Below are 72,089 nucleotides of genomic sequence, written 5' to 3'. Positions count from 1 at the left end.
AGTTGGGCCGTATGGTCTTGACGACTCCAGCATCTATCTGCTGACAATTTTCCCTCCAGAGCATGGTCTCAGCTGCATCTTTCTTCTACTTCCCTGTCCCAGGTCTCCATTTACCTTCTGAGAAATAGTCATGGAACTAAACCAGTATGCCCCAAAGTTCAGCACTTCCTTAACTTGTTCTAAATATAGTTATTTGAATATTATCCAGGGGTGTGCCTGTAACTTTCATTCTAATTTCATTACAGGGCCTAGAGGCCTCTCACATCAAAGCAAAGCTCTGAATTGTGACCTTAAGGGAAGTCATGCAATTAGGAGAGAATTAGAAGTGGAAGAAGAGATGCAGAGATCCCCAAAGAAAAATTTTCATACAGAGAATCAGTGACTGTAGTTTCCTTCAGTTCTTGAGTGACCACAGGTAACATTTCCTGGGGAACTTCTAAGTATGGCCAGAGGATGCTAGTTTATGAAGAAGAGTTCTAAAGGTCACATTTCTCAGCATGCTTCTGGTTAGAGAATTGCTACTGTGTCATTTGTAAATAGATTCTTAAAACTCAGACTAAAATTTGCTATAATTATTCCCTGATTCTTCCCTCACTTCTAGGACGCTTTTTGAGTTCTGTCAGGCAATCTTCACATCCTGCTGTCAGCCAGCTCTCTACCTGCCTGGCCTCTACAGGTGCATCTGCCTGACCTGAATAGGTATTCTTTATCTGCATTTCTCTCCACATTCCTGGAATACTTTAGCAGATATCTACCGAGTTATAATGTCCTTAGATTTAAAATAGTGCCTCCAAATGATTACCTATGTGAAGTCTACAGAACCTAAAGTCCTAACCTCTGTTATTGCATTGACTCTCATGAATTTCATGAGCAAGCAACTTGGTTATCAATGCTATATTTATTATGTAGTCACAAAATCCAGTCCTTTTCTTTCTATCGCTTTAAAACAATTATTGATGCTGATTTTCTATTTAGTTTCAAATTCCTCAGTATCTTACAAAAAAGTCTACACATTATGCATATTTTCAGTTTTGCTTATCATTATTATAATATCTCAGAGCACCATCATTGCTTCCCCACAGTTTGATAAATATTTGTTTTTAATAATTTCCCTAACTGTATAAGTAAAAATAAGTATTTATATTCTCCAAAAATTTCTGAACAAGTCAGAATTTTAAATGGAGCTTGACAAAATTCTTAAAATATTCCCATGATTTACTTAAAGAATTCAATTAATAAAGAATTTGTGTTCATTTCATTTACCAGCTGTTCTTTACTATAATTCTACATGCAAAACACTTTGTAATTCTTATTCTTCACCAAAAGATAAGTATTAATGGCCCTATGTTTAGCACTACTCTGTTCAGGCCTGAATTTCTCCTACAGTGAGGATCATGAAGAAGCTGGGAGCTCATTAAGGCAACATATGGCTCTAGCTACTTTGATAGTTTGAGCTGTACAATTTACTAAGGTTGGTTATTATTATATTTTAACAAGTACTTAAAATAAACATTGAAGACTCTCCACAGGGGGAAGAAAACAATGAAACAACATTACTTCATTTGCCACTGAGTGTGAATTGTAGGAGTCCCTTTGAGATATCACTGAGAGTTAAAAGGTACCTGTGCAATCTACTCTCATACTTTTATGGGTGTGCCCACAATGTGACCCCCATGGAGAGTAATTCAAAAAAACTATCAGATAAAAAAGATTCCCATGCCATATGATGCAGCAATTTCACTGCTAGGAATTTATCATACACATAAAAGAATTCATTGTAGTACAGTTTTTAAGAGTATAACCAAAATATTATTTATTCCATACATGTTGTCACAGGATAGCAAGGCTCTGAAACTCCAAACCTCAGTTCTCATGTTCCAACAAAAGAAAATTTAAATGTCAGACACCAAAAGTCATGCAAGAGAACTTTATTATAGGTGACAGTAAAGTAAAAGAAAAGTGAGGCTTAAGCAGAGCATACTCTCAAGAGAGAGCATGGGCCATCTCCAAGCAGAGAACAAAAAGGAGACGATGCTGTCCCCAAATTTTATTACTATTTGATGTTTACCAGGAGAGCTGGGGACTACTTTCTGTACTCTTGGCCAATCAGGTGTTCAACTCCTCTTTCCTGTTGGATAGTGCAATTTTTGACCTTAGTTGGTCCTCTTCAGAACTGTAGAGTGTCCAATCTATTTAGGGGGGCTTCATCTACAAGTCAAGTCCATCTTAACATAGGCACTGGTGTTGATAGCTGGTCGGAAGTTATCTTAGTGCACCTGCACTACTAAAGGAATCTTTCTTCCCACACAATTGGAGATGCTTACAGCTATAATTCCTAGTTTCACATAAACTTCAGTGGACTCTATCAGAGTTAGTCTCATTATTCTAGACAGGCAGATAGGCAAGGGTCAAATCCAGAGTATGGAGGAATTAAAAAGTTAATTCCTTCAGAGCCCTTCCTCCACGTTAAGATAACCTGCTCCTGCTCCAGCCTGTTGCTAAGGTAACCTGTCTCAGGAGTTGCCCCTTCTTGTATTGAGTTGTAAAATTTGTTAATTATTGTGTCCTGAGCTGCTCCATCCTGCCCTCCCCCCTTCAACCCTCCTATTTCCCACCTTTAGGCCATCCCACCAAGAATTTTCTGGGCCTAGTCACAGACAGGAAGGAGAAAGATAAGGGGAAGAGAGCAGGAAAAAAAAAGGAGGCCTAGGACATATAAGAAGGTGGAACACCTCACTTGTTGGAATACCAGGATACCAGCTATGGCCCCCTTCTCTCTCTTGTTACCCCTTTTAAAATAAACCCTGCTTCATATACTTGCCTAGGCATGCTTCTCTAATGTTATACTTCAACAGGTGAGGGAGCAGAACTTGTTGTAAGGTCAGGCAGTGGCAGCCAAAAGGAGGCAGATTTAAAAGGCTGCTGAATGAGACTTTATTGAGATTTTGCTCCCAGATGGAACTCTAAGACTGGCAGAGCAGGTAAGAAGAGGGTCTGAGAAGAGGAATGCATGCATGCAAGTGGGGTGGAGATGGGTCTCCACCAGACTGGAACTTTTATTGGGCTTTGGGTAGGAAGGGAGGGGCTTGGGACAGGAAAAGGGGTTTTTAGAGTCCCCTGTCCTACTGGGGTTGGTCAGGGAAGCTGGCTAAGTTCCAGGATTACCAGGAGACCCCACTGATTGGTGTTTCTTTCGCTTGTGCAGGCTGCTTGGTGCTTTGTTTCTCAGTCACCTCCACTGGTAACTGGAGGTATCACTATTTCCCTTGCTTTTGTAAATTTTTTTTTTAACAGATTAACAGCCACCATTTGAGGATAGTTTAAAGAAGGAACCTAAAGTAATTTTAAGAACATTTTATGACCTTACCATGTATTTCACTGCTTATTGCTAGCTACTACCTAACAATGTGATGTTTATGATGTTATGCAATTTTCTTTTATTGTATTGCATTATTTTAACTTAAAATTTTAATAGTGTAATGTTACAAGTTATCTTCATTTTCTACTTTTAGCTTTTCTATGACTTGCTATGTATTACTAAAACTAAAGTATTAAATGGTGGGAAAGGAAAAAAAATATCTATGATCAGGAGAAGCATGTTGAAACCATTAAATTCCCTTCAGTTCTACATACTTAATTATGTAAACTAGAAAAATCCTTTTAAAAAAGACATTGATTGCTTTATTTACTATGTAAAGTGTTATCTTTCAAAAAGTACTTGTTTTGTTTTTTTGAAACTTACCCGCCACTCTATAGTTTTTGCCATCATATCAAAATTCTCCATTTTTAAGGTTAATAACAAGTGTTCTGCATTTTCCAAAGGCCCAACATCCTCTGGGAGGTAAAATATGTGCTGAGATGAGTTACATCCTCAGGTCTGGAAAACAAAACCTGGCCCTGTGACCCTCACTCATCTACTGACCCACACACCCTAACCAGAAGCCAGGACAGACTGGAAAGGAATGATTTGACTCATGACCTTGAATTTTCCTTACTTGCTGTAGTATCTCTAAATAAGCCAAAGCATAGATTCAGAATTCCAGTAATGCATAGCATATTGGAAGTCCTCATTTTTACGCCATTAGAATAATTTTAAAATTATGCTGTCTGTTTGTAGCCTGTATGCTCCCAGTACTTAGACCAGCCTTGTTAGGACCATGGTGGAAGGGTAGTTATGACATTCCCTGTGGCTTGATGTTTGGGGAGTGACTCTGTCAAATGAAATGTTAAACAAATGTATCTGGAAGGAAAAAGTACTCATATTCCTGAAGTAGGGCTCTCAGGCTGCTTTAAATGCCATCTTCCTGCACATTGGTTGGACTGCCAGCAGAAAGCTGCTCCCCAAAGTAGCCACTGGGGTTTGAAGCACATTGATTCAATTCCAATTCTTTTTTATTTTAAAAATCCTTTTAATTTTTTTAATTTATTTTTTATTTTATTTTAAAAATCCTTTTTTCTAAAGGGATTGTCTGTCTTCTTTATCACTTCTTACCTAATTCTTTATAAAATTTAAAACTTTTTCCCCCCATGATAGTTTCCTTTTTTAAAAAATTTAACTTGTTTTTTTTAACTGATACATGAAACATAAGAATTATACATAAGTATGGGCACAGTGCTAGTTTCAATACACTGTTAATATAAAACTTTCCCTACTTTATCCACTCTCCCAAAAAAGAGCCAAAGACGTGGTACACAAAGGGCAAATACATTCCAATTATTCAAAGTAATATTTAAAATTAATTATAAAGAAGAAAGTAAGGTTTAAATAAAGTAAATAAATGTTCCCACTCTTGAAATAAATTAAGAGTTTAAAGCTTGGTTCTAATGAATAAGGTGGAATCTCACCAACCCTTCATGGAGATACTAAGATTTTCTTGTTTCTCATAAGGAACATTATAAGTTTCTCATGGTTTTTTTTTTTTTTTTTTTTTTTTTTTTTTTTTTTGTCCATCAATACAAATTGCCATATTGAGTATCAGATGGCATTTCCAGTGTTTAAAACTTGACTCCAGGACTAAGGATAATCCAGAGAAAATCTGGTTCCAGGGAACTAGAAACAGAGATTTTTTTTTTTTTTTTTGGTACCTAGGATTGAACCCATGGCTGCTTCACCACTGAGCTGCATCCTAAAACCTTTCACTTTTTAGTTTGACAGAGAGTGTGATTATGCTACTTCAGGTCTCCCCAAATTGCTGAGGCTGGCTTTGAATTTACAATCATCCTTCCTCAGCCTCCTGAGCTGCTGGGATTACAGGCCTGAACCATCACATTGTAAGGATGGACTTAGGCCTTAGCCTAAGCAACTCCATTTTTAAAAGCTTCACTTTGAAACATGCAGTCTCACCAGGAATGCCTACAGAGCCCTCCAATATGATCATCAGGCATATTCCTGACATAAACAAGTCAATTCTCCCCACCCTGACAAACTCAGAGTGAATTCTCTGTAATGTTGTCCTCACCCCATAAGGGGAAGAGGCAAGAAAATCAGGGTGGGCACCACCAGGCCAGATGCAAATTATGTCACTGAGAAATCCAGTGGCAGCTGATAGGGACTGAAAGGGTGGTTAGAAGCCCCAAAATTTAGTTTAAATGATGGAGCAAATGAACAGACATTCAGCCAGCTGACACTGATGCCCTCACACTGGAGAGCCTGCTGAGGACCTGAACTGACATCCCAACTCATTTGTCTGATCCTCACTGCTCTGAAACTCTGCAGACATATTTTGACCCTGCTGAGACCCGAGACTTCTTTCTAAGACTCTCTCCTCAACTGGCCATCAGTCTCCACCCCAGGAGAAGCCTGCGGTGGTTCCTGACCTGATCACTGAGGTCTGAGTGAGTGTGCATCTGCTGGACTTAAAGCCTAAGGCTTGATGAGACTTTTGACCTGACTCTTGAGTTTAGCATGCAGAGGGAACCTCTGTCATTAGCCTGTCATGATTAAGTGTGTTTGCAGTGCTTAGAATCAATCTAGAATTTTTTGCTGTGAATTGATTATGTCTATTGCAGTGCCTAGCATTAAGGATTGTCATTTTCTTCATTAAGAACCTATAGAGTTAATGAAAAAAATTAAAAATAAATATATTTTTTTAAAAGAACCTATAGAGTGAAATTGTATCGAGTGATTTGAGTGAATAAAGTATTGAAAAGGGCAGAAGTACGAGGATATTCTCCCCCTCAACCTCATAAGTTGTACCTTTTTGCCCATTGTGACACATACCCATCTAAAAACAGATTTCTTATCAGAAAGTTTCCTTGAGGGCTGAAGCTAAGCGTGTGTGAAGCTTGGAGCTGGAAGGCTTTGTCTCACTATATTCAATATTCTTCTTTTCAGCTCAAGCATGAAGTTGGCCTGCAGGGTGTTTAGCCACTTCCTCCCACTGAGAAACCCTTGTGCATCCACTCCTGAGGATCCATAGTGAAGACTAGGATCTGCAGCTGGTTATTGAAGCAGATATACTAATTTGACAGCTTATATGCCAGCTCCTTGATCATTTTTAAGAAATGAACTGGACACACCAAAACTTGATTTTTCTTTCTTTAAAGAGAGCAGATATTTTAACATTATTTAACATTCATGGAAATGAAGGTTTTCAAGAAAAATTTCAGAAAAAAAAGATTTGAGTATCAACATATTACTTGCACCATTGCACCTTATTTTGGGAACTTAGGAATATTTTAATATTCTGCTACTTTTTAAAAATGTTAATATTCTGCTACTTTTTAGTATTTTAAAAATACTAATTAAATTACATGAATGATTGGTTTTAATTTCTAAAAAGAAGCAGAAATAAGTGAAAATTAATTTTAATAAGGAATAAGCATTAAATTTAAGGTTGAAATTCTCAATATTGTATAGATCACAGTTACTCATTTCTCTTCTATTTCTTCTGTATTTTTTTCCAGTTTCAGTATTCACTGTACCAAAAAAAAAAAAGCAACTCGACCCAGAAAAAGTCATATAAGTGCACATGGAACAAATTGAAGCAGAGCAAGAAAAGGATTTGCTATGCAAAAATATATGAAATGGTTTATAATCCTACCAATGAAGATTTATGAAAAAAAAAAATCACGGGCCAACTCACGCAATTATCAGAGATGGTAGAAAAGTTGTGAACATTTAAATTTAGTCTGTGAACTTAGTATGTGCACTGAAATACTGCAATGCGGGGGGGGAGCTGAAAAAAATCAAGTTAATATTTATAACATGAAATAAAATTATAACACCACAAAGGTACAGAAAAAAGTACTCAGTACAGGGGAAAACCTCATTGTAAAGTGCCTTGTTTGGGGCTGGTGTTGTGGCTCAGTGGCAAACACAAAGCCCTGGGTTCTATCCTCAGCACCACATTAACACAAGTAAAGATATTGTGTCCAACTACAACTAAAAAATAAACATTTTTTTAAAAAATGCCTTGTGTAAATGATTTAGGTAACTTAAACGCCAACAGGCCTTGTGAGAAGTTGGTGTGCTGCAGCCTCAAAAGTTAGCCTCCTTCTCAGCTGAGCGCTTTAGAAATTGAATTCTGTTCTTTGAAAATCAGCCAAAGCCTAGGGCAATCAATCCTCATAGAGTTCTGAAAAGGTGGATGGATCTGCAGGGTCAGCATCCACTATAATTCATCCTGCTGGAACCCAGGACTGGCACAGCTGCTCAGGGTCAGAGTAGAGGTTAGTATTTCCAGCCTGTGGTTTAAACTTGGTTAGCTCTCAGGGGAATACTCTTCTCAGGCTCACAAGGGTTTCTGCTGCTCCTATTGTGACAGTGGTCCCTTCTCCTTCTAAATATAGCCCTCCTTGCACTAATGCTTAATTTTTAAAAGAACATTTTTTTTTTCTCTCATCTCCCCTCTCCCCCTCCTTAACAAGATTAGGGAGACAGTGTGATCTTTTCCTAGTTAACTGCCCTTGAACACACACCCACTACTGGAAGGAGATGCCTGGTGAGGATCTGGGAAGTGATTATCTCCCAAATTAACAAGTGAATCCTAACACACCACCAGGGTGCTCTGGAATCCCCCAACACCCTACCAGAGCACACCTGGAATGTAACCCTTGAAGGTTTCCTTTTAAAATCCCTCTGTCCCTCCTGATCGCGAGATTCACAGCCTCAGGGACAGGAGTCCCCTGTGTTTCTCCTTTGCTAGCAAAGCAATGAAACTTTTTTTTTTTTTTCATTTTTCTCAAAATTGTGCTCTCATTATTAAATTGGCATTAATTGGCATTGGGGAAGAGGACCAAACTTTCAGTTACACTATAGCTTCCCCTTCAACTGCCCCTGCATGAATTAATGTCTCAAGTGATCACTGTCCAAAGTCAGGTGTGACTACAGAGCTTTGTTTGCTGTCTGCCCTTGGTATCTGTGGAGGTTTGGTTCCAGGACCTCCATGGCTACCAAAATCCATGTATACTTAAATCCTTCACATAAAATGGCTTAGTTTTGTGTATAACCTACGCAAATCCTCCTTTATACTTTCAATCTTCTCTACAATATTTATGATACCTAATACAATGCAAATAATATACAAAATAGTTTTTACATTATGTTATTTGGGGAATAAGGACAAGAAAAATGTGTAAACAGGTTCAATGCAGATAGAATTTTCCCCTAATATTTGGGTTGAATACACAGAGAACCCCTGAATATGGAGGACAGACTATGTATTTTCAGGGAACTTTTTGTCTCAGAGAATTAAGATAATATTAAATTTCAAAATAAATATAAATGTTTAGAAATTTTCATCAAAATACATTCCTACTATAATAATTTTCATAGTTTTTTTATTGTCTGTTATTGTTTGTTTTTCAATCCATGGGTTGCTGGTTTTGTTCAGTTTCAGAATGAGGATGTATCCTTTACATTGCAACTAAATGATAGTGTTGCCAATCATTATGTTTGTGAAAACTACATTGATCAGTATAAATACTTTTGTTACTCACATCTCACCTATTTTTAATAAATAAAGAAAAAAAACCTAGGATCTCTTACTCCAAGCAAGTGTCTGAGAAATTATTATATAATTTAATGATGTTGATACTTGACAAAATTAAAACAATTACCTGGTTGGCTCAATATGACATGGCTCACCAGATAATTTATGATAACCTGAAGCTCTGATACATAGATATTTTCAAAAGGATATTGATGGCAAAGTCAAACTTGTAGAAAGAAAAAAGATAATCGTTTGTTTTGCAAAATAAGAATCTCCACCAGGGCAATAGAATTCTTTTGTTAAGATATTAACCATCTAAAACTATTCTCAGATAAGCTCATTGTAAAATATATTGCATAGTACTTGCTACCCAAAATATAATAGGATCACTCTATGTTTTCTGTTCATTACGACATTGTCTCAGTTTACATTGAAGCAGCATGTAATCTGTAAAAGAAAAAAAAAATTACGTAACCTGTTCAACTCTTTATTTTTTTTTATTAATCTACCAGTTACTCTGTTTTAATATTAAGAATACTTTGAAATTTAGAAACCATCTTTTCTAATTTACTGCCTGCATTTAATTTTCTAGAAGTCAATTTGGCAGATTAGACAGTGTAATGAATGCCGTGGAGTGCTGTAGAGATGGGTCCCCTCCAGGAACCTCTGTAATTCCCTCAGCAGGCAATATAGATAGTTGGACTGATTCAGTCTTTATCATGGATGTCCTGTGCTTTTCAGGTGTTTAACAGAATAATTGGCCCTTGCTTTCTAGATGCTTATAGCACCCCTGTGTTGTAATTGTGAGACTAAAAACATTGCAGAGACTTCACTAATGTCCACCTCCACTGCCCTTAGACTGAGGTTGAAGAGAGCAGCCTTTTCAGTCCTTTCCAATTTAGAAAAACTCTGAATGCCTTCTATGTACACACCCTTGCCCCCAGCTCTAGAGCTCCCTGTAAAGCCAGCTGAGGCCTTTGGTATGAATGTGTTGTGGTTCTGTCTGTCTTTCCAATCTTCCTTTCTTCTTTCCAGTATAGGTGTTGATCACAGGGGCACAGGTCAATGCCTTTTAATCCCCATTCAATGTCTGCTTCCCAGGACTCAAATGTGCAGCAGATATTGCCTTTCATTAATTCACAGAAACAGGATTTTATCACATTTTATCATCAGTGAGATCACACTGTGCCTGAATCAATGACAGAGTCTAAGTTAACTATTGGTTTCTTTCTCATTGTAAATGAAATAACATAGTATTAAAACTAATCCCATCTTTGGCAGACTCATATAAAAGAATTAAAATTAAAATTTTAGCATGAGAAAACAATACTTTAGCCTCAGGATGTTAAATTCTTCAATCTAAACATCAGGTAGAAGAATTTAAATTTATGTTTTTCTCAGTTACTAATAATATTTTAGTGTAGCAGTAATCTACTACTTCATATAATATATTTGTGTGTTAATAATGAACTTTACATTTATACTTATATATGTCTATGTGTAAATGTCTGTGTAGTTAATAGATTATAAAGCTGATAGGCAAAACTACATTTTTTTTCCCTCACATATCTATTTTCTCATTAATTTAGCTTCTGAAAATATATATTTATGAGAGATCCAGTGTTCTCTGGTTCATATTTTATTTAGATGTTCAAAGTTGTCTAGGTCATGGCTTTTCTGCAACACAAGGTGCCATACCTCCAAGACCTTCATGACTTATACTGCCGCTTAATGCCCGAGGTGGAATTCATTCTGCAGTACTGTCATGAGTATCACCTCTCTCCACTTTTAGAAATCTCTAGTGCATTAGATACAGTTTAATTAATTATAGTCTGTTGGCATGTTATTGCAGATGATATGACATAAAGCAAGAGTGTTTACTTTTTCCCCCCATATCAATAAATTCTAATAGAATGCACTTTTTAGCATTTGAAATTGTGTCTAATTTGATAATAAATATTTAATATTGATAACATTATTGAATTGTTGCCCCACCTACATTTTTCAAGATATTTGAAAATTCCTTGAGCTATAATAAAATGTTAAATATTATAATCTTCATAGATCTTCAGAAAAGTCACTACATTTGATTTTTTTTTTTAAATATGAGATTAAATCCAGGGGCACTTTACCACTGACTGAGCTACCTCTCCAGTCTTTTTAAATTTTTTTGATACAGAGTTTAAATTGCTCAGGCTGATCTTAAACTTCTAATCCCTTAGCCTCCCACATTGCTGGAGTTATAGGGTGTGTGCTGCTGTGCCCATCTACATGTAAATTTTTAAAGTAGTATTCATTCACAGAAAACACAAAGATTTTAAGTATATAACATGTAAATTTTGGGTTACTTGATAAAGTTTCATATTAAAGGGTCAAATAAATTTCTAATATGAGGTTAATATTAATTAATTACAGGTTAATATTAATTAATTACAGTTGATCTAGAAAAAAATAGATACAAAAATTTAAAATATGTTTTCAAAAATCTGTCTTGGCAATCATGTTATTGTATAAATACTTTCTTGTGTATAAAATTGTTATAAATAATTTTTCTACAATTTAATTAATGGTTTAAAAGGGATGGTTATTAAATCAGATGATTTCATTTTCTGAAATATTTAAGCAACCTACCTATCTATGTACATGTGAAAGTTCATTTTCCAAAAGCAATGAAAGATTTAAATCTGAGATTTAGTAATTTTTATTCACAAGGCAAAAGATAAATTTTGAATTCAGTATTTCATTTTCCAGCTCAAATAATGATTCAATGATAGACAGTTTAATCATTTTAGGCCATAATCAAACCATGAGCATTATGTGATTTTACCAGTTGATTAAAAAAGGATGCCAGGAGACAGGCTTCATCATCTTCCTTTGGTCTGCAATTAAGGCACAATAATTCTTGCTACTGATGTTGATGTCAACTGTAATGCCTCCTAACCTTCATAAAATCCTACTCATACCCATATGTGTTCTTGGGCCACATCACGTATCAATGACAGCAAGAGCTAGCTACTTTCAAAGCTATTTTTATTGATGCTGCAGGTGGTTTTTGTTAGCTTTGTGATATGCTAGTTTAATTGAACCATGGATTAGAATCTACTTCACTTAAAAAGTTTCCCCAGGTATGCTGACAAAGGGAAAAATGAAATAGACAAGAAAATGGCATTTAAAGAGCAAACAGACTTTCCTTAAATAAAATATCTGGGTTGGTTTGATGAGACCGCCTTGAAAAAGTGAGCAAAATAGTCTTGGTAGATTACATTTTCACTAAGTGCCTTTTAAATTTGTTTTCGAAAAACCCTAACTAATCAGTATACTTTTGTAAACCTGACAAATCTAGTGTCTTCATCAGTGCTGTGAACTTTAAAAAGAAAAAAACAAAAGTAAAATTTTTTAATGATTAATACTTAAAACTAAACAAGTGCATTGAATCTTTTCCTTTCCTTTTTGTGCAAAACAAAAGGGAATTAGAAATAGAATATGTTCTTGTGTAATTCTTCTGTTATTTCTATTATTAAATGTAATTACAGTAATTTGGAAACAGCCCCACCATGTTTGTTGATGTAGCAAATAATGAAGTGAAACCAAGCCTTTGTCCCAGAGTGGAGGGAAAATGGAAGTGGGGGCAGACTAGAATGCAGGTCACAGGAAAGTTCAGACACAAAGACAAACCAAAAGCATTAGTACTTTTCCAAGACTCAATTAGCATACATTTCCACCAACAGCATTCATGCTTTTACAATACCGGTTTAGCATAAATTTTGACCAATAGTATTGGCTCCTGTGCTGTATAATTGGATCCCCTCTCTTTGCTGGGGCTGTTTCTCTTTTCTTCTCACTTAATTTAATCCTACTCCTTTCACTCCTGCCTTCCATTGTTATTCATGGATTTATTCTTTAAATTTGCAAGGCAAGAACCTAGAAAGAAATTGGTGGTGAGTTGCTGGATTCTGCTGCAACACTGGAGGGCATAGCCCACCATTAAGAATTGCAGCACACCACTGGCCACTTGATAGTAGTGGAGAAGAATTCAGCTATGCTGGCTGTGGCCCTTGAAGCTGATGCCAATAGCAGCAACGTTTAGTTGCTTACATTAAAAAGGTCTTTCTCAGCTGCAGACCGTCTTCAACTTAGGCAGATCCCACCTGCCAGCAGAAGTAAAGAATCTAATTTCATCCCAAACTCTGATTTCAGAAGGATATGTAGTTATATGAAGGGACAGATTACATATACAGTTGCCAGTTTTTCTTTTTTACTAGTAGGACATTCTAAACCAGGCACTAGAGCAATAAATGGTTTAAAAGAACTGCAATTGGTATAAGTCTAACAATTAAGATATCCTCTCTTGTGATTTAGTTTTAATAACCTACTACATCAAGACTTCACAAGTGAAAAGTAAAAGTAAGCCTTGCGAGCAGGAAAATGTAAATTAATAAAAAATGTATTATTTAGTTGGCTTTTGCAATTTTCTATTCCTTTACTGTCCCAATTTCTATTACTGTTATTTCATTTGACTCACAAAATGAAATGATACATATATATCTAGAATCTCAGAAATTATAGTAGTTTTTCCTAGGCCAGGTAAAAGGCACATTTAGATACAATTCATAAGCTTTATTAGAAATAAGATCTTGAATTTCAAGTGTTTATCTTGAAATTGTTTGCAAGGTGATTCTTAATTCAAATCCACTTGGATTATGATTGTAAAATATTCAATGGATATTTCAAAGGCGTTAAGACTACTGAGGCTTTGTTTAATTCTGAAGGAGCAAACATAAACATAATAACATTTTCTTTGAGGACATCAGAAAAATGATTGATGGGATCAAGTAAAAAGGTACTGAAAGGTTTTTTAGAAAAGTAAGGGAAGTTGGTCAGGATTTTCTAATGTGGAATAGTGATGAACTACCACCTTGCAGGCTTATCTGCAAATATAGAGGAATTGAAGACTCATTCAAATTCCAAAACCTGGAATTCCAATCCCTTCCAGAAAATCCTGACTCTGAGGAAGTTCCAAGCAGAGCTACCTGCATTGCTATGGGGCAGGTAACCTCAGGGAAAGAATTGTCACTAGCCATTCAGAAGTCTTTTCAAGAAAGGTGAAAAGAGGGTTAATATATGTTCCCACTGATTAACCCTTGACTGCTGTTGGGATTAAAGTCATGAAAATTTTTTGTTTGTTTTTTTGAGTTTGGTATGGAACAAGAAACACAGGGTATCACACAGGCAAACACATGCTTATCATTAAGCTTTGACAAGGAGTATTTTCATGTTTGAAAACAGTCCAATTCAGTGTTAAGTATAAGAAATGAAAACCTTAAAAAAGTCAAATGCCCATGTTGTTATAAATTAAATAAAACATATTTAATACTTAGATGCTACAACATAGATACAAAAGTGATTTGAGTTTCTTGATAATACTTTTTACTCTCAGTTACATGATAAGCTATTTAATTTCAACCTTTTAAATAATAAAAAAATAAAAAATTTTATGACACAAGATCATAAGGAAAATTTCAGTTAAAAATAAAATTATTTTGGTTGAAAATAATGGGGAAATGTTCTATCATTTAAAATCATATATTAAAAATTATGCTACGGATACTTAACAGAGAAATAGATCTTTGCAGCTTCAATTTTAGTGACTCACTATGTAAGGATTGTAGAAAATCTTGACCTACTGTTCAACTCCTGCTCTGTGGTAGAAACTTTTTTTTAAATTGCTTTTATTTTTTTAAATACATGACAGCAGAATGCATCACAATTCTTATTACACATATAGGACACAATTTTTCATATCTCTGTTTGTATATAAAGTATTTTCACGCCAATTCATATCTTCACACATGTACTTTGGATAATGATGTCTATCACATTCCGCCATTACTGCTAATGCCCTGCCCCCTCACTTCCTCTCCCACCCCTCTGCCCTATTTAGAGCTGATCTATTCCTCCCATGTTCCCTCTCCCTACCCCACTATGAGACAGTCACTCTATATCAGAGAAAACATTTGGCATTTGATTTTTTGGGATTGGCTAATTTCACTTAGCATTATCTTCGGCAGCGCCATCCATTCACCTGCAAATGCAATGATTTTATTCTCTTTTATTGCTGAGTAATATTCCATTGTGTATATATGCCATATTTTTAAAATCCATTCATTTAATGAAGGACATCTAGGTTGGTTCCACAGTTTAGCTATTGTGAATTGTGCTGCTATAAACATTGATGTGGCTGTGTGTATGTAGTGTGCTGTTTTTAAGTCCTTTGGGTATAGACCGAGGAGAGGGTTAGCTGGGTCAAATGGTGGTTCCATTCCAAGTTTTCCAAGGAATCTCCATACTGTTTTCCATATTGGCTGCACCAATTTTGCAGTCCTACCAACAATGTATGAGTGTACCTTTCCCTCCACATCCTCGCCAACACATATTGTTGTTTGTCTTCATAATAGCTACCTCTATTAACACTTAAATGCTGTTTGTATTAAAGTCATGAAAACTTTAATTTTAATTTAAGTTTTGATTTACATTTCTCTAATTGCTAGAGATTATGAACATTTTTCATATATTTGTTGATTGATTAAATATACTCTCTGAGAAGTATTTGTTCATGTCCTTGACCAATTTATTGATTAATTATTAGCTTTTTGAGTTCTTTATATACCCTAGAGATTAGTGCTCTATCTGATGTGTGAGGGGTAAAAATTTGCCCCCAAGATGTATGCTCTCTGTTCACCTCACAGATTGTTTCTTTTGCTGAGAAGAAACTTTTTAGTTTGAATCCACCCCATTTATTGATTCTTGGTTTTAATTTTTGCACTATAGGAAGATGTTGGGGCCTATTCCCACATGATGAAGATTAGGGCCTACTTTTTCTTCTATTAGATACAGAGCCTCTGGTTTAATTCCTAGGTCCTTGATCCATTTTGAGTTGAGTTTTGTGTATAGTGAGAGATAGGGTTTAATTTCATTTTGTTGCATATGGATTTCCAGTTTTCCCAGCACCATTTGTTGAAGAGGCTATCTTTTCTCCATTGCATGTTTTTGGCACCTTTGTCTAATATAAGATAATTGTAATTTTGTGGGTTAGTCTATGTGTTCTCTATTGTGTATCATTGGTCTACCAGTCTGTTTTGGTGCCAATACCATGCTGTTTTGTTACTCTTGCTCTGTAGTATAGTTTAAGTTCTGGTAGAGTGATGCCACCTACTTTACTCTCCTGCTAAATTTCCTAAGTGTATTATGTTCTGACTTCTTAATTTGTATTTATGCTTTTGCAGTTGATAATATTTTTCTTTATGTTAAAATAAGTGCTTGATTTTTGTAAGGTTCTTATGGACCTACAAAATAGTGTGAATTCTTTGTCAAAGGGAACCTCATTCTACATCTCCATTAAATTATGGTTTGTTAATTAAATAATTTAAAAATTCAGCATCATGTTTTTTTCTTCTTTTATTAGTGAACTCTGAAAAAGTGTATACCAATATTTCATGCTACAATTATTTTCATTTTTTCTCAAAATCTATTTGCACTTCAGGTAGTATTTGTACTCTGTATTGCTTTTACATATCTTTTTCATCGATTAAGCCTCTTATTATTGCTTGTCCCTCTTCTTTTTTCAAGTTAGTCCTTCTTTGTACAATATTACCATGTATATTATCTTTTTCATTTCAAACAGTATATCTCTATATTTGTCCATGTAATGTCAATAATGTGTTGTCCATTTAAATGTTCATTCTTGTAAAGAGTAATTTACTCCATTGTATTGTTTCTCATCCTTATCAAAGTGTTCCCCTTTTAAGAAGGGAAGCATTGTTGGTCCTCCCAGACACCATGCACAACAAGAGAACATGACTTCAGTATCTGAGATCTGCAGACACACAACTTCCTCCTTGGCTGGTGGTCCATAGCCCTCCCTGGTATGGTTTGGGTCTGGAATGTCCCCCAAAAGTCTCATGTGTTGAAAATGTGTTTCCAAATGCAGCAAGTTTCGGAGACAGGGCTTTTAGAAAATTATTAGATGATGAGGGCTCTGACTTCATCACTGTATTAATTTACAGTTGGTTGGATTACTGTGAGAATTTTTGTGTGACCAAGTCTGAGGAAGTAGGTCCCTGGGGATGTGCCCCAGAAGATGTGGACCTCTTTTTTATTCTTTTTTCTTTTTTTTCTCTCTCTTTTTTCCTCTTTCCTGGCTGCCATGAACTGACAACTTTCCTCAGTAAGGTGATCCAAGTGAGTGTTAACATTGAGGAAATATCAAGATCGATGTGCTATAAACCTCATGGTAATAGATGAGATAAGGGCCGGGTTGTGGCTCATTGGTAGAGTACTTACTCAGCATGCATGAGGTACTGAGTTCAATCCCTGGCACCACAAAAAAACAAAAGCAAATAAAATAAAGTTATTGTGTCCATCTACAACTAAAAAAATAAATTAAAAATAGATGAAATGAGCTAGTAGGATATGTGGAATTATAGGAAGTATGCAGTCTATGAGTCATGCACAGGAAGACAACTTAAGGTGGAATTTTAAGAATGTGACCATATAAATTACAGTACTACTGATGGGATGTAGAAAGCATAAAAGCAAACAATTTCTAGAAGGTAATAGCAGTATTAAATGCTGTGTGGAGGTAATCAAATAGTTTAAAAATGTTCATTGGATTAAACATCAGAGATACTGTGAATCATCTTGGATAGAGAAGTTTTTGTGAAATATAGTTTTTGTGAGAACAGATGGAAGAGTTCCAAGGGGTGAACAATGGTAAGAAAAGAGAAATAACTGTCTCAACTCTGAGGATCATGCCTGATACCCTATGGAAAGAAGTCTGCACTCCTTTGTTCAAGGGCACCAAGGTTGGTTTCATAGTTTAGATATTGTGAATTGAGTTGCTGTAAAGACCAATGTGGCTGTGTCACTATAGCATGCTAAATTTAACTCCTGTTAATATATACTGAAAAGTGGTATAACAGGTCATATGGGTATGATTCTCTTCCTAGTATTTTGAGAAATCTTCATATTGCTTTTCAGAGTGGTTGCACCAATTTGCAGTCTCACCAGCAATGTATGAGTGTACCTTATCCCCACATCCTCACCAACATTTATTGTTACTTGTATTCTTGATAGTTGCTATATTGACTGGACTAAGGTGAAATCTCAGTGTGTTTGTATAAATATGTAAAAAATGACTCAAATGTCATGTATCACTAAAAAGAACAACAACAAAAAAGAAGTCTACACTACTCAGTATGGACACTCTCCCAGGCTCCTGACAGAGGGCACTGAAAGCCCCACATTATTTACTTGGTGTCATGCATCTCTGCATCTGGATTCTCTCCTTGGAACACTTTCACCTTCCCTTTCCTTCCACAAATCCAGCTTGCCATAGAGGGGCTGAGGCTGTCCTACACTGTTATTAAGATTGAAGGGAATTCATCTGATCCTAATGAGATGAGTAGGGTTTATCTTATTTTTTTTTTATGTTTTATAGCACTATCCATGAGAGAAAGAGGGAATGATGTATCTAATGCATTCTGGAAGTTTTATGATTTATTTTTAAATTTTTAAATTTTTTTTTGCCTAATATACATTTAAATTTTTGAGATCCATCTCCTCTCCAAAGGGCAAGATCTCTCACCTCCAAGAAATTCCCTTTAAGTAATTCATAGCAGTAGCTGCTAGTGTATTGTTGATCCTTTTGGAAGCCTGCAGTGGCATAGGGTAAATGAGCTCATTAATCACTTATAGGGTCTACCTTTCCATTCCACTTCACTAACATATCTTGATTTCTGTCTGTTTTTCATGGCCAGAACGCTGTGAGGGTGGAGCTCTTGGACACTCAAGAGGCTCAAATTAAAAAGAAAAAAGACTTTAAGGTATAAAATAAGATTCTAAGAATCATATGAAACAATCAGTATTTATAAAAGTACAAAGATTAATATAATATACTATTTTTCAGAAAGAAAAGACCATTATTTGTATATTTGTTTCCATTTTTAATTAAAGAAACAAAATACCGATAATGAAGTTGAAATTCTTTTTATTCTCCTACTTTTTGGAGACATAAATGTAGTCCATAATCTTCTAGTTCATGGTTTTATTTATTTTGTATATACAATTGACTCTCATTTCTTCTGTCCATCAACTCAAGACAGAATTGTATCATATATCACTCACTCAGAAAAAGATCAAAATTCAAAACTAAAGTACAATTTTGAGTGCATAACACTTACACCATCATGAGGTTGAAATATTGTAAGTCAAAACTCTATAACTTGAGGACATCTGTGTGTGGTACTGTTTGTAATGTTATATAAAATATTTTTCCCTCTGGCATGTAGCAATGTTATACTACATTATTATTATGCTACAATATTTTATAAACCCATGTATTTCTCTGCTATTTATGAAAGTCATGCTATATCTTATCTTACAAACAGAAAATTTTCTTTCTGTATATTCCTGTTTCTCTTTGAAAACATAGTTTGCTAATCCCAGAAGGCATGTTAGGGAATTTACTTTCATCATAACAGTCAATAACAGGTCTCCTTATCATCTGTGATCTGTAACTATAAGATAAATCTTTCTACTTGGGTTAGTCAGCTTTTTGTTATTGTTACAAAACACCTGAGATAAAAAGAGGAAAGGTTTTTTATTTTATTTTATTTTTTGCGCAGTTTCAGTTCATGGTTTCAGCTCCTGGTTCGTTGACTTTATTGCTTTGTCTTAGTGACAAAGTATACTAAGACATGAACACTTGGCAGAGGAGGATTGTTCAACTTAATTACAGATAGAGAGCAAAGGGAAAAAGAAAGAGCTAGGGAGTAAGGTCCAGTATGCCCTTTAAGTGCATGCCCACAGTGATCCAGCTTCCTTCCACTAGGCCCCAGTTTGGAAAGGTTCTACCAACTCCCAATAACACTAAAGGCTGGGGAGCAAGCATTCAACACATGGATTTGTAGGGGATACTTCCAAACATAGCACCTTGCTGTCTAGTCTTTATGGCATTACTTCTTTTTGGCCACCATTCAAGTTCTTAAAGCTCTGGAGAAGGTGAGTGATTTCTTTTATATCTCTATTTGTAGGAATATAAAATAGAAATAGGGAATTTGTAGGATGCAATTCTTATTGCTGAAATTGAACCTCCAATTCTACTCAGAACATCATCAAGTATCCCCCAGAAACAGTAATCTAGAATTTTTATTCTAAACTTTCCATCTATTCCATGATGTGAAATACAAATACTATAAATGCTATAAGAAGAGTATGGTCTGTGCTGTGGGCAACTATTAGCAAAAGGAATATATTGGAGCTCAGTACTAAAAAATGGGAGGCTTGAGCAGCTGAGGAGCAGAAGATGGACCTCACACTCAGCAAGGAAACAGCTCATACACAGATAGACAGAAGGAGGGGGATGTGGGGAAAAGGTTCTCCTTGGGAGTAGAGTGAAATAAAAATAGAACCAAATTTTGGACAAAAGCCTCCTTTTGTCCTCAAAAGAAGATCCTCAAGCTTTGGTTTTCTTGAAGTGAGCAAAAGGAATCCAATAACAGCACAGAGAAATGAAATAATCTATTTAAAATCTAGCTACTGAGTAGACATTAATGAACCTGACCATGTGTAACTTTAGAGTCAGATCTTCAAAATAAGACACTCAATAAATGGAATAGAAAATAAATTAAAATGATTATTTTTGTTCAGAAGATAGTTTTAAGAAACAGAAATTAAAGAAATAATGTGTATTTAAAGGGCATGAAGGTAATTCTATAAGGCCCAGTGTAGATGGGTCTAATGTGGGATCCAGCACAGCCCTGGCCAGCCTTCAATCTACTACACTGCAGTTTGCCCACCTTGCTGGCTGCACACCTTCTGCCCAGGCCCCTCAGTGCTGTCTTCATTGATATAGCACATTCTGCTACTATTTGTCACAGCTCCTGGGATGGACCAAGCCTACAGATTGAGACCCTGCACAGGCAGGAAGGGGCCTACAGAAGTAGTTTGGGGATTGCTATATTGGAGTAGGAGGTAGGTACTCATTCAAACTTACAAAGTGAGGGATTCCCAACATGGGGAATCTATTGAAAAGACTGAGCTACTGGAGAATAGACAATGGTCCTACTACCTACAAATAAATGAGATTTCTTAGATCGAATAATTAAAACAATTTCTTCTGAAATAAACAATAATGCTGGTGTGGTCAGAAAACCACTCAGATAAGATGTACCCTGAGAAAAACAGGTATCAGATATCCATCTTCTTTATCAATTACAACATTATACCTTTATCCTGCTTCTACTAGGCCCCCCCTATATGCAAGATTTTTTGAGATACCCAGTCATAGAACCACCCTTTCCTTTTGGCAACAATCTTTCCAGAGTGAATCTCAGTTCATAGCTCTTCACCAACAATCTGCTTAACTATACTGCTCCTCTTAAACTCAAGTTGAAACTTCATCACCTTTGGGATGGTCATTTTTTTTCCTTTAGAATTTTTTTAGTTGTAGTTGGACACAATACCTTTAATTTTATTTATTTTTATGTGGTGCCGGGGATTGAACCCAGTGCCTCACAGCATGCTAGGCAAGCGCTCTACCACTGAGCCACAATCCTAGCACCTCATTTTTCATCTCTGACAGGTGATTAATCTGTCCAAGGCTATTATGTAGTGGCTTTTTTTTTAAATAAATGTGAGTTTTCTATGTTACACTTGCTCTGTCTTACCATATGATTAGCACTATGTTATGATGCAGTAAAAATTCTTCATCCAGATTCTGGTGACATGCTTTTGTACCTTCCAGCCTTCAGAAGAGTGATCCAAATAAACTTCTGTTCCTTTTAAATTACCCAGCATTGGGTATTTTTTATACCAGGAGAAAACAGACTAAGATGCCAACAGAAGTTCCAGTTCTTTATTAGCTTCTAATAACTTCTCATGGAGAAGCCCATAGTTCCCTGGGGTGAGCACTCACACTATTTATAGAATGTAATAAACCAAGCTTGAGCAACTTCAGGTGGTCATTATGGAGCACATTGAAAAACTTACCCTAGAGAGTGGAGCAAATCTGACAAGAGAAATACATGAAAGTTCTGTGCTAATACAGACCATATAAGTGATTTGAACTACTTTTTTTTTTTTTTTTTTTTTTTTTTTACCATGCACATCAGCATCCTGTGCACAGACCATGATGATAACTAAAAGCATTTGTGGTGAACCAAGCTTTGCCCTAGCCAAGCAGGAATTCTTGGCTGCTCTCTAAGGGGCAGATCCAGCTGAGCTACTTCTGGAATATCACATATTAGCTCAGCCTTGCTTTCCTAAGTAGACCAGCTCTATGTCTCCTTCATTAACTTTCCAGGCAGCTGCAAAGGTCTTGACCATCATAAATTACTATAGCCTAATTTTAAATGACATGATGAATTTAGGGTCAATTACACTGAGAAATTTTGCAATGTAAATGAATCATATTAAAGTGTTTTAAAAAATCTAATAGTTTGTTGGTTTTGACTTCCAAATTTCTAACTTCAGACATAAACTGTGCCTATTATTGTTAAAACTACAAGGCAGCTAAAAGCCAATGACACATACACTTGACTTGTGTTTAATGGATTCTTTCAGTAATGTTGCCCCTTCCCAGTATTCAAGAATGTCTCATAAGTAGCAATACAGAGATTCACACCTTCCTTAACTTGCTTGCTAATATGTTTTGGATTTATATGGTCACCAAAAACTTTGAGTTAGTGGCTTTGTAAACAACCTTCTTTTAGGAGGTGGGGCCTATTGGGAGGAAGTTATGTCATTGGGAGCATGCCCCCAAAGGGGATATTGGGATCATGGTGTGTGTGTGTGTGTGTCTCTGTCTGTCTGTCTATCTATCTATCTATCTATCTATCTATCTATCTATCTATCTATCTATCTTTCTTTCTTTCTTTCTCTGCTTCCCAGTCACCATGAAGTAAAAAACTTTGCTCCACCATGCACTTCCCACCACGTGTACTGTGTCACCATGTGCCCTAAGTAAAGGCACCAAACAATGGTAGACTGAAATTTCCGGAACCATGAAACAAAAATAAACCTTTTCTCCATACCAGTTGATTATCTCAGGTATTGTGCCACAGCGATGGAAAGTTGACTAACATCCTTCCCATATAGTTTAAATTGCTTTACTGAGACATGATTTATGAAAGTAAGATAAAATAATAAGTAAAAAAGCACAGCTGAAGGGAAAAAAGAATAGAAAGATTTTAAGTGAGTCCCTGCTCTGGAACCAACTCCTGTTTCCATCTCATCTCTTCCCTACTGATAGATTCAACTCACAGTATCTATATCAGTCTTCCTAATCTCCTATAATCACAGCTGACCACTTCTTTGCCTTGAATCTTCAGAACTCAACTCATGTGCTTTCTCCATGCATTAGTCACCAGGAGAAGTTCAAGACTCCAGGTACCCCTCATAGTCTGCACTGTTATATGTATATGTATATATATATATATATATATATATATATATATATATATATATATATATACACACACACACACACACACACACATGTGTATATATATGTATATATTCTTATATAATACAGTTATATTATATATGTATATACATATATATTCATATTTATTTATTTCACATAACAAGTTCTGTATCCAGTATCCTAATCACAAATATTTTAAAATAGATAGATCTTGAAGACATACTTTTTGTGAATGGGGAAATCTCTGCATTATATTTCAAGACTTCATTTTTTCACAGCCATCAAAGTCATTTTGACATTGATGGTAGAGGTAAAATATTTTTTAAAAAAATAATGTTACATATAAAATAGAAAATATTTGGTTGTCATTTATAACTGAGAGAAACTTTTCCCAAAATTCACATCACAGTCTTCTGTGAAACCTTAGGACAATTTTGATGGTCACACTCTTCTTATTTTATACAGTTCCAACAGCAAAATAGGCAGGTCTGTTTATGCATACTTTACATGGACAAATGTTTCAGATTTAAGAATTAAATAGACTTGGAGAACAGGTTTAAGAATCTTTGAACCAGCCATTCAAATTTTCAATATTATTTTGTCATCTTCTGGTAGTATTTTTCAAGATTTCTAACAAATGCCCTAAGAGATAATGATCAATGACAGTTTGCCTTCATCCAAGGGCTGATCGTTCATTCCTTCAAACATAAATAGAAAATGACACCTTTCTTTTGATGTACATTTTGTACTTTCTGCAACTTAGTTGAACATCTTCCTGTAGCCTCCTAGAAGGTCATTCTGCAAACCTTATACAGCTTTTGCTGGTGTTGTTCATTTTAATACTAAGGGAGAAAGCCACAATTTAAACCATGTAAACTATTTTAAGATAGGATTTATATTTTTTTAATATATTAAGAAATCTTCAGATAATGAGAATTTGGTGACTCAGGGGTAAAGTGCTCATCTCACATGTGTGAGGCTTGGGTTTGATATTCATAATAACCCTTTTATAAAAATATTCATTTATTTTATCCTCTACAGAGGACAGCTGTAGATTCTGGACTAGTTTTTGTAGCTCTTGATTTGCTTTATCATTTTTTTTCTTTATTTGAAAATAACATTTTGGGGTTGAATATGTCACTCATAGGTAGAACACCTGATTAGCCTGTGTGAAGTCCAGGGCTCTACCCACTGTTCTACAGTACCATTTTTTTTTCCTCTCTCTAGGGATTGCAATGCCCAGGGAGACTCCCACACTGACAATTTTATGTTGGAATTCCTATTTTCAGTTCCTTCTATAATATGCATGTGTAGTGTCCTTCATAGAGGGCAATAGATTTGACTGAAACAGCTGTGAGTTCTCAATGAAGTTTTGAAATCAAGTAATATACAGAGCAACTTTATATTACATTCTGCCCCAGGTCTTGTTCTAATTTAATTACATTCCTAGGAAACAAGGATATTGATTTCTTTGGGCAGTTTATAATAACTGGAAGTACATACCCTCATGTGGAATTGCAAGCCTAAGCAACATTCTGTAACTAATAGATGCTCAAGAATAAAATGCCATAGGGATATGTCTAGAGGCATGCCAACAATTCAAAAATGATTAAGTTAGTTCTAACCACATACCATATACAGTACTTATAGAATTAGTGAAAATAATTGTTATAATAAAATATTAGCAATGCCTCCCCTAAAAACGGATGACAAAATTGAATTATATATTGTATAGAAGGCAAAAGGCCTATGTTTGACAAAAAATTAAGTCACTCCTTCTTTATAGAAGTGTAACTGAGAGGACAAAAGCCCACTATTTCCCCATGCCTCATTAGGGAAAACAATGGAATTTAGTATAAGCTGGTGGAAACCACCACACCAATTACAATGACAGCTCTGATGAGATCCTTGTCACTGTCTAGGCAATATCCTGGCTTACATAGTCAAAGAGGAAAATGCAAAGGCTAAAGAACTTGTCAGTAGACTTGGTTAAATTTACACTGTTGAATTTTCTGTAAATAGAAATACTCCTAAAAAATGGAATCTTTAGGCTGGGGTGATGGCTCAGTGGTAAAGTGCTCATCTCACATGTGTGAGGCTTGAATTTGATCCTCAGCACCACATAAAGATAAATAAAAAAAAATAAAGGTATTGTGTCTATCTACAACTAAAAAGTAGTTTTTAAATGGAATCTTTTTAAAATCTATTAAGGGCATTCCAAAACTTAGTTTAAAAATGTATATTCTTTTTTTTTTTTTTTCTTTGATGGTGCTGGAGATTGAACCCAGGGCCTTGGGCATGTGAGGCAAGCACTCTACCAACTGAGCTATATCCCCAGCCCTGCAAAATGTATATTCTTAATAAATCTTTTAAAATATTAATTTACAAATTATATGCCTTAATTCCCAATGCATATGCCTTTGTTTTTAATCCAGTTGATCATAGAATCTTATTTTTCTCATATACTGTTTTTTTTTTTCCCTAAGTAATACTGCAAATAGTAATTGAACTAAGAATAAAGAGATGAGCAGGATTACTTGGATAAGTTTTACTAATGGCAACTAGGCAGGGGTGATTTTGTTTTGTGGAAAGAGGAAAAGAGCATTTGCCAAGGTATGGAGACATTTTTGATTGCCATAAATGTGGAATAAGGGTGAGGGTGGGGGGTCACTACTAGAACCTAGTCATTAGGCCAGAGATGCCAAGGATGCTGATAAACATCTTACACTGCACAGGACAGCCCCCACAACACATAATTATCAGACTCAAAATGCTAATAGTGCTGAGGTTGAGAAATATTGATGTAAATAGTTAACTGCACTGTAGAACTGCTATGGTTTGTATATAATAATGTCCTCCAAAGACTAATGTGTTGAAGACTTTGTCCCTAATGCAACAATATTCATAGGTGGAGCTTTTGGGAAGTAATTGGATCATTAAGGATCTGACCTCATCATTGGATTAATCTATTTATAGCTGGATGGACTTCTGGATGGACTATAATAGGTGGAACATGGTTGAAGGAAGTTGGTCACTGGGTGTGCACCCTAGAAGAGCATTTTTTTGCCCTTGGACTCTTCTTCCTTCCCTTCTCCTTCTCTCTTTATTTTTCCACTCTGCCTTTTCCTGGCTACCATGAGCTGAACAGCTTTCCTTCACCATGCTCTTTCACCATGATGATATTCTACCTCACCTCAGACCATGGATTGAAACCTCTGAAACTGAGCCAAAATAAATCTTTAAGTTGTTTATGTCAGGTATTTTGAAAACCACTAGCAAAACTTATCCAAACAGCTGATTAACACAATAATGACTGAGGAGTATCCATTGTAGGCATACAACACATTGTGTTTATGTATCCATTTGATGACATGACATGGGATCATTTTCAATGTTTGATGTATGAATAATACACTTAGGAACAATTATGTGACAATTTTTGCATGGGCATATGATATAATTTCTTCTGGGCAAATATCAAAAAAGTAGAATAGCTGTATTTTATGGTAAGTACTTGTAAATGTTTAAGAAAGCACCAAATTTGTTTTTCTTCTAATTTCCTATTTATTCTTCTCAGTGTTTTACATTTTAGCCAATCTAATCGCTGTAAGCTATTAAGGTAACTCAATGTGATTTTAATTTATATTTTTCCAAGACCTAACATTGCAGTAGACTTCCCCTCAAGATAACCCTCGGAACAAGCATGCTGTTATAAATGTCATACTGGGAATTAAGGTTACAGGTGAAATAAAGGTTGATAATCAGCAGATCTTAAAATAGGAAGATTATCCTAGATTATCTGGGTGGTCCCTAAGTAATAAAAAACATTCTTAAAAGTAGAAGAGGGAAAAGAGTATGTCAGAGTAATTTTATGAGAGAAGAGGGCTGGAGACAGGGAAGATAGACAGCCCACAAAGCTACAAAAGGTAGGTACAACAATTCTCCCCTTCAGTCTACAGAGACACATGCTACATCAACCTTTAGCCCAATGAGATCCCTGACACATTTACTACCTATAAAACATTAACATACTACATTTGTATTATTTCAAGGTACTTAGTTTACCATAATTTGTTATACCAGCAGTGCAAAACAAATATAGGAATTAAACATCTTTTCATATGCTTATTTGTTTTCCCTATATTGTCATTGGTGAAGTGCCCATTCAAATTTGTGGCCCAATGATTTTTGTTGTTGTTGTTGTATTCCTATTTATTTAACAGATTTATCAAGGTATATTTTATCAAACATTAACTTTACCCATTAAAAATCTATAATTAAATGACTTATAGTAAATTCTTATATTTTTGCCATCATCATGACAACCCAATTTAAAAATATTTTTCTCAATCACCAATAATTCTTCATGGCTATTCCAGTTAATTATTATTGCCATACCGAGATCTTTAACCTACAATTTTGATGAAGTCTCATTTTTCAATATTTTTCTTTTATGTATTCTACTTTTGCTTATATTATAATTTATTCATTACCAGCCCCAAGATCAAGGTGATTTTATTTTATGTTTTATTAGAAAAGTTGTATAATTTTAGCTCTTACTTTTAGTTTTATTACCAATTTTGAGTTAATTTTCATGTATTTTATATGGTAAGGGTTAAGTTTACATTTTTTTTGCATGTTAATATCCAATTTTTTTCCCAACATTATTTATTTTTAAAAACCTAGTTCTTCTCCCTTGAATAGTCTTGGTATCTCTGAAAAAAAATCAGTCACTTTTCTTTTTTAATGATAAGTATCAGCTTGCATCCTTGTGACTATATTTTAAATGTTATGCAAGTGTATTTATATTTTTTCTCCCTTCGATTCTAAAACTTAGTAATAACATCTACCATAAAGTTCATAGTATAGATTGATCCTGAATAATCTACCAGAATGAAAGAAGTGATATCAATTTTAATCCATAATACTGAGAATTTGAAAATTACATTGAAAAATATACTTGGAACCTGGGCTTTAGTTTAATATTTAAAGTAAAGTTATACTCTACAGTTATACAATTTTATGTTGGAAATTATTTTTTGGCTTCTGTGTTTAATCTCCTGTGAATTAGAGAAACCAAATACATATTCCATCTCATAATATACTAGAACTGAGTGTTTCTCCTACACTAAAAGTATATGCATAAATTTCAGATAAAATTAATTTAAATTTGAAGTAAAATTTAGTTGCTGTATGATCTTTAATTTTTTCCTTGACTGAAATTTAAGCAGAAATATGCAGAGAGAGTGAAAATGAAGGTTGAACACAGTGGGAAAAATACCATAAGCATCTTTTCAAATCTGCTGGGATTCTGTGAATAAAAGAATCTGTTCAAATCTCTAATAAAAACTGCATCCAATCAATTCAATTAAGAAAAAAGCACCCAAATGACATCATTGTGTAAACTAATGCAAATATCAATTTTTCAACTTTTGCTTGAATTGTGGGAGTACTATATTCTTTAAAAACGCTTCAAACCCATCCTTATAGTTTAAACAAAAGTTGACTTCATTTGCCATCCTTTTGATTCAAAACTGAATCACATATAGGCCAAGAAGAAACTTGTATTGTTGCTGATGTTTTTTGAGCACAGTAACTAAATATTTCACTAATTTTGCTTTTTATTTTCTCCTCCTGGAAATACTAACTTTTGTCCCTTTCTCTCTCCACACCTCTCTTTTCTCCATAACTGCCCTTCTTAAAATATGTCCTGGTTCAATTTTGCAGAAGTCAACAGTCAGTATAGGAATCATGATAATTTCCACATAAAGCAAAACATTAAAGTCCTCTCACACAATCTTGTGTTTCATTTTTAAGAGAGTAGGACCACACTTCAGAGCCTGGGTCTTAAAATCCATGTGCATTATGTAAATTACACTTCAGTTTTAGATAACCAAGTCAAAACTGCCAGTGACTGCCAAACAGTGATTAGTGACCACACCTAAGTCACTGCTATATCAATAGATCACGAGGAGCTTCTGAGCAAAGCCACCTGGACTGCATCTGAGGCTTGGGGTGGGCAAATTGACAGTGCTGCACATCTGCTGCCTGAATCTAAGGACAGAAGTCAGTTCTTCATCCACAATGACATAGCAACAAGGAAATCACAGCTGCCAATCAGAAAAACACTCTGACTTCCATTAATGGTTTTCTACAATGAGCTCACTTTTTAGAGAAGTCTTGGAACTATCTTTGCTTTTCAGATTTTTGACATTTTTTATGAATTAGCATATTCACAAATGCTTGTGGCTATGACAACAAAATCAAGCAACATAAATATTACAGCTGCTATCACACCTAGTATGTAAAGAGAACAGAAAGACACAAAGAAAAAAAAACAGGTTGAATATTCTTTATCTGAAATGTTCACTACCAAAAGAATTTTGGATTTCAGATTTATTTTCAGCCTTTGCAATATTTGCATATTCCTAACGAAATGTCTTGGGGATAGAACCCAGTTCTAAACATGAAATTCATTTATGTTTCATATATGCCTTGTACACAGAGACTGAAGGTAATTTTATAGAATATTATTAATTTCCCATGGGTTTTTTTGTTATTTTTAGTTATACATGACAGTTGAATATATTTTGACATATCATACATACAAGAAGTATAAATTCCCATTTTTGTGGTTGTACATGGTGCAAAGTTTCACTGGTCATTTATTCATATACAAACATAGGAAAGTTATGTCTGATTCATTCTACTGTCTCATTCCCATCTCCCCAGCCCTCCCTCCATGCCTTCCTGTCCAATCCAGTGAACCTCCACTCCTCCTCCCCCCTGGCCTTCACATATCAGAGAGAACATTCAGCCTTTGGTTCTTTGGGATTGGCGTATTTCATTTAGCTTGATAGTCTCCGGTTCCATCCATTTACAGGCAAATGCTATAATTTCATTCTTCTTTATGGCTGAGTAATATTCGACTGTGTATATGTACATATTTTTTAATTCATCTGTTGAAGGGCAGCTAGGTAGATTCCATAGCTTAGCTATTGTGAATTGTGCAGCTATAAACATTGATATGGCTGCAACCCTATAGTATGCTGATCTTCAGTCCTTTGGGTATATTTGAGGAATTGGATAATTGGGTCAAATGATCGCCTATCCCAAGTTTTTTGAGGAATCTCCATACTGATTTTCAGAATGGTTGCATCAATTTGCAGTCCCATCATCAATATATGAGTCTACCTTTTCTACCACGTGCTCATCAACATTGTTACTTGTATTCTTGATAATTACCACTCTGACTAGAGTGAGATGGAATCTCAGTGTAGTTTTAATTTGCATTTCTCTAATTGCTAGAGATGTTGAACATTTTTTTCATATATTTGTTGATCATTTGTATTTCTTATTCTGTGAAGTGTCTGTTCAATTCCTTTGCTCATTTATTGATCAGATTATTTGACTTATGTTGTTAAGTTTTTTGAGTTCTGTATATAATCTGGAGATTAATGCTCTAATTGAGGTGCAGGTGGTAAACATTTTCTCCCATTATGCAGGCTCTCTCTTCATGTTCTTTATTGTTTTCTTTGCTGTGAGGAAAATTTTTAGTTGCTAAAATCCCATTTACTGATTCTTGATTTTACTTCTTACACTTTAGGAGTCTTTTTGAAGAATTCATCTACATGATGGATATTGGGCTCTATTTTTTCTTCTAATAGGTATAGGGTCTATGGTCTGCCTCTGTGTTTTTGACTGCCACGTTTTACATGAAATCATGTGGAATTTTCTACTCTATCATATCATGTTGGTGCTCAAAAAGTTTTAGATTTTAGAACCTTTTAGAATAGGGATGCTCAATCTGCAATTAATCATTTTTGAGTCAAATAGAAATCACTGCAACATTAGTAACCTATCTGAAAATTGTTTCCTACATAAGCCTAACATCTAATATATCATAAATTAGAAACATAAGAACAGTTTTATATTTCTTCCTAAAAGAATTCCCTTGTTCAAGATACCATAATAATAAGAGATAAATGTAAAATCCAAGCTAACACAAACATGTATTTTGAAAGAAAGCAAGCAAGCTTTAATTGCTCAAATCATAAATTTAAGATGATGAAAGCATGTTATGATTGCAGCTCAGCTCATATCTTCAGAATGAAGTGTGAGGCACATGTGTCTAAATATGCACACATTTGAAATTAATTGACAGGCAAGTTTAAATTATTTCCAAAGCACTCAATATTTAACACCACCACATAGTAATTAAATGTTATTTGTAATAAAACTAAAAGTATACACATGTAAATGAAGATTAAGATACTTTTGTGTCTGTAGACTTAAAATACAATTTTATGACACAACAAAAAATTATATAATTTTTTTACATACATTGAGATGCACATGAAGCAATTTAGTAATTTTTGCTTTATGAAAGTCATAGAAACAAAATTGAGTATCAAATTCTATCAACAATAGCCATAAGAAACCATAAATTATGCCAGGAAGTTTTGGAGGAGAGGACCTTATGTATATCTAACAACAAGAACTATCACAAGACACTATACCTCAGCCACAATCTTGTCACACAACACATCTGTGAGGCCATCTGCCAGCAATTTCCTGTCCAAACTTGGACTGATATCAGGGATAACTGTTTCAAAACCTCTTATGTAATCCTACTCATTTCCCCTTTAAAAAACTCTTGCTTTCCTTTGCCTTCCTAAATACTTCTGTAGTTTCCTATGTATATTCCATAATTGCAAATGTCCTACTTGTCAGATCAGGCGAGGCGGGCAGCGAGTAAAGGAGGCAGATTTAAAAAGGGCTGCTGAGAGCTGGGGATGTGGCTCAAGCGGTAGTGCATTCGCCTGGCATGCATGCGGCCCGGGTATGATCCCCAACACCAAATACAAACAAAGATGGTGTGTCTGTAGAAAAACTAAAATATAAATATTAAAAAAAAATTCTCTCTCTCTCTCTCTCTCTCTCTCTTTTTAAAAAAGGCCGCTGAACGAGGCTTTATTGAGATATCACTCCCCGGCATTTTGGGAGCCACAATCAAGTCAAGGTGGCGCTTGGCATTTTGCCAGAATGAGAGGCAATGCCAGCGAGCTATTAGGATGATGATGGTTAAGTTAAGCTGTGTATGGTAATTGGGATGATGACTTATTGCTGTAACTGGATGATGCTGAATTGAAGCAAGCTGTGTATTTGGTTGTGTATGTAGACCTCTGCTGTCAGGCAATAAGGCGGCTCCTGCTACCTTGGGTGCCTGCTACTTTTGAGTTCCCATTGAGTTCTCGAGGAGTTTCCCTTGAGTTCCCGTTGGTTCTCTCGGAGTTTTGGTGGAGTTCCAGTTGTGTTCCTGTGGGGTTCTGGCAATAAAGTAGTTCCTGTTTGAACCTACAAGTGGGTGTGACGTCCCAGTTATCTGGTGCCCAACCAGACTGCGGCACAGGCGGCACTCCATCAGACCCACAGAGGGGACAGGAGAAGGGTGTGAGGAGAAACCGCATGGAAGCTTGACTGGACTGGACTTTTATGGGGCTTACAGCAGGAAGGGAAGAGCTTGGGACAGGAAAAGGTGTTTTTAGGGTCCCTTGCCCCTTTGGAGTTGGTCAGGGAAGTTGGCTGAACTCTAGGATTGGCCAGGGGGTCCTGCTAATTGACAGGCGTTATTCAGGAGATCTGATTGACAGGTGTTTCCGCTGGCATCTGATTGGTGTTCTTTTCCTGCCGGGGCTGCTTTGTTCTAAGTCGCCACTAAGTTGCCATCAAGTGGCCACCACCGACCTAACACTACTCATAATTGCAAATGTCCTACTCATAATTGCAAATGTCCTGCTAAGTCCATTATTTTAGAGGAATTTCTATCTGTTGTTATTTAGAAACAACTTCAATCATGAAACACTGTTTGGAAAATTCAAGATAAATATGCCCATTTTATTTATCCATATTATTTTTTTCTGTAATGTTCTGTATTCATTTATAATGCCATAGACTTTCTTCTTTTATTATTTTGTTTCTGATTTAAGAACTCCCTTTATCCTCTCTTTGAAGTAGAATTTTGTGTCCTTTCTTGAATTCAGGGTCTCCTAGCCATCACACAGTGTAGATCTGGAGTAAGAAAGGTGGGCAAAAACAGTGGGGCTTCTCAGAACTCAGAGAGAGGAACCTGCTTTTGACTTAAGAGACATGGAAGGTGTAGACCTTTGAGATAGGATGGGGTTGACAAAGGTTGTTTTGGAGTGATCGTCTATGTTCATGAAGGTTAATATTTTTGGATCACCTGGAAGGTTTGGAAGGAAGACTAGGAGACCAAATGAAAATGTTTTTCTATAATTTCAATAAATATTTAATTACTGAAGAGAGCATGGTCTTACTGAATCCTGAGGATAAGCAGAAATATCTGGCATATGGTGATAATCTAAAGGGAGAAAATTAATGTTTTATATAAGGTTGATTTTGGAAAGTGTAAGGAACATTCTATCCTCTACCTTTATCTCTGGAAGAATTGCATTAGACACAGCCCACTCTACTGATCATGAGTAACCTGTGAAAAGAAACACAGAAAAAACCATTTCTGAAAATAAAGACATGTTATTAGTAAAGTCTCCTTGATTAAAAAAAAAAGTACTTGTCACTTATCCTAGTTACAGAATGATCACTGCACAGTGATACATTATCAGGAAGGAGAACTTCATTGCTCTGTTGTCCATCTGAAGATGAGATAGGGGTCTGAAATAAGGCCCACATAAATGACCATGGCCGTATTCCTGATACAAAAATTTGCATGGACTGTGAGGCAGGAGACTACCAACTGGACCATAAAATGCAAACTGAGACCCTTACCTCACAGCATTATGGGGCCTAGTACTGGGCCCAGAACTGGTTGCATGCTCCAGAGAGCAAGTGTGGGGGCCTGGGAGGAGCCTCTGACTGTCACCAGGTCAAAGCTGTCATAAGAATCATGATACACATAACATTTTGTAAGCAGAAAGTATTATAGATGAGAGAAATAGGTCTAATGTTTTAACACAGTTAAGTGACTATGTTAACAAGATATGTATTTTAAGATAGCTAGAAGGATTCTGAAGCTGCTCTGAAGATACATTTGAGATCATGTGGCCCATGGATTCATGATGGATTAGAGTAGAAATTCACACTTTTTGATTAAGATTGTCTAATGGTTACTGGAAGTTCTGTCCTTGTACCAAATGCCAGTCCAAAAACAAGGACAGAGTTTTGATTAAAAGGAAAAAGAAGTGTTATTGCTTTGCTAGCAAAACAGAATTGCAGAGGATTTCTGTCCCAGATACTGTGGCCCATCAGAGAGAACAGGAGGATTTTTTAAGAGGTGATACAAAGGCTACATTCCAGGTGTTCTTTGTCCAGAGTTGTAATTCCCTTGTTAATTTGGAAGAGGGAGAGAAGAAAAAAAAAACATGTTTATTTTTAATATGTGCCTCCGTGACACAGCAGCAAGGGCTATATTCAAAGCATGAGGACGATCAATTTATATAATGCTGCATCAACTTCTCAGCTAGATGTCAAACCTTGAAGAACTTAATAAATCCATTGGGTTTGAGTATCTACTAAAATTTTATTCAAATCCATGGACACGTGAATATCTGCTGACATTTTTCACATTTCTGTCACATAAACTACCTGTTTTGGTAAGGCTAAAATAATCTGATAATCTCATAATAAAGGAAAGATTATCTTGAATTCTTCACTGGTTATTAACAACAAGCCCAGTAACATGGGTGTGTGTTTAAAATGTTATTTATTTATATAAAAGATCCAGGAATATCAGCATTAGAGAGAAGTTAATGTAAGTTGTCTGGATTCTACTATGTATGTGGTGCTAGATCACTCAAATATTTAGTAGTCGGCTTAAATAGGAATTTTTCAATGGAAGGAGTAATAAATAGTCACATGGAGATTTAATAGCTAACAAATTGAAAGTTAAATATCAAACCAATGTGCACATATCCCTTCTCACATTTTCACATCCTGAGGATTTTGGCTGCTAAATGTATACAAGACAACTTTACTGACTTTTCAAAACAAAATAAGCAGTAAACAAAGAGACAACAAAAGCAGACTGAAAAAAAAGCAGTACTAAAGGCATTAATGTTATTGAAGATATTGGCACAATTCTGACGAATAATGCCTATTATTTTATAATATGATAGCATAAAAGTAACTAGTGCACTTTAAAATTTAGCACAGATAAAGATTATCTTGTTAGGCCTTCTAGCTCACTATACTTACTAAACCAGTCAGTGAGTATTCCTAGAGTAACTTGAATTTCCTAGATTTTTCTCCCCTTTAATCAATTTTTCATCAGGCATTGTACACCTTAAAATTTTCACAGAAACTTTTTTAGAAATGCATCTATCATTATTTTTAAATTATCTGCTATCCAATGAAGTATCATCATTTTGTTCATGGATTACCGCACAGTGGAAGGAAATGAAGGGATCTCTACAATCCATATTGGCTGGGGAGGAGGGAGATCAGTCATTGTGGTGTATTTACCGTCAACCACATTTAAAAAGTAGTATTAGAAATCTTCCTCAAGTAAAGAGAATAAAATGGATCAGTAAGAATATTCCTATGTGATTCTGCCCATCAGGGAGAACAGAAGGTTTTAAAAGATATAATTCATTCCAGGTGTTCCTTATAGAGGGTGTGATTCACTTGTTAATTTGGGATATAGCCATTTCTTAGATCTTCTGCTGCCATCCCTGAATCTGAATTACTTGGTTCCTGTGGTGGGTGTATGCTCAAAGACACAGGCTAGGATAGGAAAAGGGTACTTCTGCCCAGCCTCAGGTTAGGGAGGGGGAGAAAAAGAAGAGGAAAGGAAAACATGTCCATCTTAAAATTAGCCTCAATGGCAGAGCAGCAAGGGCTATACTCAAATCATGAGGTGGACCAATGTTACACAAGGACAAAGCCACATACTGTTTTCCTCCAAGTTCACAAAAGACTGTTCACAGATTTCAAGAATATTTATAAGAAGATGGAACATACTTCAGAGATTATGAGTACAACTTTAATATTGGGTGCAACAACAAAAATAAATCACAAAAAACTTAAAAGGTTATATATATTTGATGTTCACTGTAGTTTGAACCATGATTTTGTTCTGGCTGATTACTTATAATAATGGTTAAATACCACAAGGGTTTTTATGGTGTGGTTGAGTCAGAACACCTAATTTGTTCATTAATGACTCACTGGAATCCATAAGGAGGGCACTCATGAATTGACACTGGTTCACATTCTAAACTCAAATGAACATGCTATTTAGTAAATTAAGATAATTTAATTCTATAATTTGATTGTGCTTACCACTATGGAAATAATAACATTTACTCATAGAATTCTAAAAATTATGAGTTTTGTTTCATTGTATGATATTTTGTTCTTCTTGCTATTTTACAACATTGTCTTGTGCTAAAAAAATTTCTTCCCTGAAACCACAATGAGTCTTTTGCAATCTATCCCTGATATAATAAAAAAGGCATTTCAATAAAAAGAAAATAGATCTTGATTTTACACATAAGGTAAAAAAAAAAATCAGTATCACATCTTTGTTCATTTTCATGTGGTTAAAAGTTAAAAATAAAAACTCCACCAAGAAAACTGAGTCCGTGATAGGATCTGCCATTCATGATTTAGAAATTTATCACTTAGCAAAGTAAGGGCAAAATTCCCTTTCCTCTCAGCTGCCTATAAATATTTCACATTTTGTCAAAAGTCTCCTTTAAGAAATGTTAGAAAATAGAGTCTGATGAGAAAAGGAAATATCAGACATAAGGAAATGGAGAAAAAAGTACACATAGTTGATTTATCTTGTCACCTTTTATGTCTGGATGTTGAATGTACACAGGAGATGTGTTACTGGTGATGAAGAAGACAGAGTGATGAAATACAAAGAGGTTTTCTTACAGGCAAGGAGTTATGGCTCTGGGATGGCTGCCCCATCTCAGTTTGTCTTTCATTGCTTATAATCTTGACAGAGATGTGCACGTGGGCATGCATGCTTTATCTAGACCAACCCTCCTGCATAGAGATTGATAAGTAAACGGAGACTTCGAGAAATGAGCTGGCCCAGATTTACAGAATCAGGTAACAGCCATATGAATGGATGAAGATTCTCAAAGATTACTGAAGCCTGTAGGATCATCACCAACCATCAAATAACCTGTGCAAGATCAACCCAATATTTCAGATTAAAAATGTCAGTGGGAACAGAAACTTAAGAAAAGAAACTCCCATGTATAGGCACAATATTGATAAGTCACAATAAAACTTCTTGCAGTAGCCAACACTTACTTGACAAATGTTTGCATGAAACGCTGTGCCAAGAACTTATCTGGGAATACTGGAATGAACACAGCTGTAAAAGAAAATAAATACTGTCCTCATGGAATTCATAAATTTTAGGCAACCTACACTGTTCACAAAATAAATACAGTTATATATAGAATGTTAAAATTTGTCAAAGTTTATAGAGAAAAATAAAGGAAAGGGAACAAGCTATAATTTTAAATAGAAAGTCAGGGGAGGATTTATTGAGAATGCTGCAACTGATCTCAGACTTGAGAGAGGTGAAAACAAAAACAAAAACAACAACAAAAAAAAAATTGGGGATAAATTGAGGGAAAACATTTCAAAGTCCAGTAGAGGGCCAGGTAACACACTACAAATGACATAGTGAGTAAAATGTTATGACTATTTTATGTAATCCTCTAAATTTCCAATAAGAATAAATTTGTGTGGGAGGAAAACTTTTATAATAATCATATTTTTCAAATATATTCTACTGAGCTGTGGGAATACTGGAAGATAGGTTAAGGTATCACTTTGGGTTAGTATATTAAAACTAATTATGACATGGGTTCCAAAGCTCCAATGTTGGCCCTAATAAATATGGATCACTCAGGGGGAGACCACATGTGTGGGAAGCACGAGCTGTAGCTTGCTGAGACATTCCACCTCTCATCTCTGGGATCATAGGTGGACATAAAAGCTGTGTGGATGAGGTTGTGGTCCTCACCCCAGTAAAACAGAAGCACCACTGCTTTGTCACTTTCAGCTTTGCTCAATGTAGAAACACAGATGGGTCATAGAAGAGACTGGCACAACTTTGGAAGATATCTCCTAAAAATAATGACTCCTCTGGGAAATACTTAAGAAGCACATCTGGCCACACCAGCCTTTGGGTATGTACACTGTTCCCTCAATTGAAGAAAACTGAGAGTAAATAAACTGTGGCAACAAGGAGGATGTTCTGACTGTTATATCTGAAAGTATCTCAATGGTTAAACACAAAGAATTTGTTTCATGTTAAGAAAAGTGAACGAAGCCAGAGAGGATCACACACAGAACAGTGTTAAGAAACACTGGGTTATCTGACAGCAGGTGAGAGGATGTTTTCCTGAGCTCACAATTCTCAGGAAAGGTTGTATACTGGCTCAGGCTAAAGGTAGGCACAGGGGAAGAACATCAATACAAATTTGGTTTTTAGCATTTTATTGACATTGATTAGTGGGTACAAGCAGTTTAACCTTTTAGGAAATGAAGAATGGGAATTTGGAAGATCTGTGTTTGACCTTGTCCTAGGCACATAAGGGTGTGTCTGAGTCTTATCTAAGTAATTTGGGGAAGGGAGCTTATTACAGTAAGCAATGGCATAAGTAAAACTTCAAGATGGTGGGGATTTCTTTAACCTTTGCTATATACTAAGATCTCAGGACTTAGGTAAATTTCAATAATATCAGTATCAATACTTTATGATAAATCATAATTGATATAAATGAATACTCCAAGTTCTTATTCACTGAGGAATCTGACAAATAAATATGTTGATTTTTTTTTAAATGATGCCCTGTAATATGGCACACATGTCCTAGAATAAAATCAAACACTTGGATACTTGATTAACCCAAGATGAAATTTTGTAAAACAACAGGATACACTAAACTACTCAGATGTTAGGGACCTAAGTAAAAAAAAGAAAATGCCATGCCTGGGGCCACTTTATAAAGTATGAGGCAAATTATTCAATCTATTCTCTTAAACCATAGCAACAGACATAAAATACAGTGAAAGATGAATAATTTGAAATTTTGTCATAATTAAGAGATCAAGAAGAGTTATAAGTAAGGGCTAGCGATATAGCTTGGTTGATAGAGTGCTTGCCTCAAATGCAGAAGGCCCTAAGTTCAATCCCCAGTACCACACACACAAAAAGACCCTGTTAGTAGACATATCTTCATATAATTTTTAAATCTCATATTGTCTAAACTTCAATTTTTAATTCTCAGTTTTCTTCAATAGGGAAATGAAAATTTTCTACAGAAATTGAATATTTTCAATAGAAAGTCTACAGATCCAGTCCCTAATTTTCTCATCTGAAATCATCATACCATAAAGTATTGCTCAGTGTCAGTGACAAAATGCTTGCCAAAATCCCAGCTAAGCATATCCATTTTACAGTGGCAATACCTTGAGCTGTTGAGTACATCACTCTCACTGAATCATTTCTGATTAAATCTCTAGACTGTTACAGAAATGCTCAGACTGCTGATTGAGTGTCTTAGTCAATTTTGTGCTGCTATAACAGAACACATGAGATTAGGTAATTTATAAAGAGCAGAGATTTATTTCTCATAGTTTTAGAAGCTGTGAAGTCTAAGGTCAAGGGGTGTGTATCTTTCAAAAGTCTTCTTGCTGTATCATTCTATGACACAAAACAGAAGATCAGGAGAGTATTATGAGAGAGCAAGAGGGAGCTAAACTCTCTTCAATGTAATACTACTCTTGAAATAATTAACTTATTGCTACGATGGCACAATTCATTCCTAAGGGCAGAGAAATCATAACTTAGTCACCATTAAAGGTCCTCACCACTCAACATTTGCACTGGTGATTAAGCTTCTAACACATGAACTTTGGAAGACACATTCAAACCACAGTGCCAAGTAAGGAAGAGACAATGATGAAATAATAGTGAGGATATGAAATTTATGCACAAGTTTTGATCATAAATATACTCCTCAGTTTCTAACCTCAGGAAAACTATATTCCTATGAGGGAGCTGAAAGTAGAGATGATATGCAATCACCATCCTACCTACTATAGAAATTTTCTTCTCAACAAATCCACAGGTTTTAGCAGCATAAAAAATAATATACTATGTGATCACTGCCACTGCTAAAAAAAAATTAGTTATGTCAAGTCCAACAACAAAACACAGATACAGTTTCATTAAAGAAGCAGGTTCGCTTTGGATTTAGTGAGAGTATCTTTAAAGACATCCATAGTTATTGATCTGATCAAGGCAACACAGTGAAATTTTAGTTTCAGGCAAGGCACTTTATTGGATGTTCCATAAAGCATAAATTTGAAGACATTTTCACTTCATTACCACTGGACTATGCTTCAAAGATAACATATAATACTTGTTAATAATCACACAAAAATCACAATGCACATAGTAACAGAGGTTCATAAAGGAAACTCTTACAGTGTTCATTTTTTTTTGCATTACAATTCTTATTACACATATAGAGCAAACTTGTATATAAAGTATATTGTATATAAAGTATGTTGACACCGATTTGTGTCTTCTTAAATGTACTTTGGATAATGATGTCTATCACATTCCATCATCCTTGCTAACCCCCTGCCCCCTACTCTTCCCTCCCACCTCTCAGTCCTATCTAGAGTTTGTCTATTCCTCCCATGTTTCCCCTCCCTATCCCACTATGAATCAGACTCCTTATATCAGAGAAAACATTCAACATTTGTTTTTTTTTTTTTGAGATTGGCTAACTTCACTTAGCATTATCTTCTCCAACTCCATCCATTTACCTGCAAATGTCATGATTTTATTCTCTATTATTGCTGAGTATAATTCCATTTTGTATATATGCCACATTTTTTTATCCATTCATCCACTGAAGGGCATCTAGGTTGGTTCCATAGTTTAGCTATTGTGAATTGTGCTGCTATAAACATTGATGTGGCTATGTCCCTGTAATATGCTGATTTTAATTTTTTTGGGTATAGTCCAAGGAGAGGGACAGCTGGGTCCAATGGTGGTTCCAATCCCAGATTTCCAAGGAATCTCCATATTGCTTTCCATATTGGCTGCACCAATTTGCGGTCCCACCAGCAATGACGAGTGTATCTTTCCCCCCACATCCTTGCCAACACTTACTGTTATTTGTCTTCATAATAGCTGCCATTCTGACTAGAGTGAGATAATATCTTAGAGTAGTTTTAATTTGCATTTCTCTAATTGCTAAAGATTGTCACAGTCTGGCTGGGCACAATTCAGGAGCCACTTGTCAAAAGAAACGAACTTCATTTTTAGAACAACACATGCCAAACAAAACAGCTCCTCAGGAAAAATCTTCAGAGCCCAACTGCCACCACCGGCTTCCCACAAGCCTCTCCTGTGGATAGGTCTTTGTACCAGTGGGGTATATATTCCCCAAAGATAAACTTAAAATAACCCTTTTTACTCTAAACTTTTTAAATTTGGATTCATCAGGGCTTAGTGCTGTGGAAAGGCATATGTGTCCAAAAAATGTACATAAGCCCAAGGTACTTTGGAAGGATATTCTAACAGGACAATGGAAAGATCCTGACAGTAATTATCTGGAAGCAGGGATCTGTTTGTGTGTTTCCACAGGGAGAACAGCAGCCGATTTGAATTCCAGAGAGATTAACTAAGGTCCTGACCCAGTGATTGTCTGGAGTCGGGGGTCTGTTTGTGTGTTTTCACAAGGAGATAGAATAGCACAGTTACTAATAATACCCAGCCTACGTGATAAATTTTCTAGTTGTACTGTAGAAAGAGGTTCCAAGGGATTAGGCTCCACAGGTGTAGATTGGGCTATGCTTTCTTTAAATTTAGACTCTCACCCCATGCTAAAACTAAATATTCAAGGACATGAATTTAATGGGCTACTGGATACAGGTGCAGACCTTAGCATCATCTCTCATCAAGAATGGCCAAAACATTGGTCATTACAACAAGCCACTCAAACGTTGCAAGGCCTAGGAGTGGCGACTAATCCCCATAGAAGTGAAATGGTATTAGATTGGAAGGATCCTGAAGGATGTGAAGGAACTATACAGCCATATGTATTGGATCATCTTCCTGTAAATTTATGGGGACGAGATGTCCTAGATCAATTAGGTTTGACATTAACAAATAACATCAACCAAAATGCACCCACTATTATGACTAGACAAGGTTTTAAGAAAGGAAAAAGATTAGAAAAACAAGAACAAGGTATAGCAGCACCAATACAAATAGATCAAGGAACGGACAGACATGGCTTGGATTTTCAGAAAGGGCCACTGAGACAATAAAAATTACTTGGAAATCAGAAATACCAGTATGGGTTCCTCAGTGGCCCCTGACTAAAGAAAAGATAGAAGCATCCCATGACCTGATCAGAGATATGAATGAAAAGTACTCCCTCAAGGGATGGCTAACAGCCCAACTATGTGTCAAATTTATGTTAACAAAGTAATCCAGCCACTTAGAAATCAAAATCCTGAACTACAAATATTTCACTATATGGATGATGTATTATTAGCACACAAAGATAAAAACACATTGCTAGAATGTTATGCCACACTTAGAAATTTATTAAAAAAATTATAATCTAGAAATAGCAATAGATAAAGTACAATTTAATTTTCCAATTAATAATTTAGGAGTTCTATTATCCTCAACCATGATCTGTCCACCAAAAATTCAAATACGAATAGACCAACTCAAATCACTTAATGACTTTCAAAAGTTATTAGGAGTCATAAATTGGATAAGGCCTTATCTAGGTATACCAACAGGAGAGTTGGAACCTTTATTTGATATTCTAAAAGGTCCATCAGATCCAAATTCACCCCGAATGTTAACACCTGAAGCAAGAAAGGCATTAAACATCATTGAAACATATATGGAAAATATGCATTTGGATAGAATTGATATAAGTTTGCCTTTATTATTTATTGTACTACCAACAAAAAATATTTCTACAGGAGTATTTTGGAGAGAAGGTCCATTATTATGGATACATTTATCTTATTCTCCTAACAATATTCTTACTAGGTATCCTGAGGCTGTAGGACAATTAATACTCAAAGGAATAAAAGCAGCAAAGGGAGTGTTTGGAATTTCTCCCAATAAAATTATTACTCCATATACTATGAATAAAATTGATGAGTTAGCTAATGAGTTAAATACTTGGGCAATAATCATGTGCAAATCTAATGTTTCATTTGATAACCACTTACCATCTAATCCTTTATTGTCTTTTTGGTCATTGCATCCTGTAATTTTTCCAAAAATGACAAGAAAAACACCTATCATGAATGCTCCAAATATAGTCACTGATGGGTCAAATAATGGTACAACAGCAATAGTTTCACCTGATCAAACTTTTACATTTTTAGTACCCAAACAATCAGCTCAAAAGGTAGAGCTTAATGCAGTATTACAAGCTTTTGTGATGTTTAAAGATTCTGTATTTAATTTATTTTCCGATAGTCAGTGTATAGTTAATGCTATAGTATCCCTTGAAGATACTGGTAGGATTTCCCCTTCCTCTACTGTTTTCTCTTTGCTTTCCACTATACAAAGTCTAATCTGGGACAGAAAAAATCTGTTCTTTATAGGACATATCAGGGCACATACAGGATTGCCTGGAGCCCTTAGTTTGGGCAATGATTTAGCAGATAAAACTACACATGACATACTATTTTCTCTACACTAGAAGAAGCTACGAATTTTCATAAAAACTTCTATGTCAATGCTAATACTTTACAAAAGCATTTTAAAATAACTAAGGAACAAGGTAGACAAATAATAAAACAATGTCAAAATTGTGTGACCTTTTTGCCACAAGTTTATCTTGGAGTCAATCCTAGAGGATTGATACCTAACCATATTTGGCAGATGGACGTCACACACTTGCCAGAATTTGGAAAATTAAAATATTTGCATGTTACAGTTGATACTTCTTCTGGATTTTTGATGGGCTCCCTTTATGCCAGAGAAAAAACTAAAGATATTATAGCTCATTGCTTACAAAATTTTGCCACTGTGGGCATTCCAAAACAGTTAAAAACAGATAATGCCCCTGGTTATACTTCTACCTCTTTTAAACAATTTTGCTCAACATTTAGCATTACTCATATAACAGGAATCCCATACAATCCACAGGGACAAGGCATAGTTGAAAGAGCTCATCAAACTATTAAAATGTACTTATTAAAGCAAAAAGAAGGAATTGGGAAGGGGTATATATTCCCCAAAGATAAACTTAAAATAACCCTTTTTACTCTAAACTTTTAAAATTTGGATTCATCAGAGCTTGGTGCTGATAACGCCAAGGTCGCGGGTTCGTTCCCCACATGGGCCACCAAATGCCGCAGTCTGGCTGGGCACAATTCAGGAGCCACTTGTCAAAAGAAACAAACTTTATTTTTAGAACCACACACGCCAAACAAAACAGCTCCTCAGGAAAAACCTTCAGAAAAGATGATGAACATTTTTTTATATATTTGTTGATTGATTATATATCCTCTTCAGGAAGTACCTGCCCAGGTAACTGGCCTCTTTGTTGATTGGGTTATTTGTTTTTTGGTGCTTAGTTATCATTTTGAGTTCTTTATATATCCTAGAGATTAGTGCTTAATCTGATATTGGAGGGGTAAAGATTTGCCCCCAGATTCTCTGTTCACCTCACAGATTGTTTCTTTTGCTGAGAAGAAACTTTTTAGGTTGAATCCATCCCATTTATTGATTCTTGGTTTAAATTCTTGAGCTATAGGAGTCTTTTTAAGGAACTTTGAGCCTAATGCCACACAATGAAGCTTAAGGCCTACTTTTTCCTCTTTTAGATGCAGAGTCTTTGGTTTAATTCCTAGGTCCTTGATCCACTTTGAGTTTAGTTTTGTGCATAGTGAGAGGTAGGGGTTTAATTTGATTTTGTTGCATATGGATTTCCAGTTTTCCCAGCACCATTGCATGTTTTTGGCACCTTTGTCTAATATAATATAATTGTAATTTTGTGGGTTAGTCTCTGTTTCTTATTGTGTATCATTGATCTACCAGACTGTTTTGGTGTCAATACCATGCTGGTTTTGTTACTATTGCTCTGTAGTATAGTTTAAGTTCTGGTAGAGTCATGCCACATGCTTCACTCTTCCTGCTAAGTATTGCTTTAGCTATTCTGGGTCTCTTATTTTTTCCAGATGAATTTCATGATTGCTTTTTCTGTTTCTATGAGGAATGCCATTGGGATTTTCATTGGAATTGCATTAAATCTGTATAGTGCTTTTGGAAGTTTGGTCATTTTGATAATATTAATTCTGCCTATCCAAGAGCAAGGTATATCTTTCCATCTTATAAGGTCTTCTTTGATTTCTTTCTTTTAGGGTTCCATAATTTTAATTATATAGATCTTTCACCTCTTTTGTTAAGTTGATTCTCAAATATTTTGTATATTTTTTGAGGATATTGTGAATGGGGTAGTTTTCCTCATTTCCTTCTCAGAGGATTTGTCACTAATATACAGAAATGCCTTTGATTTATGGGTGTTGATTTTATAACCTGCTACTTTGCTGAATTCATTTATTAGTTCTAGAAGTTTTCCAGTGGAGCTTTTTGGATCTTCTAGATATAGAATCATCATCAGCAAATAGTGCTAATTTACATTCTTATTTTTGTATACATACCCCTTTAATTTCTTTCATCTGTCTGGTTCCTCTGGCCAGAGTTTTAAGAACTATGTTAAATAGAAGTGGTGAAAGAGGGCATCCCTGTCTTGTTCCAGTTTTTAGAGGGAATGCCTTTAATTTCTCTCCATTTAGAATGTTGTTGGCCTGTAGCTTAGCATAGATAGCCTTTACAATATTGAGATATGTTCCTGTTATCTCTAGTTTTTCTGTTGTTTTGAATATAAAAGTGTAATTTATTTTGTCAAATGCTTTTCCTGCATTTATTGAGATAATCATATGATTCTTATCTTTGAGTTTACTGATGTGATGAATTACATTTATTAATTTCCATATGTTGAACCAAACTTCCATTCCTGGGATGAATCCCACTTGATCATGCTGCACACTCTTTTTGATCTGTTTTTTGTATTTGATTTGCCAGAATTTTATTGAGAATTTTTACATGCATTACATAGTTCATTTTGATTTTGTGTATAAAAAGGAGATAGGTGACATAAATGCTTATTATAGGGTTTTAATGTTGCATACTATAAAGGAGTCAGCAGGTAACTTCCATATTGGTATATACAGGACAGCCCAAAGGGTTATTTTTTATTAAGATAATAAAGGATTCTAAGTTTTGAATTATTACTCCAGGGTAAAAATATTAAACATATATACAGGTATGTCATTAGATTTAATATGAGTGGAAAGGGGGAAAAGATTTTATAAGGGACATTTATATGTTATCAAAGTGGAATGATTCTACCTAATACAAAATGTAGCCACTTTTTGTTAGTGACTATCATTTTGCAATGTCCTTGAGTTTTCTACAGGTAAAAATTTTAATTTAATGTTTTAAAATTAGTCACACATGACAGTAGAATGCATTTATGCACTTTGCTACATCATACATAGATGGGATATAATTTCTCATTTTTCTGAATGTATATGTTGCAGAATCATATTGGTCATTCATTTACACATATACATACAGTAATAATGTCTGTTTCATTCTACTCTTTCCTTTCCCCACATTCCCTCCCCTTCCCTCCCATCACTTCCCTCTAACTAATCTAAGGTAACACTCTTCTTCCCTAGTGCCCTTGCCCCCACCTTATTGTGAATTAGCATCTGCATATTAGAGGAAACATTTGGCCTTTGGTTTTGTGGGATTGCCTTATTTCTCTTAGCATGATATTCTCCAGATCCAACCATTTACTGGCAAATGCCATAATTTCAGTCTTCTTTATAGCTGAGTAATAGTCCATTGAGTATAAATACCACATTTTCTTTATCCATTCATCTATTGAGGGACACCTAGATTGGTTCCAGAGTTTAGCTATTTTGAATTGAGCTTCTGTAAACATCCATGTGGCTGTGTCACTGTAGTATGCTAATTTGAAGTCCTTTGTGTCTAAACCAATGTGTGGGATAACTGCGTCAAATGGTGATTCCATTCCAAGTTTTCTGAGGAACCTCCATAGTGCTTTCCATAGTGGTTAAACCAATTTTGCAGCCCCACCAGCAATGTATGAGTGTTCTTTTTTCATCACATCCTCGCCAAAATTTATTGTTGCCTGTGTTCTTGGTGATTGCCATTCTGACAGGATTGAGATGAAATCTTAGAGTAGTTTTGATTTGCATTTCTCTAATTGTAAGAAATGTTGAACACTTTTTCATATATTTGTTGATCAATTGTATTTCTTCTTCTGTGAAGTGTCTATTTTCAGTTCCTTAGCCCATTTTTTGATTGGATTATTTGTTTTTTCCAAGTTCTTTGTATATCCTAGAGATATATAGGCAAGCAAACTTAATTTTTCTTTTAAATAGGAGAACAAGAATTTCAAAGGGTAGAGTAAATCTCAAGGTTTCTCTGGGTACAAACATAGCCTGCAAATGTGTGGGGGATTATTCTAAATAATTTTCATCTGGACTACTATTCAAATTATAAATTGTTTTTGTATTCAAATAAACTTTGCTAAATTTAATCTGTCTAAAGTTTTTATTTTAACTAAACAAAATCTTACTGGGCACTAGATATACTTGTGGTCACTTTATTTTAGTGGGTGGGGCACTTGTTCTTTCCCTCTGCCCTACTAAATGGGCATCACAGTTTCCATATGGAATCCCAGCACCAGGACTCTGAGCTATCATTAACACACCAGATGGTGGATTTACAACAATACATGTCTTGCCTTTGTCCCATAGTTTCTATGAAGCTCAAATTAAGTAATGCAAATGGAAGAGTTTTAAGGAGTACAATGAATGGCAGCCCATGAAGAATGAAGATGGTGGGTCTGCGATTTTGGAAGAACAACTTTTCCCCTAAGAATCCAGGGTTCTGGTGGAGCATTGCGGGGGAGGGGGGGGTCATTCAGGAACATGTGTGCAACATGAAAGAGAAAAAGACAAAAATGTAAATAAAGACAAAAATAATTAGAAAACCATGGAATTTTAGGGTTTCTGCCATATACTTCTCATAGTCAGTAGATTAGAGGTCACCAAAGGGCTGTATGCTTCAAAAAATTAGAGAATAAATCACAAGAAATTGTGTGGCAGTGTTTTTGGAAATGTTATAGAGTTGTGTTTGTGGCTTGAACAAGATTGCCTGGAAAGGCTTTGCCTACTACTTCCTTGTAAATTCTACCTAATGATATGTATTTAACACTATGCTAATCTATAACACTCTTATGGAATGAATTGACTAAAAATAGAATAAAAATTAATTGATTGCTACAAAAATGTTAATTGTCATGGCTTACAGTTTCCATATTTGTGAACATATTTTCTCACCGGAGTCTTTTGTAAACCCTAAAGAAATAGTTGTAACACTTTTAGGGTAATTTGCAAACATGCACTGAGGCACTGGGGTTGTGATTCAGTGGTCAAGTACTTTCCTAGTATGTTCAAGACAGCAGTAAAAGAAAATGCATGGAACAGGGAAAAATTTGAATCTTCACACCTCCACCTTCAGACTCATGTTCCAAGCTGAGGTTGAACAAGGTGATGCGCTGTTTTGTCTCAGCTCCTTACAGAGATTATCAGAGGATGGAGGTGGTTGGACAGTAGGGTATCGCAAGAAGTTCTGGCTCTGGGACTACTTGGAAGATGTTATGAATCCTAACACTGGCACCTCTTTGAAGCAGTCTTAAGAAAGTTGCTTGAATCAGAATAACTTTTATAGAACAAAGAAAATAGAATTTATGAGAAAAAAGTTTTTAAAGGAATTATTATTATTATTATTAGTAGTAGTAGTAGTAATAGTAGTAGTAGTAGCAGTAGTACTAGTACTAGTAGTACCAGGGATCCAATCCAAAGGCCCTTAACCACTGAGCCACATCCCCAGACCCTTTATGTTTTATTTTGAGACAGATCTTGCTAAGTTGCTTAGGGCCTCACTACATTGCTAAAGCTGTCTTTGAACTTGTGATCCTCCTACCTCAGCCACTCAACATGCTGAGATTACAGGCATGGACCACCATATCTGGATGTTTTTAGGACTTAAAATAGTAATCTATGTGAGATTGTATGTACGTAAGTTCCAAAGGAGGAGATCATATTGAAAAATTCAGCCATAGTAGGCCAGTTATTGAAAAGTTCACAGACATTAGAGTTGCTCTTATGCTACTGTGAATATGGTATGGAAGGATAGATGAATAGATAGATAGAGAGATAGATGGAAATATAGATAATAGAACTTGAATAAGAAGGCAAACAGATACAAAGATCTGTATATTAGTCAGCTTTTGTCACTATAACAAAATACCTGATGCAACTATCTTATAAATAGAAAAGGTTTATTTTGGCTCATGATTTTGGAGTTTCCAGACCACAATCAAGTGGCCACATTGTTTTGGGCCTCTCATGAGGCAGCACATCATAGAAGAAGTTCATAGTGCATCAAAACTGCTTATATTACAAGGTAAGGACAAAAAGAGGTCAGACTAGGGGCTGGGGTTGTGGCTGAGTGGTAGTGTGCTTGCCTAGCATGCCTCACGCACTGGGTTCAATTCTCAGCACCACATAAAAATAAATAAAATAAAGATCCATCAACAACTAAAAAATATTAAAAAAAAAAAAAGATGTCACACTGGGATTCTACAATCCCCCTCAGGGGAATTTGCCCAAGACCTAAGGAATTCCCATGAGGATCCACCTCCTAAAGCACCTCTCAATAACACCACTATAGGAACATAGCTTTTTTTTAAAAAAAATTATTTATCCATTTATTTTTTATGTGGTGCTGAGGTTTGAACCCAGTGCCTCACATGTATGAGGCAAGCACTCTACCACTGACCGCAGCCTCAGCTCAGAACATAGACTTTTAACACATGAAATTTTGGGGAACATTCTAGATTCAAACTATAGCATGCTGGGAATGTGTTATACTTATTGGAACAGCAGTAACCTGTTACCTGAATCTGGACAGACTTAGGAGACAGGACACATTTTTAGGCTAGTGACCAGCTCAGTTGTGCTGGCCTCTATGCTATGAAAGGCTCATTTAGAGTTTAATTTCACTATACTGAAATGCTTAATAATTTCATCTTTGAATTTGTGTTTTGTAAGTGAAGGTCAATGGGAAAAGGAAGGCTGAGGTCCTCAATGGCTTGAGGCCTCAGCTTGTCAGACGTTCTACCTTCCCCTGCCTCCTGAAGCAGGATCTCTACCACCTAACTCTCTGCCTTTTGGTGGTCAGTCTCCCCATTATTTCCCCACCCAGAGACCTCTGCTGCCCTCCCCAAGTGGGGAGAGTCCTGAGGTCAAGAGCACCACACACAGAAGAAGCTTAGTGTGGGGCACATGTACCTGAGACTTACCACGCTGCATAGTCCATGTGGCCTTCCCAAGGCAAGGATTGAAATGCTCTAGGTTTGGTGACTGCCTTTGTCATTCAGCAATGCTAAGATAAGCATTTCTGTCCTCCATGTACGAAAGAGGTTAGAGAAGAATGAAGCCCAGGGCTGAAAATCATGATTTTTGCTCCACAAAATGTAGAATGTGCAGAGTATTATGTTCAGGGCCATTCTCAGTCAGATGATAAGGAGAATTAAAAAGCATGGGCTGATTGCTTCTGTGTGAAATTTCATGTCCTCAATTCTGTTTGTCATTCAGATCATTATGAGTGGATTTTCTGGGCCCCATTTCTGCATGATGTCATTTTTCCTTCTGAATATCCTTTACAAGAATTACACATCATAAGCATGTGTCACCCTAGGCAGTGCCCAGTGGGAAGGCACCCATTTACCCAATCTCACTCTTTACCCAGGTATCTTACCCTTTCCCCTCTATGTCAGTCTTGAATATTACACTTCCAGAAATCTAAACTTGGATCTATAAGTAAATTTTTGCCCTTCATTAGTAGTGACCTTTGCCTTTAATATTTTATGTGAAGCAATAGAATTAAGTGTGCCCTAGAGAAGAACATTAACAAAATTGATGGTGACACTGAACCACATCCAAGATCAAGGAGGTGATGGAAGTGTACAAACCCCCATTGTCTGTGTGCATCCCTGAAACAGGAGTCCTTTTACCTAATTACAGACAACTGAGATACATTTTTACATTACAGTTATCATTCTGCCATTCAACATCTTAACCCTTAAAAAGATCTATTGAATTCAATTACTTGCCCAAAACATAGTACTAAATGTTTGCTTTTACTGGTCTAAGGCTGAAACCCATTGCTTGTCCTGGTACTTCTAAATATAAATGACCTGATTTAGGTTTATATTCACTGAAAGAATTATATCACCCTCAATTAGGGGTTGAAATATAAGAAGTATTACTATTTTAAAATATAGGGTTTCACAGTAGGATATAAGTTTTAGAGAACATAAAGTGTTCTTGAGAATGGCTTATGGAAATAAAACCACAAGTTTTATCTTGGGAAAATTTGCTCCTCTGTCTTGTTTAGTCTCTCAAAGAACTTAACCCTCTGCAATTGTTTACTTTGAAGTTTTCTGTTCACAATTATTAATAATCAACACAAGACAAAAGAGGGTCTCAGAAATCCAACATGCCAGGTAAGGGGTCAGAAGTGTTTTTCACTAGAACTTTCTGCAGTGAAGGGAATGTGTTGTGCCTGTGCTAAGGTGGCAGTCACCATCCACACATGGCCATGGAGTATTCAAAACATGCCTGATGAGGCTGAGAAACAAATCTCTTAGTTTCACCAAATTTTGGCCAGCATCTGTGAATCAAATGAGTTTCTGAGTAAAGAATTTTGTTTTTTTAAAAGAAGAGATTAATCACCAAAATTTTAAATAAATATCTCATTCATCCATAATTAAGAAACCACTAGTTAATATGAATTATGGGATTCTAGCTGAGTTGTTTAAATTCAAAGGTAAGAGTAACTGTTGCTCATTGACCAGACACATGCTGAGTATCATAAAAACCAAGAGCATTTTGCTCTTATTTCATGTTTCCTCATTTCACTTCAAGCATGCACTTAATAGAGGCTAATTTCTGCTTGAGTTCTCTTTCTTTTAAAGTGTGAGTTCAGTAAAACTCTTCCTATGTTCTAAATAAGTTAGAACCTAGAAAATTTTCAAATTTCCAAATTTTCCTATTTCTCCCCAAATATTTTATCTGGCAATGGGTATTATTTTTACCAATTTCAGAATTTTAATCAGTCAATGAATGATGAAGTCATTCTTGCACCTGCTATCTGACAGGGTCCCAGCAATGGGGGATGCTGCACCAGAGCTGTGCCTACTGGAAACCAAAACCATGGGGAATGTTAAATGTTTTATTTATGATACATATGATATGAATAACAGGGCATACGTCAATCAAGTTAATAATAAGTCAGGAGACATGTAGTCCAGTTGTGTAGTCTAGAACCTAGTGAGGTAAAAATGTAAAAGCTTAATCATGATTGGCAAAGGTTATAGGAAAATATTTTTAAACAATGTACTCAATATCTTAGGTAATCAATGTATGTCAGAAAAGATTGTAACTCTTGAAAATTATGTAAGTCAAAGAAGTTTCGGACTTTGAGGCTATTCATTAACCAACTGAAAAAAACACCTGCAAATAAAGGTATAAAAATAAAGGCCCCTCTAGGGGCGGTAGATCTTTCTGGAGACAGCCTATAACTTGCAACCTGTTGTCCTGTCTCTTCTTCTTTCACCAACACCATTCCTCCTTTAGGATCCCTGGATCCCCTCTGGGGCTGGACCCCAGCAAATGAATAGTGTTACCCAGGAACTTGTGATACCAGCTTTTGAATCACCATACACAGAACGAAAGCACTGATCCTATGTAAAATGTATATATGTATAGGTTGTGTACGTCCAGAAGATAGCCTCAGCCTTGATAAAAATTCTTATCCCCTAACAGCAAACAGATTTTTTCACTAACTGGCACAGGACTTTCTGCTATTTTCCTAATGGTATTATTTTACTGGTAACCTGTATCCTTGAACCTGCCAAACAATTATTCCTTGAGTTATATTTTGCATCCCACATGATCCACAAAACCCTGCCTGACCTGACCATTCATTCAGTAGTCTCCTCTCCTTTGCCATTCCCACTCATTTTCTGATCTCCACCTTGGGATAACTTGTTTTCTTTGTCTTAAAGAAATTTAGGTTATTCCTGTCCCTAGACAGTTAGATTTAATCTACTTTAAAAGGTTCTTTTCTCATATTTTGCCTGTCTAGCTCTTTTTATCATTCAACTTTTACCTTGCACAGTACCTACTCTCTGTGACCACATCTATTTCCCCAGTTAACACTCTCCTCATCCCAACCATCATGCTGCATCATTACTCCCTGTTATTATGGTTGTTATTATGGCTCACTCTCAGGTTTTCCCATTAGTGTTATCATGTTAACTTATCATCTCTCCCCCATATGGCTTGTCATACCACTCACTGGGTATCAATGCTACTCCAGAACATCCTTGTCTCAGTGTATGAGAACTGGCTCCAAGGCGCCTTGAGACCAAAGAAGGAGAAAGAGCTGGGATTTCACAGGATGCAAATTATTGTAGAATTACTGGCACAATCCTGGGTAGCACTACAATTTCACCCCAAAGTAGGGTGTATAAAATTGTCAGGATAAAAGTGAATTTATCCACTAGAATGTATCTGGTTTATCTCAAGCTAATATAAAAAGTAAGCCAACCGTTGGTGTGAACATACTTTATATACAGAGATATAAAAAATTGTGCTCTATATATGTAATAAAAATTGTAATGCATTCTGCTGTCATGTATTTAAAAAATAAAATCAATTAAAAAAATCAGCCAACCAGGCTCCAGTCTAAAGCTCCACATACCACTCTATGCTTTTGATTATTTATAGTATGAAAGAAAACTACACAGGGAAAACCAATCAGGGTTACTCATGAGCAATAATGGTGGTTACAGCTCAAGATAGCTATAGTCAGATTAAGCTGAATTCCAACAAGTTCCTAGCACAAATCCTAGTATGTACTGTGTCCTCAGGAATATTTGATTACATGAGGTACCTTAAGTTGTAACTGATAATTAAGACCCATTAACTATAGTTGATGTTTTCCATCTTGATTTGTCAAATATGCTTTATAAACAAATCTCTTATTGGGATACTTGGTGGTAGTGGTAAAAGTATTCATGCCCATTGCAGATGATCAAGTACCATCATCTAGGTACTAAAAGTTTGAGTTTTCAAATATTTGTCTGATTCACAGAGTTTTCTTCTAAAAATGTAAATGTCCTTTTGTGGTGATTCTTCTCATGAAAGACCCCCGTCTAATGAAAGACCCCCGTATCCCTGTCCAAGGAGAATCACACGAAACACTGGCTGCAAAAGCAAGAGGTTGGTTTATTGGGACACAGGCGCCTGCGGGTGCCCAGCAGAACCTCAGCCGGAGCTTTGGTGAACTGGCACACCGGACTTGGGGATACAGAGATTTTTATAGGGTTTGGGACAGGTTTCGCACGCGCGGGAAGCAACAGGTTTCTTATTGGTTTGTTTAAATCTAGCATATAGGCCACCTAGGGGGTACAGGTCTGCATTCCAAAAACCACAGGTCTGCATTCTATTCTTTCTGTTCCTGCTTATCTGTTCCGGTTTATTCATTCATGCCTCAGGATGCGGGTGCTCTGTTCTTCAACCGGTTGTCCGGAGAGCATGCCTGGTGCCTGAACCTGTTTATGGCCTGCCTGGTATCTTGGTTTCATATCTTGGCCTTAGGTAACTAGGCTAACTGGGCTAGGGTCTTTCACTCATGTATTATAATAAACACTGGAAAATAGATGATGAAGATAGGACTGGTTCCTGCCCTTGGAGAGTGTTATTATTTAGATTTTAAATTCTCCTCAAAGGCCCATATGCTAATTACTTGGTCACCAACCTGTGGTGCTTCTGGGAGGAAGTGGAACTTTTATTTTGGTAGGGCCTTTGGGGAAGAAGTTAGGCCATTGGTTGAATATCATTGACAGGGTTATCAGGACCCCAAACCATTCCATTCCCTTTCTCTTTGCTTCCCTGCTACCATAAAATGAATGGTATTGCTCCTTCCATGATGTTCTGCTTTGCTATGGACTGAAAAACAACAGAACCAATCAACCCTGGACTGAAAACCATGGGGAACTGTTTTCTCCAAAACTATAAACCAAATGGGCTGGAGATGTAGCTCAGTTGGTAGAGTGCCTGCCTCACATGCACAAGGCTCTGGGTTCAATCCCCAGCACCACCAAAACAAAACTGTAAGCCAAAATAAATCTTAACTCTATTAAACTGATTCTCTAATCCCCAGCACCACCAAAACAAAACTGTAAGCCAAAATAAATCTTAATTCTATTAAACTGATTCTCTCTGATAATTTGTCACCGTGACAGAAAACTGGCCTCTGATTTATTCTTGAGAGCATCAGGTATACAGATTAAGTTTCATAAAAATACTTTTTTAGAAATGAGAAAATAAGAGAGAACTTAAAAAGACTAATTTTGCTGACTCCCCCTTTTTGGTCTCAAATCAGTCCTGTAAACAGAACATGAAGTATGTATGAGCACTCTGCCAAAGTAAATGACTCATCTATTGAGCAGCTCTAAAAGCGTGTTATGGCTCAATCTATCAGTTTTATTGTAAAACTGTCTGCTTCCGATACATTTCAGAAATAAATCTTGGACAAGTAGTATGATCAGAAAAGTATTTTGATCTATAAGATTTTGTAGTTCTATAGATCTGTAATTACATTCAAGGTTTGAGCTATTTCACACTTCTCATGTTGAGTCTGTTAGGAGTCAGATTGATTCAATGGTGGGTGTAATCCTCTCTTGTCAGTATTTCTGCACAAGACTATTTTGTTCCCCTTAAAAATCATATAGCTGTATTAGAGGTAAATCTATAATGAAAAAATAAAATAGTGTTCACTTTTTTTTAACACTAAATACTACAAGTAGAATTGAAGTATTAAAAGATATAATTATCCTGTGCCATGAATTTGTTTAATGTCATTGCTGCCTCAGCATCAATTCTCAGGCCTGACCTAAAGTTACCTGAAACCAGTCATGTACCACTGCCTCTGGCCTTGTTAAAACTGCCCCTTGGTGTGTTGTTTGCAATATGATCTTGTTCCTCATTCCAAACAAAGACAACACACTTCACTGCTGCTGACCATAATAAAATCTAATTATCAACCTCAGGGTCATATAATAAGTTTCCCGGCTTCCAGTATGTTTTCTTTAAACTAGTCACTCTACCTAAGGGAAAGCCTGAGGGATAACATCCCTGCACCTTAAGAAAGACATAGTCTTTCTCTCTTCTTTCTCTGTTGTTTCCCACCCACTTGACTTAGCGCTGATACACTTCAAGACTCTCCCTGACCCTTATCTTCTCTGGGATCTGTGAGTAATTAATTTCCTCTGAAGCATGTATTTTGGTTTCACTTACTCACTGGGTCTTATTGAACACACACACAAATCTTGACAACCATCACCTGAGAGGGAGACCACAAGACTAAACTAGGGGAAAAAACGAAAACGAAAACAAAAACACAACTCTCTATTGTTTTCTGAACAAATTTCCTTGCAGATTTTGAGTACTGGACTCATTTTAAAAGACATTTCTTATTTATAACCTGAATCAATCTAGAAATTCCTAACACTAGAATGACAATTTTTGTTTCAACATTTCTACTTCCAAGATTGAGTTAAACACAAAATAGTGAACAACATCCTCAGCTATTGGATTTGTCTTTTTGCAAAATCCTTTCCAGCATCCTCAATGCAAAGTCTGTGGTGAAAGTTTTTCTTTGGGATTCCTGGATTCTAAATTAGTCCCAGTAGGGGAGCCCTGGCAACCAACAAAGCTGCTCCACAGGAGTCTTATTACATGGCTGGGTAGCCACAGGGAAGGCCAAGGGCAATGACAATTCTCAGACTCTAATTTCTCATCTACTCCATTCCCTGTGCTTCCTTCCCATGGCAGCACCCTGGGCTCAGTCTTAAATGCAGGCATGACCCACCAGGGCTGACTCACAGGAATATGTGATGGGATCTTAGAAGTGGTGATTTTTAAGATCCTCCTATACAATTTTGATCTTCTAATAAGCTTAGGAAGGCAAATCTAGATTCTATGGAACAAAAAACAATAATTTTTAAGTTGGATTTGGTCTTCTTCAACATTCCTGTCCTTTCACAGTTTCAGGTTTAATTCACTTTTTTTGAACCACTATTTCATTGATAATGCATATACTATAATTGTTCCAAGTTCTTTATCTGCATGAATATGTGTATGTATGCTGTAATCACAGCACACCATAAGATACAAATGATTTCCTCTTTAAATCTATTTTGAGTGAGCACTTTAGAAAGAAAGAAGAAGGAGGAAGGGAAAAAATGTGCATTATTATTTTTGGCACTCTAATAAAGTTGTGTAGGAGTTAACTAAATATTTTATGGACAAGACTCCCATATGCCTGTGGGCACTATGGAAACCTCAACAAAATGCCATATTTAAAACGTGCTGCATAACCATTAGCTAACACCTAGAGCAGAACATGACATTTTTCTCTCTTTAACTTTCCATGAACTAGGAGACTGTGTATTTCAAAATTACATTGAGCCCGATCAAAATGAAATCTTGTTTTTTTCACTCTGGGGAAGGAAAATAAAATTGAGAATGTGGTGATATTAACAGAAAATGGATTTATTATAATTCCAGATATACTCAGTTGGGAAAGTATGAATGCCCTTAGTTTTTCTTTCTAGAAGATCCCTGTGGACGCTTTAAGTCACCAGAGTTCATTTCCCTCATTTGCTCACCATAGCTCACAGTGTCTGTCGAACCTCACTTTTAATTTTTATCCACATTTCCCCCCAACATTACATTTGATTTATAGTTTTTTTTTTCTTTAAGCCATGGCTTATCACTATTAAAATGTTGTGAGATGCTTTAGAATGAGGACGTTGAATAATGTGAATTTAAAGAAACATTTCTGTTATATCCTTTAAAAATACCTTTTCAAACACACAATAAGTGATGCCAGTCTCATGCAAAACTGTACTCATGGGAAGATAAGTAGCTGAAGACCATCTAGAGCTGGGAATGGATACCAGCTAGAAAGGAACTTTGCTTTGGACATAGAGATTATTTTGAGGGGATGCTGCAGATTAGTGTCCAGTGCAGGAAAGAGGAATGAGCAGCACAGCATCTAAACTGAGACCTGTTTGTAGAAAAATGCAGCAGCAGATCATTGTTGCTGTGAATCTAGGCAACACCCACTAGAGAATGAGGCGGTAAATGTGGGACTTTGGTGATAACAAGTCAGAACATTTGTCTCATGAGAGGAGGGGACATTTTGTACAGAGCACATTTTCATGCAGTACACTGAGGTGTTTAGAGACTGGCACTTTCTTGTAGTGAGAGAGGAAAGAGATGAATCTGAGGGAGTAAATTTGGGCCACATTAAAGAGACAGGGACCTTGAATATCAAAAGAAGAACAGGGATTGTATCCAACATTCAAGGAAGGTCTTTTAGGCAAAAGGGACAAAGCCAGAATTATTCACTTGAAGAGACCAGGAGAAGGGACTCACCAAGAGCAAGGACAGGGGAATACATTTCAGAAAACAGAATGGTCATCATTTTTTACATGCATTATCCAAAGCTGAGATAATAAACAATTGAGAACAGTTTACAATATACACTATTCTATTTGGAATCCACCAATTCTTTAAAGCTACTATAGTTGCTAGTTAAGTTAGCTCCTGGTATGCAATTGAATTTTATGCTTTTATCTCTGTTGCCTTCTTTTCTAAACAGCTGCAATTAAATTAAAGTGGTGGTAACTTCACAGTGACAACAGCTTCTCCTGGGGAGTGTTCAGGGAAGCCAGCTCTCCATCTACTGTGTGGCTTGGGCTCATATCCAGGACCTGGCAGAGCATGTCCTAGATCCCTGAGTCCCTGGTTCTTCCTTAGTCTGTCAGATTGGTGAGTGTGGACTCACTGCTCAAAAGAGTCTTGCCCTTTCAACTCTATATCTCTACTGGGAAAATATGTGGGCCAGGTTGTCCTCTGCAAACTTAAACACCAGCATTTGACAACAGTCTTTACCCATAGCTTGTTAGGGCTGCTGTACAATAAGGATGTGACCCAGAAGGATTGGGTCATTTAGTAAGTCCATGAGGTGGCTTCACTCAGCTAAAACCACATGCCCACTGGGAAAAGCCTGATAAGTCTGTAGCCATGAATGTGATAAAGGAGATGCTGGGGAGGACAGGACTTCGGGAAGTCACAGAGCCCCTGACAAAGGGACCCAGGAAAAGATGAGACTTGGTGGGTCAACAGGAAGATGTTGGATGTAGTTATTAGAGAAGCATGTGCTTTTTGCTGGCTCCTGATTGTGCTATTAGTTTTCTATCATGATTACATCCTGGTGCGCGTATGTTTCTCAAGGACTCAAGGCAGCTTTAAAAATGGGCATGTTTTATATCACAGTAGCTCTTTTCCTCATCACACACTTGCCTGGTCTCTGGTAATTGGGAGCATCTCTAGTACACTTTAACTCTTAAATGACAACAGGTTCTTCCTTTTAGAAATTTATTTTATAGAAATTGTCCTGCAAGGATTTGTGTAGTTTTCTGTTCTGATCAACTTTGTCTGAGAATGTCTGCTTCCCATGCCTTAAGGAATATTTTCCACATGCTGAATCATCTCAACTTTCCCATAACAATTTCTTCTCCAACAGGAATTCCCTGTGCTATGATGAGGTGGTTTTAGTATGCAGCCCATGACCTGGAATCAAGTCTTTGTGACATCAAAATGTTCTAGGTGACATGGCACAACTTAGCATCCTCTTTCTGTCTCAAAAGCTAGGCCAACAGTTTTAAGCTGATATGATATGATAGATCTAATATTCTATTTATATTTTATGCTAAAAAATTAAGTGAAACAGGAAAAAATTAAAAGAAAAATGATTTTATACTAGGTCAAAATTTGGAAATTACTATTGTAAGCAGGAGTTTTCTTACTAAACATTTGTTCCATTCAAATGAAGCTAAGTATTTTCACAGTGATGTTATAATGTGCATTTCTTCAAACATACATGAAGTTGAGAAATTATCAAATGTTCATAACACATTTTATTTTTAAAAGTGGCATTTCAGTATGTTTGACTATTTTTATATAAATTGTTTTATTTATTAATTGGTTATTTATTTATTTATTGGTTAATAAGATTGGTGTATAATATAACATTATAAACTGTTTGTCATATATAATAAAATTTTCCTCTATTCATGTTTGGTCTTTTTATGGCATTTTAAAATTTCAATTAAATTTAATTTATTAATTTTTTTGCAGCATGTGAACTTGGTTTTTAAACATAAATACACAGTCTAGCATTGTATACATGAAAAATCTCCTCCTTTGATTTTTGTCCCTATATTTTCTCTATAATTGTTTTATTTTAAATCTTTATTTCATCATAGATCTATTTTAATATAAAGTGTGAAGGATGGATCTAACTTTATGTAATTCTAGATGGCTATCTGTTCCAGTACCATTTATTGAATAATTCATTTCTTCTTACTGAATTGAATTGCCATACTCATTATATGCTAAATCTGTAATTTGGATTTGTAATGGGCCCAATTATGTTTCTTCACTGATGTCTCTATTAAAGTGCTAGTATCTAACTGCTGGAATCAAGTTTTATAATGTATTTTTCTAACTTGTAAAGCTAATTCTTATTACTGTCTTTTTACTAATTGTCTTGGCTATTCTTATACATAAATATTTTAAGATAAAATTGAAATGATTTCATTTTACTTAGAGGATAATTTAAGGAGAACTAACAGCTTTATAATATTGAGTCTTGATATCCAAAGACAGTTAAAGTCTTCTATTATATCCTTCAATGATGCTTTGAATTTTCTTCATAAAGAGATTAGAACTTTTCTTGTTAACTTCTTGCCACATATGCTATTAAAATAAGGCTCAATTTTTCTTTATGTTGCACTTGTCATATATATAGGAATACATATGTAATAATTATACCTAGAATTTTATATTATGTAATATATTTATATAATTTTAAATTATTTTAAATTACTTTCTCAAGGAGGAGCTTAACATTGCTTATAATTTATTTATTATTTTTAGAATCTTAGCTTACATTTCCCAGAATAAAATGATGATTGTTTTATTTCTTCCTAATATTTTACTTCTTTTTATCCTTCCTTCTCTAATTTAATGTGCTTGATAACTATTGAAATCAGAAATACAGGCTTAGGAAAGTGATCTAAAATATTGGAATGAAGGTTAAAAAAGAAAGTCATTGCCAGCAGAGTAAGGGCAAATACAAGTTCATTCTCTTTGGATCTAGGTATGAGAGATGACAGAAATAGAAGTCCAGAACCCTAAAATGTATGAAGAAGAAATTTGGAAAAGAACATGTGGAACATGCAATTGATATGATATAAAACATAAGTTTAAACATTTAATCATCTCTGGATAACAAATTGCTCTGGGTCCTGATATGTGTATATATTGAGAGGAGGATGTCAGATTCAATCTCATCTTTGTTTTAATTTTTTTTCTAGAAATTATTTTAACTTGCCTTCTCAGAGACTAAAACATTTCGAGAAAACCAGACAAAATTAAAGTATGCAATATCAAATCATAGGAGGAAACTTATCAGATTAACCCAGAAACAATAGCAATGAATTTAAAAACAAAAAACTCTGACATTAAATAGTCACATTATACCTTTCTTTGCTATTTGAGATGGACCAATTTCTTATTGGGCCTGCCAGATTTGGATTCAATCAAATTCGGGGAGACATAGCAAATGTTCATGCCTCATCTACTTGCTTTCTAAGTTTCTCTGGGCATGGAGATAGTAACCATACCAGCCATCTCCTTGATGTATTGAGGACCTAGATATTTAGTTTTTCCCCTAGAATAGTTCAACTTTGTGCTTCCAAAAATCCATGCAAATCTCAGGTCTTGGGTAAGTCTTTGACTGACAATATTGTATCTCAGTGGAATCTTTTTGTTACTCACCTCTCTGATCCAATATTCTATCTAGCAAGTCCCCCTTTGAATTCCAGTGATCCTAAACTTTTTTGGATCATATTGGAGCCCTGATGACTTCTGCCTTTCACCACTGCTTTGGTTACAAACTGTGTAGGAGTTGAGATTTGCTCCCTATCTCCACTTAGCCACCTTGTCAACCTCAGGTTCTCATTTTTCAGTAGCACAAGCATGTGAAGGTACCAGTTAACAAAACCACGACTGAAGATCAACAACATTGAAAACTCTGTATGTGCTGGTTTTGTGTAAATCACCAAGCATAACATTTAAAATGGAGTATGTTATTTAATCACCACAATAAGTTTGTTTATCCCACAGATGAAGAACCAACCTTGTTAGAAGTTACCGGTTACTGGTTCTTATTTTAATAGCGTGTTCTGTAGGACTTTAATGCCTTAGCCCAGATTATAAATTAATACTAAGAATGTGCATTTATTTTCCATGATATTTAGGAAATCAGAAACAAATATCCATTTCCACACAAATTAATTTTTTAAAAAATGTATCAATAAAAGCCCATTTTCTAAAAGATTGATTTAAATAGAACACTCAGGGAAGATTAAACACAAACACAATCCAATCAAAGAAAATGTATTAATTGCTGATGGGGGCATTTCTACAGATTTACTATCTGAAAAGGAAAAGTATACTCTCTAAGAAACTGAGACACCTTCTTATCTTTCACATAGCATGGACTCTAATGAAATGTTTAAGATAAAAACTAGCATCCCATATCTGAGAATTCATTGCCAGCCTGTGGCTGTGCACAGAGATCTTCTGGCTGCTGGCTTGTTCCCATGGCCATGTACTGCTGTTATGGGCCAGGCTATATGAGCAATGACTGAACAGACCCCATTTTACCCAGAGACTCCATGTCATATAACAAATGCTTCTCCCATCAGAACACTCTGCCTCTGTACCTATCAATAGTTTTTAGCATAGCATGTTTGGCAAAATAAAATTCTTATACATTGTAACATTTTTCTCTCTTTGGTTCCCCCTTTTTTTTTTTTTTTTTTGGACAATGGACCCAGAGAGTGTTTTTCTAGGCATTAGTAACCATTCTCTAACTTGTACTCAACTAGGGTCATTTTGACCCACTTCCCTCTGTTTGCTTGCTGCTATGCCAACCTGGAAAGTCCTGTGGGAAATACCAATGTACCCATTGAATTGTTTTGCTAACTGCTCAATTCAACTTCTGTACCCCTGCTTGCTTGCAGCTATGTCAACTCGCATGTGGTTTTTGGCTTTAAAGACCCTGAAATGCTCAGGCGTGTGGCTATTCCTTGCAGAGATTGTTATGGGTCCTGTGAGGAGTAGTCACCAACTGGTGGGCTAAATAAAGACTCACCAATTCAAACAAAAAGAACTTGGTATGTTTCTTGAGTGGTCTGCCCCTTTACAGTGCTGGAGAAGCCTGATGATGCCTGAGACCCTGGAAAGGTGCAGAGGTCACAATGAGATTACTGTGGCTTTCAGACTAGGCTCCACATCTGCTGGTATCTATCAAAGCACAAATATGAAAGAAAAGACAGAAAGATTTCTGTAACCAGGAGAGAAATGTGCAAGTTGTGAAGATTTCTCTGAGGGAAAAGGTGGCAATTTGTTTTAAATAGTGGCAGGAAGAGAAGGCAGAAGTCATCAGGGCTCCAATATGGTCCACAAAAGCTTAGGATCACTGGAATTCAAAGGGGGAACTTGCTAGATAGCAGCATTATGTGAGTCACATGCAGCTTCTGTGGGGTATACCTGGTGACTTAGAACAGGACCAAACAACAATTGTGCACTTTATTGCAACAGAGATTTTCTTTATCACTTAATCAGTGTTCCCATTTTCTGTCATTGTTTAGCCAAACTGAGAAACTTACCTCATGTGGTTATGTAATTAGCTTTTTAAAATACAAAACATACCCTGAAGTGTTTAAAGCAATTACAAACCAATTTCACTCACTGTTCTGCTATAATGAGTAAGTGACTCATAAAGAATGCCCTGGGGACCTACTGAGATCACATAGTATATGTGTAAAACAAAATTTAATCAACTTACCATGAAACTACTTTAAATAGAAAGATCTAGAGATAAATTATTGACAATAAGACATTTTAAATACTCTATTGTTGTCACCACTATAAATACTTTGTAAAGAATGATGGTCATTGTTCAAAAGACAGCATTCTGGTAGAGATTTTATCTAGGATGCCCAAGGCCTTAGATTCAATCCCTGGCACCAGAAAATGCAAAAAAGTTTATGACCACAACGTCTAGTTAAGATTCATCTCACCCTAATGCTACTAAAAAGTAATTTTGTCACACCTGGGTAGAATTGTCAAGGAGGATTTTGATTACAAAAATGTCTGAGCTTGGTAAAAACTCCCAGTGGTAATCTAAAGGAAAGTGTCAAAAATAAAAGGAGCAAGTCTATCTTGTTCCTAATACAAGGCAGGCAGCTTGTAAGGGGATGGCACAGTTACAGGGTTGGAACTTTCTAGGAAACTGAGGCAGTGTGAAGACCCCTTCTTCAAACTCTGATTCTTGTGATAGTTAAAAAGATTTCAACTATGTTACTTAGAGAAACAGGAGTAAATTTATTGACGGAGCAGGAAAAGGTAAAGGTGGCAAACTCAAGGAGAGGGTGGGTTTTCTCAGAAAGGAGAGGGACCCCTTGCCTCTTCTGCAATTCAGGTTTATTGGGGATCCCAGGGAAGTTCCCAGAGAGTCTTTTTAAGGTCCGCTTCTTGATTTTTGACTGACAACAAAATGATATCAGGCTTTCAAGTCTCCACTACCATGAAAACTCTATGTTACCCTGACCTATACTGAGCAGTTCTAATTGGATTCTTAATAATTTTCACAGGTTTTATGGTTAGAAGGAATTATACTTTGAATAATGATGTTCATCACATTCTATCACCCTTGCTAATCCCCTGCCCCCTCTCTTTCCCTCCCACCCCTCTTCCCTATCTAGAATTCATCTAATCCTCCCATGCTCCCCCTCCCTACCCTACTATGGGTCAGACTCCTTATGTCAGAGAAAACATTCAGCATTTGTTTTGGGGATTGGCTAACTTCACTTAGCATTATCTTCTCCAAGGCCATCCATTACCTACAAATGCCATGATTTTATTCTCTTTTAATGTTGAGTAAAATTCCATTGGGTATATATGCCACATTTTTAAAATCTATTCATCCACTAAAGAGCTTCTAGGTTGGCTGTATAGTTTAGCTATTATGAAATGTGCTGCTATAAATTTTCCCTGTAGTGTGCTGTTTTTAAGCCCTTTGGTATAGTCCGAGGAGAGGAATAGCTGAGTAAAATGGTGGTTGCATTCCCAGATTTCCAAGGAATCTCCATACTGCTTTCCATATTTGCTGCACTAATTTGCAGTCCCACCAGCAAGGTATAAATGTACCTTTTTCCCCACATCCTTGCCAACAGTTATTGTTGTTTGTCTTCATAATAGCTGCCATTCTGACTGGAGTGAGACGATATCTTACAGTAGTCTTGATTTGCATTTCTCTAATTGTTACAGACGATGAGCATTTTTTCATATATTTGTTGATTGATTGTGTATCCTCTTTGGAGAAGTATCTGTTCAGGTCCTTGGCCCATTTGTTGATTGAGTTATTTATTTGTTTATGATGCTTAGCTTTTTGAGTTCTTTTTGGGAGGGGGCAGTTGATTAGCAAGGATGGTGGAATGTGATAGACATCAGTATCCAAAGTACATGCATGATGACTTGAATTGGGTGTCAACATAATTTATATGTAAACAGAGATATAAACATTGTGGTATATATGTGTTATAAGAATTGTAATGCAAAAAAAAAAAAAACCACCAAAAAACTAAAATAACAGAACAAAACAAAAACCCAAAGTACATGTATAAAGTCATGAATTGGTGTGAACATACTCTATATACAGATATGAAAAACTGTAATCTATATGTGTAATAAGAATTGTAATGCATTCGACTGTCATGTATTTAAAACAATAAAATCAATAAAACAACAACAACAACAACCACACACACACAAAAAAGAAGGAATCATACTTATCTTCTAGGATCTGGTTTGTGAAAAGGGTCACAAAAATCTCTCCCTTCAAAGTAACTTGAGTTTCTTTTATCAACATGATTTCCTGTCTGCATTTCCTTACAGATAACAGGTAGTTGGCTGAGGAATGTGATATATCCTGTCCACTTAGGCCAAGCAAGGCTGCAGGTAAATTGCTTTTTATTCAAAGAAAGAGTGTTGAGGTCAGCACGTTGGAACTAATTTATATAATTATTCTCTTCCCACCATCTTCATCTGTCTGTCCCCTAAAATTGCAAAGGAGCTGGATTAAACCTTCCATAGTTCCTAGTGCTATCAGTACAGAGGTAGGAAAGGGAGGGTCAAGCTTCAAAGAAACAGGGGCTGTATGAAACCTTATGGAATCTTATCTTTTTTACTTCTTTCTTTTTATCTTGAAGAACTTGGATCCAAACTGCTGTTGTAGATCTTACATGAGGGAAGCAGCACAGTTTATAATTCTCCCAATAGCCTGCACTACCTTCTCAACCTAAGGAAAAAAAATATTAACCCAAAGGGTCTACTCAGAGACCCTTTCTGGAAATTTGACTTTTGAATTTAGAGGGGCAGCTTCTCAGAGCACTGAATGCCACAGCACCATTTTTGGGTACAGATGAATATGCTCCCTCTAAACCAGGGTGCTCATGGAATTATCTTGTGAGAAAAATTTAGTGTCCTTCTGATGATATGTCCTACAGACATGTTATGTCCTATAAGATGATAAAATTTCTATAGATAAGCAACAAAGCCTTGGTAGCATCACAAGACAACACATTACCCATATGTATGTGGCATTAACAAACTTATAGTCCTGAGAGTTACAAAGTACAGCACATACCAATATATATAGTACAAAGTACTTGCTAATGATAATAACAATGTTCCTAGTTTATGTATTTGCTATACTATACTTTTTATCATTTTATTTTAGAACATGCCTCTTTTACTTATTAGTAAAGTTCATTGTAAAATAGCATGCCATATTAAGTCAGAGCTTCCTCATGCATCTCTTATTTTCATTTCTTGATTGCATCAAGAGGCCCAGTTGACCTGTGTAAGCTAGGTTTGTGTAAGGGACTCTATGTTTTTCCCCAAAAAATGCAATTTCCTAAGATGAATTTCTAAGAATGTATCCCCATCATTAAGTCATCAAGAATATAATAAAATTTCACATTAATTTTTGTTATTTATCTCAGAAGAATCTGAATCACTATCTGCCCTAAGTAAATAATATGCCATATTTCTTTTTCAAACACGCTTTTAAGGCTTCTGCCATATTCCATTCAAATTCTGTTGGGACACTTTTTATTAAATCTGACCTCCATATTTTAGCTACATGGCTTCTGTGACCACATCATCACATAGAAAATTTAAGCTGCATTTTTGATGAATATGGAATATGGTTGATTTTTACTTTATTACGTAGACTTCTGCTTGCCAGTCATCTCTAACCCTACTATCATTAACATATGCAGCAATTCAGTATAATTAACTCTTGTTGGCTTTACAAAGCCAGTGATTAGAAATCAGAGATAGAGAACTAAATAAACTACAGTCCTTTTTCTATGAAGCTTAAAGTCAGAATGAGAAAATTTATATGACCTGTATATAAATGAATATAGTAAAAGAGAAATGTGAAAAACAAAAAAAAGTTCCAAAATATAGGAAAGGAAAGGAATGTTTAAGATAGTTAATTGGAAGAAGTTATAATTTTGAGTGGGACCATCAAATTTGTGACAAATTTTTAAAGACAGAGATGGAATGATGTTCCATAGAATACTGCGCAAGGAAGGTCACAGGTAAAGATCACAGAGTGACTCTTTCAAAGATTTGAACAGATCTCTGACATGCTGTTTTGTCATTACTTTGCATTTAGAAGTCCTTCCTGTCTCTTTCTCCTTACCAAGTAGGTGATTTTCTTGTAAGCTGCTCTGTGGAGGGCTTCTGTTATGGTCAGAATTCATGACTTTCATGATTGGCAGCTAATAACAAACTGTCTACCCCTTCTTTCTGTTCATGTGAACTTATAAATTCACATCATCTATTTCCCCCGATTACTCTTCAGGTTAGTATCCATCATACATGTGGAATGTTCGGTTGGCTAAGTATCCTATATCCCTCACTTCTGATTTAGGTTTTGATGTATTTGAAAACAAGAATTTTTTTCATGGTTTATTTCAGCAATCTTTTATAATGGACAATAATGAGCCTAGGGTTAGCTAGAGATCATGTTAATATTTCACATGTCTCAAAGCCCATAGGCAGAATAATGTGTGAAAAAAGATTGCAGATCACTCAAACATAGTCATGGGTGTGTTCTCATGGACAGAGAAAGAAACTGGTACCTTGTTTGGTGAGATTGTTCCTGGTCCTTCATAATCTCACAAGGTCTAATAATGCTCTATGACAGCAGTGGGACCTAGAGTTGATGGCAACAGACATTATATATAATATACAAATATAATAACCACATAGACCTTAGGTTTGTAGGAGCATTGAAAAACCTCCACTTCCTGTAGCTTCCCCTGGGAAGGTGGAGGTTGGAGCCCCTGAGCTGTGTCTGACTCATACACTCACCATACATAAAAGTAGAGTCAGTCAGAATCCCCAACATGCATGAACTGACAGGAAACTTTTTAGATCTAGTATCCTACCCACTTTCTGTGCAAATGATCATATAAGCCATGAGACCTCCTTCAAAAGTGTTTCTTCTATCCTTCTAACATCAAATTGGTCTTAAGTTTTGAGTTGAATGCTTACAATTTCCCCTTATATTTAACTACAATGTTTCTTCCCACAATTTGACTTTTCCTTATTGCAAATATAGGGGTCATATGAGCTTCCTAGTCACACTAAGCTAACTAGATTTTTCCAAATTTCTATCCAATACTTTCTTATTTTTTTTAAAGATATTTTATTAGTTGTTGGTGGCCCTTTATTTATTTTCATGTGGTGCTAAGAATGGAACCCAGTGCCTCACACATGCTAGGCAAGTGCTCTACCACTGAGCCACAACTTCCAACCCAATACTCTCTTATTATCATTATTTAAAATTACTGAACATTTCAAACCAGCTCCCTAATAATGGAATGTATAGATGTTAACATCTTTTGTCTTGTGAAAACAGAGGAAAAAAAACAATTAGAGATATCACTTAAAAATTGTTTTCCATCACCTATTTTTCTGTCATTTTTTACACTCTAAAACTTTATAACCACCTTTGAAGATGTACCAGGCTCTGCAACTTTTTCATGTATTTTCAGAATACTCTTAACTAGGCTGATTCTAATAATAATTTCTATTTTATATTTTCTTTTATTGCTTGAACATCATTAAGAAAATATTTTTAAATAGTTTATGATACTATTTTATTCTATTGTAGGCTGGTTTTTATTTCTTTAAGTTTTTTAATTGATTTTAAAAAAATGACAGCAGATTATATTACAATTCTTATTACACATATACTGCACATTTTTTCATATCTCTGGTTGTATATAAAGTATGTTGACACTAATTTGTGTCTTCATACATGTACTTTGGATAATGATGACCATTAAAAACAGCACACTACAGGGACACAGCCACATCAATGTGGATATATGTTGTTCCAGGATCTTCTAGCTTTCAGGGTCTTTGTTGAAAAATCTGCCAATATCCTAATTGGTTTTCCCTTATAAGTAATTTGATAACTTTCTCTCTTGGCTTTTAAAATTCTCTCCTTATTCTGTATTTTGGGCATTTTTATTATAATGTCTCTTGGTGTGGATTTTTGTGATTTTTGTACATTCAGCATCCTGTAGGTTTCTTGAATTTGGATTTCTAATTCATTCTTCAGGCTTGGAAATTTTTCTGATCTTATTTCTTTGAATAGATTGTTCATTTCTTTGGTTTGGACCTCTATGCCTTCCTGTATCCCAATAACTCTTAAATTTGGTCTTTTTATGCTACCAATATTTCTTGAGTGTTCTGCTCATGGTTTCTTACCATTATCACTGTGGGGTATATGATATTTTTAAGATTATATATTTTTTTCTCATTGTCTGATGTCCTATCTTCCAATTGGTCTATTCTGTTGGTGATGCTTTCATTGGAGCTTTTAATTTGGTTTATTGTTTGTTTTATTTCAAAGATTTCTGGTTTTTTTTTTTTTTTTTTTGTATAACCTCTCTTTCCCTGTTGAGGTGATCTTTTGCTTCCTGAATTTGTTTGTGTAGCTCATTGTCAAAGTGATCTTTGATTGCCTGTATTTGCTCTCTTATATCTTCCTTGAGTTAACAGAACATTTTAACCATGTATATCCTAAACTCTTTCTCTGTAATTTTTTCTGTTATGGCTGCCAATGATTCTAATGATGTGATGTCTTCATTTGTTTTGGGTACTTTCTTCCCTTGTTTTTTGTGTCTTCTTTTTCAGCTCTGTGGGTCTGGGGTGTTATTATGTTTATCCTATGGATTTGTAGTGCTCTTGTAGAGATCCAAGATCCCTCCTTTGTGGGAAAATACAATGTTAACAGATCCCAATATCAACAATATATTACCTAAAAACAATTTGTTGTTATTAAGACGTTTACAGTTTTGTCTCAATGTACAGAAATGTTAGATTCAATTATTATCTGAAATATAATCAGTAGTTTTGTAAAAACATTTATGGTTTCTACACCCCACCCCCCAGTTCATTCTGAACAATGAACTGGGGATGGGGTGTAGAACGATATACTGAGGAAGAAGCATATGAGGATATAGAGTTAATATATCTTAGGAAATGTGAAAGAGAAATCTAATGAAGAGGGTTAGTAGCAAGCAAATACTCAGAAAGTAATTTAGGGTAGACAAGTGCACGGGAAGATAGTAGAGTACATAAAACAAACACATTTATGTATATAGAAAAATACAGAATGTTAAAATAGTAAAGTTTTCAGGGGGAAGTAAAAATGAAAGAAGAAAAAAGAGGAAAAAAATGGAATATACAACACTTCTATATTATAGTATTCAGATGACTCAGTACTCAAAATCCCATTTCATGCAAAGTTCTTGGTTTCACATGTGTTGGGGATGTGAGGGCTGGAGGATAGAGGGGTAGAAGAGAAAGAGAGAGAGAAAAAAAAAACCTCAAATGGAGAAATCAGGGTTGTTTCTAGTTTTAGAGATCTGTGTCTTTTCTGCTCCTCTTCTCTTTTAGTAGGTGGGTTTGTCTGTTGTAAGCTGGTGTCTCTGCCCTCAGAGGCAACCAGGGTGGGAAGACTGGTCCTGGTGTAGGGTGTCTGGGAGCAGGGAATGCTACCTGCCAGTCCCTGCAGGGAGATTGCACTTCCCCAGTACTATCTCCCTCTCTTGCCTGGAGATTTTTCAGTT

At 35.7% G+C, this 72,089-nt stretch overlaps 1 non-coding gene across 1 annotated transcript; it reads left to right on the top strand.

Annotated features, from left to right (window-relative positions):
* Window positions 1-55,752: 55,752 nt before the first annotated feature.
* On the top strand, window positions 55,753-55,825 carry Trnav-cac (transfer RNA valine (anticodon CAC)). The gene has a single exon. It is a non-coding gene; the product is annotated as a tRNA-Val (tRNA).
* Window positions 55,826-72,089: the final 16,264 nt, after the last annotated feature.

The sequence above is a fragment of the Ictidomys tridecemlineatus genome, chromosome 13 (genome assembly GCF_052094955.1).
Source record: "Ictidomys tridecemlineatus isolate mIctTri1 chromosome 13, mIctTri1.hap1, whole genome shotgun sequence".
NCBI classification, from domain to species: domain Eukaryota; kingdom Metazoa; phylum Chordata; class Mammalia; order Rodentia; family Sciuridae; genus Ictidomys; species Ictidomys tridecemlineatus.
The sequence above is the reverse complement of the archived record's forward strand: the minus strand, read 5'-3'. Positions and strand labels throughout refer to the sequence as shown.